Raw genomic sequence first — 61,919 nt, 5'->3', positions numbered from 1 at the left:
GCCTTCACCCACAGCTCCTTTCTTGCTCCCCCCATCCCCCAGTCACAACAGGGACAGAATCCCCCTAGTCCTAACCTTTCACCCCATCAGATGTTGCATGCAGCATAGTCCTCCAACATTTTTGCCACCTACCACGGTATCTCACCATTAGGAACATCTTCCCATCCACCCCTTTCCGCAGAGGCCACTCCCTCCGCAACTCCCTGGTTAACTCATCCCTTCCCTCCCCAGGTACTTTCCCTTGCAACCGCAGGAGATGCAACACCTGTCCATATACCTCCTTCGACACTGTTCAAGGAACCCGACAGACCTTTCAGGTGAGGCAAAGGTTCACTTGCATCTCCTCCAACATCAACTGTATCCGCTGTTCCAGGTGTGGACTCCTATATATCGGCGAGACCAAGTGCAGGCTCGGCGATCGCTCAGTAATCGCTGAATACCTCCATTCAGTCCGCCTAGGCCTACATGATCATCCAGTTGCTAAAGACTTTAATTCCCCCTCCCATACTGACCTTTCTGTCCTGAGCCTCCACTGTCAGAAGAGGCCCAATGCAAATTGTAGGAACAGCACCTCACATTTCGCTTGCAACCCAGTGGTATGAATATTGATTTCTCTAACTTCAAGTACCCCGTGCATCCCTCTCTCTGTCGCTCTCCCACCCTAGTTCTCCGACTAGTTTCACTGTCCTGATTAATTTTACTGTCTATATGCCTCGTTGTCATTTCCCATCAGCTAACAATTCTACATTTCCTTGACTAGCATCTGCTTTGATCTGTCATTTTCACACATCACCTGTATATATCTCTAGTCTCCCTCTCCCGACTCTCTCTGAAGAAAGGTCTTGACCCGAAAAGTCACCTCTTACTTCTTTCCAGAGATACTGCCGGTCTTGCTGAGTTACTCCAGCATTTTGTGTCTATCTTCAGATACCCAACAGCTGCTCCCAATTGATTCCAAGTTGGCACTTTCTCCCAAAGTCCAGTTTTGTCCTTATTCATACCCCACCATAAAACTTACGGAATTATGATCATCGCACACCAAATGTGCTCACTGAAATGCCAATCACCTGGCCCGATTTTTCCAATATAAGTATGGCACCTTCTCTGGTTAGATTGTTTCAAGAAACTCTCCTGGACACACCCGACAAATTATGTCCCTTCTAAGCCTCTAGCACGGAGAGCCCAAGTTATTATTGGGGAAATTAAAGTAAATAAAAGATGCTCCCATAATTTACCTACATATCTGTTCCTTTATCTCCCACTGACTATTGGGTGGTCTATAGTAAAACTCCAGCAGATTGCTCCTTCTTACCTGAGCTCTCCCCGTATTGCCTCAGTGATGAGCTGACCAGGATTATCATTGACACGTGGCTTGTTTCCCTCCAACTAACAATGAAAGCTGGTGAAATTAAGTACTAACAACAAAATTTCACAATTTTAGAAATAATTAACCTCGCCTTTAACACCAAACACATCAAATTTCCATGGTTGGAGTCACAAGGAACCGCAACTGCTAGAATCTTGAGTGAAAACAAGCGGTAGCTCAACGGCTCAGGAGCATCTGTGGAAGCCATGGATAGGCAACGTTTCAGATCAGGACCCTTCTTCTGACTGATTGTAGTTGGGGGAAGCTGGAAAAGAGGTGGGCGCGGAACATAGCCTAGCAATTGTTAGATGGATATAGGTGAAGATTTTTTGTCCAAGGTTAATGGTTGTGGAAGCAGAACTCTGAGATGTATTCCCCTGACCGTAACCTACAATTGTGAAATTGGTTCTCCTTGGTGATATCCTTTACCTACAGAGGCCTAAAACTGTCAAACACCATTCCCACCACCCCCAAATTAAGTACGAATCATAGCCAAATTCCACAAACAAGTGTCAAACCTCTTTCTACTTAAACGTGCTGAGGAAGGGGTGCAGCTCTACAAGAAATTGATTCACAACACCAACGAATCAGATGGGTTGTTACAACAAACTTTGGGTTACCATAGTCCTCAGCACCAACGATTCCTTAAAATAAATGTTTATGATCTAAATTTTGCGGTCTCTGGTCTGGCTGCATCCCGACACCAACCATAGATTTGTTCTCAGACAATACCTCCACTAGGTCCCGACTCCCCATACTCCACCTACTGACCTTTAAAGAATTCCAGATGCATCTAGAAAAACAGCAGCAGTAAAAAAATGTGAGCTTTATTGATATTTGGAACTGAGCAAAGTATCAGGTGGATGAGTCCTGGAAGGGTTCAGTGTTGGGTTGGCAGGAGGGCCGGCCCTGCTAATTGATGGTGAGTACGTCGCTCTGGATCTCGTGGCTCAGCATTGTCTGCAGGTCACTGAGTTTCTTCTTCAGCCCGGACAGGGCAGACAAGACTATTGTTTCTGGCCGCAGCGCTCCAGACGATTCAACGTTGAAGTAAAATCTGATGGGAACAAATTTCAAACTCTCAATTACCAGATAAAACAACACTGCAGACGTCCAGGTTTCAGAATTGTACCCTTTCATTTCTCTGAAACTGCCTGGCCAGGCCACCAAAGACTGACAGCACAGGACTGGCACCACCTGTTTCTTGCCTCTCCCTGCCATCAACATCATCCAACATTGTTCTGGATAACCACACTGTTGGCAGCAAAATCTGCAAAGACAGAGAATGCTGACGTTTCAGCTAAAGCTCCTTTCATCAGAACTGAGAAAGATTTAAAGTATAAGTTCTAATCGGTTGCTTAAGGGATGTGAATCATCTTAGCTCCATCCTTGCAATAGTTTTAGTATTGGTGCAGTTCTGGTAGCCCCATTACAGGAAAGATGTGGAGGCTTTGAAGAGGATGCAGAGATTTACTAGAATGTTCCCTGGATTTAGGGGGGTTTAGCTACTGGAAGAGATTGGACAGAGTTGGAATGATTTCCCTGGAACACCAGAAGTTGAGGGGAGACCTGATAGAAGTAGAAATTATGAAAGGCATAGATAGGTAGGGAGTTGGAATCTGTTTCCAGCCTGTTCCTGTGCTGTACTAATGTTCTAACGGAGCCTCATGTCCAATGGACAATATTTAAACTGCTTCAAATGCAAATGAGGTAGAACATTTATGTGTAATCTGCTGGAGAACATAGAACATTACAGCACAAGAACAGGCCCTTCGGCACACAATGTCTGCACCGAACATGATGCCAAAACCATCTCTTATCTACCTGCATGTAATCCATATCCATATGCTTATCCAAAAGTCTCTTAAATACCACAATTCTATGTGCCTCAACCATCAGCCCTGGTAGCGTGTTTCAGGCACTCACTGCCCGCTGCGGAGAAAAAAAAGCTAGTGAGGTTAAAAAAACCTAAAACTGAAACCCAAAACTGAACACTTCCAGGACTTAAAGTTATGCCTTCTAGTATCAGATATTTCAATCCTGGAAAAAGGGGCACATACCCAAGGATAGTGCCTCAGAGAGCAGGAGACAGAGGATCATTCACAGACAAACCCTGGAATCATGATAACTTGCTTTCACTCCAGTTCTCTGCACTGAAGTTGTACAACACAGAATCGGCCCCTTAGGCCCAGTTCATTCGGACCATCGACACGAATTGCATTTGCCTTCATTAGGTCCGAATCCTTCTCAGCCTTGCCTACATCTTTCTAAATGTCTCTTACATCAAAGATTATACACTAACCCTAACCTTCATCACCAGCTTTCGCAGTGAGTTCTCACAGTGACCAGTGGTATGCCGCAAGGATCTGGGCTGAGTCCCTTTGTCATGTGTCATCTATGTTAATGATCTATGTTAATGATTTGGATGAGAAGCGAGTTAGCATGACTAGTGAGTTTGCAGATGACATCTAAATTGGCACTGTGATGGACAGTGAAGATGGTTGTCCAATGTTACAATAGGATCTAGATCAACAAGGAAGGTGAGCAAGGGAATGGCTAACGGAACTCAGCCAAATGCAAAGTAGGGCATTTGAGGAAATTGTGGCATCACACAGAAGAGTTAGGATGTCATGTTACAGCTGTGTGGGATGTAGGCGAGACCACACATGGAATCGTATGTGCACTTTTGGTTACCATGCTACAGGATGAATCTGATTACGCCTAACGATAAAGATTAAGCGAAAGGTTCACAGGAATGTTACCTGGATTGGAAGGGCTGTGTAATAGAAGAGAGACTAGATAGGCTGGGACAGTTTTCCCCAGAGCAAAGGAAATTGAGGGGTGACCTTATAAATGTTTATAAAATCATGAGGGGAATAGATAGTCCCAGTCTTTTACCCAGGGTAGGGGAGTTTAAACCAACTGGGAAAGATTTAACAGGGACCCGATGGTCAGGTTTTTCCCATAAAGAGGATGGTGGATACATGGAACAAGATGTTAGAGGAAGAGGTGGGAACAACTATAGTTCAGGCTCTGCGATTCTAAATGTACAGCTCATCCTCTCATGTGCATCAGTCACCAAGTTGATGATTGATGGTCAACCATGGACCGTACACACAGTGGTTATTTGTGAACTGTTGCTGGTTGCCAGATGGTGCAATGTGCAGGTGACCTTATCTGAAGACTGGCCACACACCAGCAGAAAGCATGTTGGAGCTGAGGTGACAAGGAAGAGGGTAGACAGACAGAACCTTTTCCCCCCAGGGTGAAAATGTCAAAGACTAGAGAGTGTAGCTTTAAAGCAAGAGGGCAAAGTGTAAAAGAGATGTGCGGGGAAAGTTTTTTTTGCACACAGACTGGTGAATGCCTTGAACATGCTGCTGGGAGTAGTTTGGAGGCAGATACAATAGTGGCATTTAAGACACCTTTAGATCGGTAAATGATATGGAATGGAGGGATATGGATTATGCACAGGCAGGTAAGAGTTGGTCTTGGCATTATGATTGACACAAACATTGTGGACTGAAGGGCCTGTTGCTGTGCTGTACTGTTCTATGTTCCCCCTCACCTCAAACTTACTCTCTAAATCGTGAAGACTGTGACCATCCATCTTCTCTATGCCCCTTATGATTTAACATATGTCTGCAAGGCCACCCCTCAGCTTCCTTTACTTTCAGGGAGAAAGGTCTCAGCCTCCCCTTGTAACTCAAGCCTTCCAGTCCTGGTAACATCCTCGTGAATCTTATCTACATGCTTTTCAGCTTAAGTGACACCCTTCCTCTGGCTGTTTTGTAGAGTTGCAACGTGACAACCCAACTACTGTACTCAATGCCCTGACTGATGAAGGCTAGTGTACAAAAAGCCTTCTTCACCACCATCTATCCGTGTTCCCACTTTCAGAGAAGTCGGTACCTGTACCCAGAGGTCTCTGTTCTACAGAAGTTCCTTGGAGTCAACCATTTATGTTGCACATCTGCCATTCCTTGGCCCACTTTCCCAGTTCACCGAGACACTCTAAAGAACCAGAAAGAGCAGTATTGTTGGGGGGTGCATTTACATGGTGCGGTGGGCTCAATCTGTAAGGAGAGCTGCATTGGGAGGATAGAGTGTACTGTGTTTCACTGGGGGTGCTGAGTGTGTAGGACCAGAGTGCTCACCGTTCTGGTTTCCCATTGGGGTCATAGGGTGCCTGGACCTCCTCGTCGTCGAGCTCCGAGTACTCGCTCTTAGGCCTGCAGGTTCCATAAAAACACGTAAAAAAAAACGACTCGTTCTGTCAACATTCTGTCTCACCCTGTCCCTCCCGCCCCTCCGCAGATCTGGGATGCACCCCAATGACCGGGGACGCCCCTCCACCCCGCAGACCGGGAATGCCCTTCAACCCCCCTACCCCCCAGACCGGGGGTGCCCCACCTCCCCCTACAGACCAGGGAGCCGTCCAATTCTCACCTAGGGGTGGGGGGGGGATTGAAATAAGGTTGGTCCTACCATTCCTCGGGCTTGGGAAAGACGGTGTGCCGCAGGGCGTTGTCGGGGTCGTACTCGAATGAGACGCCTGCCGTCGGGTTCCATTTGGCGTGCTCCTTCCCAAAGCCCTTCTTAGCATAAGCTCGGAGCCGCAGCTCCTGACCTTTCCGCAGCTTCACAATCAGGATGTCTGAGGGAGGCAGTTAGGAACCTGTTCATTAATGGTCCCTCTCCCCTCAACAGTCCCCTCCCCCTGCCCAGAACAGACATTCTTCCTCCTCCCCAGAACACTTCCCACCCTGCCCCAGAACTATCACCTTTCTCAATATCGTCAACCCTCCCCCCAAAACATTACCTCCTCTCCCTCAGAACATGCACGACCCCTTCCAGAACTGTCACTACTCTTCCTTCAAATGCTCTCCCTTCCTCACAACAGAGGCCCTCCACCCTATCCCCCCTCTCATACCTGTACCCACTCACGGGAACGGGCCAACCCTCCAGATCTGGCACAGAAAATCCCGCAGTGATGATCAGAGGAAATACATGACACCATTCGCAAATGCATGAATTCAGTCAGTGGACTGATCCAGATTCAAGGACTCGATGGCAAACCTAGGTGAATATTCCATTGCTGTCACAGACTTCATCAGCAAATATGCAGAGGACTGTGTACCAAATAAAATGATACACGTGTTCCCAAACTGAAAACCATGTTTAAACCACAAGGTCCAATTCCAGGTAACTCCAAGTCTGCAGCATTCAAGTGAAATGATCCCGACCAGCATAAGAAATCTATCTATGGCCCTCACAGACCTACTATGGATGACAAGAAGGAATCCGGACCAAGTTGGAGTCTTGGGACAACGACATGGATATCCATGGGTTGTTGTGGGTCTGGCACTCTATAACCGGCAACAAAGCAAGGGCAGGGAGTATCGCTGGCAACAATGCATCCCTCCCCGATAAACTCAATGTATTCTGCCCATACTTTGAACAGAAGGTCGGCGGAGGAATACCACCCACCCCACTAGTCTCGGGTGCACCTATATCAATGGTTACGGTAGCAGACATAAGAGCCATCCCGAGAGTGAATCCGCAGAAAGCAACTGGTCTGGATGAAATTAGGATGAAATGGTGGTGCTGGCTCGAAGGGCCGAATGGCCTACTCCCGCACCTATTGTCTATATCCCTGGCCATTTCCTCAGGATCTGAGGAACTCAAGGGCGGCACAGTGGCACAGACCGCGGTAGAGCTGCTGGCTCACTGCGCCAGAGATTACTGGCGCTGTCTGTGTGGCATTCTCCAAGTACATTCTCCCTGTGACTGCATGGGTTTTCTCCAAGTTTCCCCCCACATTCCAAAGATGTGCAGATTTGTAGGTTAATTGGGTTCTACAAATTATCCCTAGTGTGCGGAATAAAACTAATGTGAATGGGTGACGATGGTCGGAGTGGACTCAGTGGGCCGAAGGGCCTGTTTCTAAGCTGTACAACTATGATACACCTTCTCATGGTGTAGAAGCTATGTTAACCTGTGGACCAGCTGCTATTCCCAAACACCTTCAACTACTTAGTACTCCATTCTGATCTATGATACTCTGTATCTTCCCTTTTGCTCTATCTATTGTACTCGAGTTTGAATTGATTGTATTTATGTATGGAATATCGCATCTATTTGGAGAGCATGCCCATCCAAGCTCTTCGCTGTATCTTGGTCTACGAGACAATAATAAACCTAAACAGATCTGTCCCCCCAGCCCCAAAAACTCCTCTCCCTCATGGAATCCTGACCCCTCCCTCTTACTCAAGAATGCTGCCTACCACCTCCTGGAAACCATGTCCCCTCCATCCTTCCCACAAACCTCATCTCTTTCACTCCTCCCTTGGAAGCGTTCCTTCTTCAGAAACCTGCCCTGCCCCACTCCCATAGAACTGTCCCTTCCAATAAATCCCTCAGAACCTTATCACTTACTCAATCAGAACCAGCCCGCTCCACCCCACTCTCTGTACTATGTCCCCTCCAATTTTTCCCTGGAACGCCATCTATTCCCATCTGAACATCCCCTTCTCCCCATCCCCGGAAACCTGTCCCCTCCACCTTCCCCTCCCTCCAAAGCCCCAACCGCTCGCCTTTCCTCACCATCTTGTTCCACGTAGTCATTGGGGTCATTGTCTCGGCTCCGGGACGTTACCTGGTTGAAGCAACAGAGATAGACACAAAGTGGTGGAGTAACTCAGCTGGTCAGGCAGCATCTCTAGTGAAAAAGGATGGGTGGCATTTCAAGTCGGGATCCTTCTTCAGACTGCCTAGGTAACAGAGGTGGTGAGCTGGTGATATTGATGATTACTTCCTAAATAATCAAAGGTGAGCCTGTCCCTGAGCAAAACACAGCGGGCAGCAGACAGTATTCGGGAGCAAAGCCGAAATCAACAAACCGCACCTGGGCAGGTCACTCTGTTTTGACAGCACAGTCTGACAATGTGACCAAAAATGAACAATCGGATCAGTATGTCTGCAGGAAAAGTCCGACTGGAGCATAACAATTTGCCAGCAGCTCTGCCTCCTGCACTGAAATCGCATTAGCACCAATATACATAGCTCACTGGCCTAACGTCAGTGGAAGTGCTTCTCTGTACATGGATGGAAATTTTTCTGACTGCGATCAGAAAGACGCAGAAGGGGCAAGTGGGATAGCACAGGCCCAGTTTACCAGCCGCTGCCAAATTTACTGTGTCATATTTTTATTGGAAAGGAATCGCATTACTCAGACCTAAGTGCAAGATTGGATGGGATTGTTGCAGGATTAAGGTTAGATCGGTGCCGATTCCCAGGGCCGAAGGGCCCATTTCCAGACTACTTTCCCGGTAGCTGTGATTCCTTAATTGCGCACAAGAGGATGTACAGTGGCGTAGCAGTAGAGCTGCTGCCTGACAGAGCCAGGGACCCAGGTTTGACCCGGACCATATGGACTGATGTACGGAGTTTTTTATGTTCTTCCTGTGACCGCATGGGATTTCCCCGGGTGTTCCGGTTTCCTCCTGCACTCCAAAGATGTAGGGGGGAAGGAGAAGACAATGGAGGACCCGGCGTGGGGGGACTGCCGTGAAGAACAATGGAGGACCCGGTGAGGGGGGACCGCCGTGAAGAACGGTGGGAGAACAAAGGGGGACCCGGTGTGGGGGAGGGCACTCTAGTTTTACAATCCTCTGCCCAGGGGATACGCCTGCATTTGTTGTTTGTTCATCATTACGGTTAAGGCACTGTGCACACGGCAGCCAGCCAACAGTCGCTTGTCTTTTTCTTTTTTTCACTTTTAATTTCAAGTTTTCGTGTACCTTGTGTGTTATGACTGACCAATTTCCCTCCGGGGATGAATAAAGCTGTATCGTATCGTTTACAGGTTAATTGGCTTTGGTAAATTTTCTCTGATGTGTAATTTAGCGTTAGTGTAGGGGGTGATGCTGGCTGGTAAGACTCCGTGGGCCCAAGGGCCTGTTTCCTCGCTGTATCTCTGAAGTCTAAAGTAAAGTCTGAAGTATAAAGAGCGGGATAACTGCAAAGCACTTACTGGGATAACACGGGAATTGTTAGACAACAGGTCCCTGGAGGTAACATGCCGTGTCTGATCTTCGTTACACTTAACATCTAGAGTCAGCTCCACCGAACATTCCGGGCAGAACTCATCGCATGTACAGTCCTGTGATGGAGACAGCAGTCAGTAACAAAGACATCAGGTGTACATTGATATATGTCGTATCAGCTCTCACTTGCAACCCCAACCAATAATATCACACATAATCACATTCAATCTTGCACGACTAGACCCACACACATCCTTTCACGCACACAACTTACCCTGGAGTACTGCATCTTATCCACAATATCATCACTTGTTAGAGGAACCAACCCTAAAACAAAATAAAACAAAGCTGAAATAAGCACAGCAAGTTCAATGGACACAGTGTGATTGATAAAGTATTTACAGCACAGAGACAAGACAGGAGACACAGAGATCTTTAGAAGCTAGAATTTTGAGAAAAAAGAGGCGCTGGCATAACTCAGGCAGCATCTCTGGAGAACACGGATAGGTGACATTCCACGTCAGAACTCTGCATGGTCTGAAGAAAAGTTCAGAACTGAAATGTCACCGATCCATGTTTTCCAGAAATGCCATCTGGCCCACTGAGTTACTTCAACACTTTGTGCTTCTTACACAGAGACAGGAATATACAGTTTTAACCCCCCAATGTAACAACCAGTGAACATCTAACCTACTGAGACATTTCTAGGTGAGCTCCTCACTCACCTCCGTTTATGTTAAAAAACTTGCTCTGCACGTCTCCTTTAAACGTTGCCCCTCTCTCCTTAAAGCCATGCCCTCGAGTATTTGATTTGTCAGTCCCAGGTAAAATATTCTGACTGTTTACTCAATTTATGCCCCATAATTTTATATACTTATATGAGATCTCTCCGCATTCCAGAGTAAATCGATCTAAGTCATAAGTGATAGGAGCAGAATTAAGCCATTCGGCCCATCAAGTCTGCTCCGCCATTCAATCATGGCTGATCTATCTCTCTCTCCTAAGCCCATTCTCCTACCATCTCCCCAAAACCCCTGACCCCAGTACTAATCAAGAATCTATCCATCTCTGCTTTAAAATTATCCATTGACTTGGCCTCCACAGCCTTCTGTGGCAAAGAATTCTACAGATTCACCACCCTCTGACTAAAGTCTGTCCAACATCTCCCTGAAGCTAATACCCCCTAATCCACCACAATCCTCTGTCCTCTACCAGTGAGTCAGTTCTGAATCCACACATCTAAGCCACTGTTAGTCGCATGCATCTTAATCTTCAGTATAAGCTTACCATGGGGGACTTTATCAAATGCCTTGCAAAAATCCATGTAGACAACATCCACCGCCCTACCCTCATTGATCATATTTGTCACCTCAAAAAACTCAATCAAGTTAGTAAGATTTATGTGGAACGACCTGCCAGAGGAAGTGAGCAGATACAATAACAATATTTAAAAGATATTTGGGCAAGAACATGATAGGAAAGGTTTAGAAGGAAATGAACCAAACAAGGATAAATTGGACTCGCTTAGATTGAGCATGGATGAGTTGGGCCATGCCTCCATGCTGTATGACTTTATGACTCACCAATTCTGTGTGCAATGAATTCATCGTGGAGAACTGAAGAATTTGCATCAATCTGAACCCAATCGATTGCTGCAAAGAGAAAACACGTGTGAGATTCCCCGACTTGATGAGGACGGCGAGTGCAGACAATGAATGCCAACTCACCCAACGTAGCTACTTCAGCCATCAAAACTCTGCGCAAAGCGTTGGCCACCCTGCAACACAAATGCGGAGAACTCACTGCTGAGGTACGACCCCTAGGACCCACACCCAGACAGACATCCCCACACCCTAACATCGGAACAAAGACCAGCTCCCTCTGACACCCAGAGAGACTGGCCACCTCCAGACTGACATACTGCAACACCACCATCCATCTACAGATCCCCACATCAGACATTTTCCCATTCCCTGGACAGACTCCCACTGGACACCTCCAACCCCAGACAGAGCCCCGTAACAACCCCAGGATGGGACAAACCCCCCTCCCCCCTCTAACACCCCAGCCCCGGACGGATCTCGCTCTGCACACCACCACTGCACAATGACCCCGACACCTCAACCCCCAGATTGTCCCCCCATACCCTAGACACTCACAGTGGAGGTCTGTCCCGCTTTTTCCTGACAGGGAGATTTGCTAGTGCTGCTTGGATAGAATTTGTTATACATGTCCACAAAAGTTGTCTCAAGCTGTATGTAGATGGCCCTATTAGAGAGGGGCAATACTGGAGATCCTGTTAGAAAACAAGTTTCCGAACAACTAAAGTGTCCGTGGGGAAGTGGTTTTGACCCAGTGACCATAATTCTATTAGTTTAAAGTAGTTATGGAAAAAGATAAAACAGGTTTTTCTTTTCTTCATGAATCTTCCATGGTTTAGCGCAGCTACGACAATAATATTCTCCTCCTGCATGATATGGGATGTCAGGGAGACTTCAAGTGACTTCAAGTGTCCCTGAGCACCACACATCTGGGAGGTGTGTCGAGCTGCAGCTTCTCACAGACCACCTTGGGGAACTGGAGCAGCAGCTGGATGGCCTCAGGATCATTCATCAGACTAGGATATTCGGGAGATAGGACATCGAGGTGGTTGCTGCTCGGGTACAGGAAGAAAGTAGATGGTGGCCACTAGAAAAGGAAATAGGCAGAAAGAGCAGGGATCGCCTGAGGCCATTTCCCTCAAAAACGGGTATGCATGACCCGTTGGATTCTGTAGGAAGGAACTGCAGATACTGGTTTAAACCAAAGATAGACACAAAATGCTGGAGTAACTCAGCGGATCAGACAGCATCTGTGGAGAAAAGGAATGTGACATATCGGTTCTTCAGAAGAGTCTCAACCTAAAACGTCACCTATTCCTTTTCTGCAGAGATACTGAGTTACTCTAGCTTTTTGTGTCTATACACTTTGCATTCTGTTGGAGGGATGACCAGTCAGGGGAGAACAGCAGCAGCAATCAGGTCTGTCGGGCTGAAGTTATAAGGAGAGTTATAAGTTATAAGGAGAGTCATATGGACATGCCATATGGAGGAGGCTGAGTGGTGACTTTATAGAGGTTTATAAAATCATGAAGGAAGTAGACAAGGTGGATGGTCAGTCTTATACCCAGGGGAAGGATGTCTTAAACAGGTGGGCAGAGGCGTCTGGTGAGTGGGGAAGATTTAAAGGTGATCTGAGAGGCAAGTGTTTCACACTGAGGCAGGTGGGAATATAGAACGCGCTGCCAGAGGCAGGTGCAATTACTGCATTTGGATAGTGGGTGGAAAAGAGGGAATTGGGCAACACGCGGGTAACTGGGACGAGCTCAGGTGGACAACTTGATCGGCAGGAACGATATGGAACCGCTGCGCTGTCCATGGTCAGTCAGTCCCCTCTTCCCCGTGGCCGTGCTACTTCTCTCCCTCACGCACATCCCTCACAGGTACTCACGACAGCTCCGTATTCTCCACGATGAACTTCACGTTCTCGTCCGTTAGTTCGGTGATGCGCACCGTGGGCTGGTTGGCGTACGGCATGGCGGCGACCCCTCCACCAAAGATAATACTCCACCGCCCAGACCCTGCTCCCTACCCAGCGAGCACTGCGCTTCCCGGCGAGCCCCGCGCCGCAACCTCTGCGCTTCTCAGGCCGCCCGGGAGAGGGCAGCACCCTCTGCCAGATCACCAAAGTACCAAGACAGAACACTCGACTCTGAAAACCGTAGTAAATAAATTTCAGCGCCATTTTAGTAGGCAGATTCTGTGTGCTAGACTGGGCAGTGTTCATAACTCTCTGCGATTTCTTGATATATAAAATGTTTGCAAACAATTATTTTTGTTCAACTTCTTGGATAAGTTGATAGTTGACAATTATAACTATTTCTTGAAGAGTTGCTGCTTCGTGATCTTTAAACTTTGGATGTTACTGATTGAATATTTGCACTAGAGATCCACTCTGTATCTGGCCAAATGATCATATTTAATGAACTGTTCTTCTTTGTTTTCTCTTGTTAGTTTTAATTTCACCTCCACGTGCTGAATCTCTTTTTGTTTTCTTTTAAAAAGTCATGGAAGCAGGGATTAGGCATTTGCAAACAATATAACTCTACTGTATCCACAATATAAATGAAAAGACATTTAACTTAATACTTAGAGCCAAGAAAATTTGAATCGGTGAATTGATTAGTTAAAAACCCTTGACAGGCACTAAAATCACCAATGCTGTCTGACGTGGTACAGAAGCATGAATCCAATTCAAATAGACAGTGTTGGAGTAAATCACCAGGTCAGGCAGCATCTCTGGAGAAAAAGGATGGGTAATGTTTCAGGTTGGGGCCCTTCGTTAGACAAGGGGGGGGGAGGTGAAGAGCTGGTATAAATCAGGACCTGATCTTTTCATTGGTTAGCTGATATGCGAAACAGTGCAACCCTGCATATCTCGCACACAAAATGATGTAAATCTTTCCATGAATGACAGAAATAAAAAGTGTTATCCTTGTTTATGAAGTTCATTTTTGAACTATGTAAAATTGAAGGGGTTGGTGCAATATACTGCTAACCCACAAATGTGTCGTTATGAGAAATTCACATTTGAAAAATGCATAAATCACAAAAAAAAGAAGGTGCCTATGTTATTTGACCAACTTATCGGTTTAATTTAAATATGAATTTTTTACTCTAGTATCTTTGCAGATCACCTCTGTCTCCATTCCCTGCCTAACATCGCCCTCGTCCCCCCCCCCACAAACACTCCCTCCATGTCTGTAACTGATCTGAACCCCGTTGTATCTGTTGAGAACAACGAACCGTAACAGTAGGGGGAAAGATTTTATGGGAATCTGAGGGGTAACTTTTTCCACACAAGGGGTGGTGGGTGGGTGTATGGATCGAGTTCCCAGAGGAGGTAGGTGAGGCAGGTACTATCGCAAGCAATTAGGGACATGGATAGGTCAGGTTTAGAGGGATATGGGCCAAACTTTGCTCTTTATGTTTACCCCCCCCCCCCCCCAATCATAAAACACACTCCAACACTTCACACTCCAACACTTCCCGATTCCAGCTATTTTTTTTGTCCGTGTAGCAACTGCCCTTTTATTGCACGGCTATAATCTTGATGTTAATCCAGCCAACAGCTTACGACAAGCCTTTTTGAAGTTCATAAAAGCACCTTACAGCACCTTAACCACCAACGCACCTGCTCCCCCTCAAACCACCTGCCCCCCCTTATCCTGTCAGCCCCTGCCTCAGTTCTCCCCAATCTCCACCACCGACCTCTCTGACCTCTTCACAGGAATAAAAACTGCCACCTGCTCTCTGGACCCCATCCCCTCCAGCTTTGTCAAGGCCTGCCTTCCTGCTCTCTCTCCACTTATCACTGCAACAATAAACTCCTCCCTGTCCACTGGCATCGTCCCGCCATCCCTCAAAATCGCTGCTGTCACCCCCATTCTGAAAAAACCTGGTCTAAACCCTGACACCCCAAACAACTTCAGACCAATCTCCAACCTACCTTTCTGTCCAAAGTTTTGGAACGTGCTGTAGCTTCCCAACTCAAATACCACCTCTCTACCAATAACCTGTATGAAACTTTCCAATCCGGATTCCGCTCAAACCACTGTACTGAAACTGCGCTCCTCAAAATCACAAACGACATTCTCCTCTCCTCCGACGCTGGCAACCTCAACATCCTCATCCTACTTGACCTCAGCGCCGCCTTTGACACCATAAATCACTCCATTCTCCTCACCCGACTTGAAACCTCCCTTAACATCACCGGCACAGCCCTATCCTGGTTCAAATCTTACCTCTCTGACAGACACCAGTTCATCTCCATTAACAACTGTAAATCCCCCACCGCTCCCCTCCCCCAAGGTGTCCCCCAAGGCTCAGTCCTTGGCCCCCTCCTCTTCATCCTCTACCTGTTCCCCCTTGGTCAATTAATCCGCCGTCATGGTCTCAACTTCCACTGCTTCGCCGATGATATCCAGCTCCTCATCTCCACCAAGTCAATCTCCCCCACCACACACTCTACACTGACAAACTGCATCACTGAAATAAAATCTTGGCTTCAATCAAACTTCCTCAAAGTCAATTGCAACAAATCTGAAATCATCATCATTGGCCCCAAAACACTCACCAAATCCACCCAAAACTTCATCCTCAACATTGATGGTCTCCCAGTATCCACCTCACCTCATATCCGGAATCTTGGAATCATCCTTGATCAAACCCTCTCCTTCGACAAACACATCACAAAGACAGCCTTCTTCCACCTCAAAAACATTGCCCGTCTCCGTCCATCCCTCTCCTCCACAGCTGCAGAAACCCTCATCCACGCCTTCATCACCTCCCGTCTGGACTACTGCAACAGCCTCCTCTATGGCGCACCCTCAAAAATCATCAATAAACTTCAATACATTCAAAACTCCGCTGCCCGTCTACTCACACACACCTCGATCCGTGACCATATCACCCCCGTCCTTTATAAACTCCACTGGCTCCCCATCCCCCAGAGAATCCAGTACAAAATCCTCCTCATAACCTACAAAGCCCTCCATAACCTGGCCCCATCCTACCTGACCGACCTCCTCCACAGGCACACTCCCACCTGCACCCTCCGCTCTGCCGCTGCCAATCTCCTATCCCCCCACATCCGGACTAAACTCAGATCCTGGGAGGACAGGGCTTTCTCCATCGCTGCTCCCACCCTATGGAACTCACTACCCCAAACCGTTAGAGACTCCTCCACACTCACCACATTCAAAACATCGCTGAAGTCTCACCTGTTCAGTACTGCCTTCAACCACTGAAGGTCACCTCACCTTATGTCTCCTTTCTCTGTTCATTTATTTATTTACTTATTTATCTATTTATTCATTTCCCTATGTTCTCAAAATCTCTGTAAAGCGTCTTTGAGTATATGAAAAGCGCTATATAAATAAAATGCATTATTATTATTATTATTATAAATGGAAGGAGGATCAGATATTACATGCCCAGCTGCCATGATCAGGATGAGAATCTTTGACCCTCATCCTGATAATTGGGACGGGGAGTCACTGATGTCAAATTAACTACTTCTGCTTACTGGACTTATCCCTACAAGTTTGTAAGACTGGCAGTTTGCCAATCCTGAAGAATCATCAACTTCACTTCCTGCTGGACTTTCGCTTATATTCTGCTGAAACTCCAGGACTTTTCTTGGTGAAGACTGATATACAGGAGATCCTCCAAGTGGCCACTGTTTTTCTTTGTACCACAGCCATTTTCTTCATCTCCAGCATTGTTTCACTTTGGCCTCTGGTCAGAGTCACCTCTCCCCTTGCAACCATTTTCTGTTCATGTTCTTATCGGACATTTTGGATTCCTTTCAATGATTGCGACCAATCTTTTCCTGCACTTTCTCCGCCTCTACTTCCTTTAATCTTCCTTACTCATCTTGTCACATTTTGTTTTCTGCTGCTCCCAATCACTCCCCGGAAAACTCTGACAGTAATATTCCTCCCTCCCTCTGTGGAACATACTTAACTATGCCTACAAACGCCAGCCTTTTTCTATTTTCCTCACAGTGTCTGAATTTTATCAATAATGGAAGTCATTATTGATAAAATAATGACTCCGGGACACCAATTCCTGCGTGCTATTACTGCCCATAACCATGATCCCAGCTCACTCTGCAATGGATTCCCCAAAATGATCAATTCATACAGTAGATTGATACCATTATTTATTGTCTCACTACAGTGCTTCATATCTGGATTCTAACACAAAGGCTGCAGGTAACACAACCCTGCTCTCACACACACAGCCCCAAGTCTTTGCCTGCCTGCATGCCCACAGGCAGAGCTCATCGATTCTGAGCGATCCCAGCCAAGTTCTTCACCTGTGCAATCAGAACAAAAGAACATGCATTACAATGGCTAAAGAAGGGAGGCGGGCACAGAGTCGAGAAGGGGAATGGAGGACTTGGGCAATCTTTCCCCATCCTTACTTTTTTAAAACACCACCTGACATCTCTTGGTCATGACTAGTGCTGAGACCATGACTGGTGCTGAAACACTCCTAGTCACCAGGTATGACGCTCAATTGCCAGAGCAGTGAGACGTTGAACTGCAGTGGGCCTGGTGCTGTCTATTTCTATCTTACTCCTTCACTGTTGAGCTCAAGAGTAGAGACTAAGCTGAACCTCTATGGGGTTGGGAGATATCAAACATACTCTCGCCATCAACTGGAATCAGTTACCTCAGCATAGTCAGATTCAGCCCCTGGCCCCTTTGGCTCAGCACACAAGGAAAAACCGGGAGTTACACAGCCTGGGCTCAATATGTGATACTTACTGTAACCGCAGCTCCCAGCAGTCCCTGAAACACAGCTGTCCCTGTTAACTGAGCCTGCAGAGAAAATAAACCCAACAAAGTTCAACTTGCAGTGAAGAGCTGCAACTTCTTAGCTCTCACAACTAGAGTTCAATCCTGACCACACAAACACACTGTGTGGAGTGTGCATGTTATCCTTGTGATCATGTAGACGTGAGGTACCAGATGATTGGAGGATAGTGAATGTTGTGAAGCCTGGAAACTACAGGTCAGTGAGCCCTACGTGAGTGATAGAGTCAGAGTCATAGAGCTGAATGGTGTCAGAAACATGCCTATCGGCTCACTTTGTCCATGCTGACCAACTTGGGATACCATGCTAGTCCCATTTTGCCCTCATCCTTCTAAATTCTCCTATCCACATATCGATCCAAATTTTGACAGTAATAATTGTATCCACTTTTATGGCTTCCTCTGGCAGCTTATTCCAGATATCTACTGCCTCTGCACGAAAAAGGTTATCCCCGAGATCCTTCGAAAAGCTCTCCCCTCACACCTTGCCAATGCCCTCTACTTTTAGAATCCACTACTCTGGGAAAGTAACAATGTTCATTTTATCTCTCAAGATCTTATACATTGGCGGCACAACGGTAGAGTTGCTGCCTTACAGCACCTGAGACCTGGGTTCGATCCTGACTATGGGTGCTTGTCCTTACAGAGTTTGTAAGTTCTCCCAGTGACCACGTGGGTTTTCTCCAGGTGTTCCCGTTTCCTCCCACTTTCCAAAGATGTGCAGGTTTGTAGGATATTGACTTCTGTAAATTGTCCCTAGTGTATAGGACAGCACTGGAGTATGCTGATCAGCGCAGACTCAGAAGGCCAAAGGGTCTATTCCACGCAGTATCTCTCAACTAAATTATCCAACCCTCACGCCGCAGCCTCCTACTCTCAAAATAGTCCCAGCCTATCCAGCTTGTCCCTACGATACAAAGCCCACAAGTCGAGGTTACAGCCTGGTGTTAGTTTCCATGCTATATCTCTAAATTAAACATCTTGGAGAACTTTGTTTGCATCCTGAGGCAGTTCATATCTGCAATGAGCTGGAAGAGGAACCGGAAGAAGTGGATACAATTACAACTTTCAAAAGACATTTGGACAAAAATATGGATAGGAAGGGTTAGAGAGATGTGGGCCAAATGTGAGCATATAGGACTAACCATTAGCATGAAATCTTGGTATGGTTTTCATATTGTGGCACCAAATTAGAAATCCAGAATTGCTGTGATATTTAGCAGGTCAGGCAGCATCTGTGGAGATCCACAAATAGATCAAGGGCGGCACAGTGGCATAGCGGTAGAGTTGCTGACTTACAGCGCCAGAGACCCAGGTTCGATCCTGACTACGGATGCTGTCTGTACAGTTTGTAAGTTCTCCCCGTGACCATGTGGGTTTTCCCCAGGTGCTCCGGTTTCCTCCAAAATTCCAAAGACGCACAGGTTGGTAAGTTAACTGGCTTTGGTTGTAAATCATCCCTAATAGACAATAGACAATAGGTGCAGGAGTAGGCCATTCAGCCCTTCGAGCCAGCACCGCCATTCAATGCGATCATGGCTGATCACTCTCAATCAGTACCCCGTTCCTGCCTTCTCCCCATACCCCCTCACTCCGCTATCCTTAAGAGCTCTATCCAGCTCTCTCTTGAAAGCATCCAACGAACTGGCCTCCACTGCCTTCTGAGGCAGAGAATTCCACACCTTCACCACTCTCTGACTGAAAAAGTTCTTCCTCATCTCCGTTCTAAATGGCCTACCCCTTATTCTTAAACTGTGGCCCCTTGTTCTGGACTCCCCCAACAATGGGAACATGTTTCCTGCCTCTAATGTGTCCAATCCCCTAATTATCTTATACGTTTCAATAAGATCCCCCCTCATCCTTCTAAATTCCAGTGTATACAAGCCCAATCGCTCCAGCCTTTCAACATACGACAGTCCCGCCATTCCGGGAATTAACCTAGTGAACCTACGCTGCACGCCCTCCATAGCAAGAATATCCTTCCTCAAATTTGGAGACCAAAACTGCACACAGTACTCCAGGTGCGGTCTCACCAGGGCCCGGTACAACTGTAGAAGGACCTCTTTGCTCCTATACTCAACTCCTCTTGTTATGAAGGCCAACATTCCATTGGCTTTCTTCACTGCCTGCTGTACCTGCATGCTTCCTTTCATTGACTGATGCACTAGGACACCCAGATCTCGTTGAACTCCCCCTCCTCCTAACTTGACACCATTCAGATAATAATCTGCCTTTCTATTCTTACTTCCAAAGTGAATAACCTCACACTTATCTACATTAAACTGCATCTGCCATGTATCCGCCCACTCACACAACCTGTCCAAGTCAACCTGCAGCCTTATTGCATCTTCCTCACAATTCACACTACCCCCCAGCTTAGTATCATCTGCAGGATAGTGCTTGTGTACGGGGATCGTGGTCGGTGCAGACTCGGTGGGCCGAAGGGCCTTTTTCTGCGCTGTATCTCTAAACTAAACTATGCAAGATGAACCAAATGGCTGTTTCTGTGTGTAGCTCGATGACTGCCTTTACCACTCTGAACTCTGATGTAGGGCTCATTATCCTGTAGTTTCCAGGCTATAGGAATGACATGCTTCCTATATCTTGGTAACCAGCATTGCACCCAATGCTCCAAGTGTGCTCTCACCAAGAACAAGTAAAGCTACATCATGATGTCACAACGTCCCAATGAAGGCAAGCAAGCAAAGGCCTTCCCCACCATCCTGCTCTGATTCGCCACTTTCAGGGTATTATGCACCTGCACTCTCAGATATCTGTTTTGCAGCACCCTCCAGGGCTCTATCATTTACTGTGCAAGTCCTGGACCAAGTTGACATACAAAACTACAACACCACACGCTTCTCAGAATTAAATTTCATTTGCCATTCCTGGGCCCACCTTCCCATCTGATCTAGATCCTGCTGTAAACTTACCGATCAGTGTCACTTGATTCTCGGTGATTGCATGGCTATTTAGTTTATTTTCAGTTTAGAGATACAGTCTTTAGTGTTAGAGGAAACCGGAGCATCCGGGGAATACCCACGAGGAGAATATTCGCACTCCATACAGACAGCACCTGTAGTCAGGATCGAACCCGGGTCTCTGGCGCTGTAAGCAGCAACTCTACCGCTGTGCCACCCTGTTTCTGCCTAGTACAACTCTGGTGCAGTCCAGTGATGACACACGAGTCTGAATACATGAATCAAGTGTAAATGTGGCTTCTGCCTGCATGTACAAGGTACACAAGTGACAAGCAGGAAAGAAGCCCATGTGCATGTTATGCACTTATCCTGTACTACTTGTGAGCTGAATTTGGTGCTTGGGAAGCTCGTTGGGCAGCTCCATGGACTGGGACTCACCTGCTGGGCGGAATGAGCCATGCTGACCACGTCACTAACACGGTGTTGAAGGAAGGTCCAGGTGTTCTCATAATCTGGGGAAGAGTCCTGCACCAGCACCAGCTCTGTGGTGCTGTAGATTCCAGCCAGAATCACCCTCTTTGTGTACCAATTAGACTGCTCAGGAAAGAAAAGCCATTAGGGTCAGTGGACATTTTTGGCAAGAGGTGTTCCGGGCGTGCTGGGGTGACCGCTGTTGAGGCTGCACGTGATGTGGACGATTCATTAATTGACTGGAGGACAGCAGCAGCTCCAGTCAAATACCTAGTGATATCACCGAGATAGATGGAAGTAGGGCCGGGATCCTGAGCCGATGGCCTGTAATCCAGCCTCGCCAGGCATGGGGTGATGGGGTGCTGGTGGCCAGCAGCCTGATCTCTGGCCCCGTTGGGCAGAGATAGGTAGGCGATGGCTTGCACTCCAGTCCCAACATGTGGTGGGCCTGGGTTGGCCGGTGGCCCTTTTAAGCAAGAAAGGCTGCAGAGAAGATTTACGAGGATGTGCCAGGACTTGAGGGCCGGAGCTATACGGGGAGATTGAACAGGCTTGCATTTTATTTCTTGGAGCGCAGGAAGGTGAGGGGTGATCTCATAAAAGTGTATAAGATCATGAGGGGAATATCGAGGATAAATGTACAGTCTTTAACCCAGATTAGGGGAATGAAGAACTGGAGGACATACGTTTAAAGTGAGAGGGGAAAGATTTAAAAGGAACCTGAGAATTTACTTTTCTTTTACACAGTGGTGGGTATATGAAACGAGCTGCCAGAGGAGGTATTTGAGGCAGGTACCATCACAACTTTAAAAGACATTTGGACTTTTACATGGATAGGATAGGTTTAGAAGGATATGGGCCAAATGAAGGCAGATGGGAAAATTGTAGATGAGGCATGTTGGTCGGCTTGGGCAAGTTAGGCTGAAGGGCCTGTTTCCACGCTGTATAACTTTCAGCAATAGGGGGAGGGGCCTGCAAGCGGTACACCAGCCCTGTCAATCGGAGCGAGGTTGGGCCGATGGGTTGTTCTCAGGGCTGATGGACTACATTCTGGCCTCTTAAGGCAGTGGCAGGGTTGATGGGCTGTACTCCCTCCCCGTTAGGAAGGTGCATGGCTGCTCGGCTGTGTTCTGACCCCGTCAGGTGGACTGAGGGTGGCCTGTACTCTGGCCGTGTAAGTTTCCAGAGGACCATGGCAGATGGAGGGAGGAGGGGGATGTGTGACACTGGACAAGCTGACAATTTATCATCTCTCTAAATGCCGCTCAGTGAGAACGGACTTCTGAAATATCCCAGTGACAGAATGCAGAGATCATCAAAAAGCAGCATCCAATCCCTAAGTGCTGCCGTGCATTGACCGAGCGAGCTCCTTGTGATAGGCACTGAGTCACCAGGAAACATTTACCCCTGCTTCAACCAGACCTGCTCACTCTTTTAGACTGATCTCCTGCCTCATCACATGCTGAAAATCTCCTCTGCCTCCCTCAATGATCTCCCTGTCCCCAAACCCGTTCTCCACCCTTCTTTTCTCTCTCCTATTCCAGCTGCTCATTTCCTCACTCAACACAGTAACCGATCACTCAGTCCATCAAGTCTGTGCTCCCAGAAACCCCATCAGTCTGTTTGCCCCTCTTTGCTCTGGAGTTCTGCAAGTTTTTGCTTTCACTTGTTCTGTGACACCAGTTGATTTGCCTGCCACTAATCTGCACATTGGGTACAATTTAGAGCGGCCAAGTAACCCATGAACCTACACATCCCTGGGTGGCACTCCACACAGCCACAGGGGGATCGTGTAAACACCACACAGACAGTGCCTGAGGTCAGGATTGAACCCGGGTCTCGGGAGCTGTGAAACATGATACTATACTACCGAATCCTCCATCCTGATAGCTTTTTACTCTCCCTCCCCAGACAGTCCTCCCCTTTCCTACTGACCTCGCCTCCTTCTCCATTGCTCTCACTCACCACCTCTGCTGACGCGCGCCAACTGAATCTGTGAAAGGAACCCCTGCCAGCTGCACCCTGTTACGTACATACTGAGTCACACTCCTTACTCACGTCTGTAGACTTGTCCCCTGCGTAGTACCATATCTCATCCATCATTTCCGTCAGGCTCCTCAAACTATCGGCAACATTCTCCGGCTTCAGTAGAATGCTCATTGCCTATTAGGCAGGAGATAGTGAGTTACTACTTTACCACTGACCAGCATTCAATAAGGAATACAGACTCAGGCAACGTTTGCAGCTCATTCGTGACAGACCTGCGGCCAACCTGCAGCGGGAGGATTGCTCCCAGCCCAGAGACGTTGGCGTAAACTCCAATAGAGCCACAGGGAAGCAAGCGCCCACTAACTGTTCTGCTGGTATCATCGTGGGCCTGTATATTCAGTGGTTATGTTAGGGAATGGGAGGAAGGATGGTGCATGGAGAAGTGTTGATATTCTTTGTGAGCTGGATCCCAGTGAGTGTGGAAGTGAAATGTCCAACCAAGAGCCAACAGCAATCCCACCATGTTCAGACATCCCCGGACTGGGGCTGGTGGGATCTATTTGCTCAGGCAGCCCCGGATTGGGCTTGGTGGAGTCCATTCCCTCGGATACCCCTGGACTCAGGGTGTTTCCTTGAACCTTCCCCCACCAAGGCCTGGTCCATTGAAACCTGCTTCCTGGGATGAGATCTGTCCTGCGTCCAGTGCCGACACCAAAGGCAATGAAAGGCAATGACCTCATCCTGGTGGTGTGATTATTCCTAGTGCCCTCAGAATCCCACCAGCCCATATTCCACGTCATGCCCTTCGGTGACAGATGCACCCCTACCTGTGGCCAGCTGTAAATGTACGGGATGATCATCCGCAGCCGGGCCTCCACTGCATCTCTAACAAATACCTCAGTCTTCTTCACCCTGTGAAGAAAGAAAAAATGGAATATTCCAATGAGGCAATGAACCAAACATTTCTCAGACCTTTCTTATTGGTACTCCCATCCTCAGGAAAACCTATTTCACATTAAAAGGAAGGAAAACAAGAGAGGACATGGTGTCCTTGCAGGAGAGATGGAAGAATTTATTCCGGGCAACAAGGAAAAGTCCTTTAAATGACTGAATTAGGGAGATGCAGCATGAAAACAGGCGCTTTGGCCCACTGAGTCTGGGCCAACCAGTGATCACTCTGTATACAAGCACTATACTACACACTAACGGCTGCGGCTCTCTGGCAGTCTGTTGTCTTTTTTTCTTTTTTTTTTGTTTGTGTCGGTGTTGGGATGGTTTTTGTTTCTGTTTTTGGCTGTGTATGTGTGGTGGGGGTGGGGGGTTGTGGGGTGGGGGGGGGCGGGGGGAAACCTTTCTTTTATTGGGTCTCTTCCCCGGGGCGCGGCTCGGCTGTGGGCCTTAACATCGCAGGCGCGGCTCGGCCGCGGGACATTTCAGTGCCCGGTGCGGCTCGGCCGCTGGACTTAACATCGCCCGGTGTGGCTGCGGGACGTTTCAGTGCCCGGTGCGGCTCGGGTGCGGGACGTTTCAGTGCCCGGTGTGGCTTGGCCGCTGGACTTAACATCGCCCGGTGTGGCTGCGGGACGTTTCAGTGCCCGGTGTGGCTGCGGGACGTTTCAGTGCCCGGTGTGGCTGCGGGACGTTTCAGTGCCCGGTGCGGCTCGGCAGCGGGACGTTTCAGTGCCCGGTGTGGCTGCGGGACGTTTCAGTGCCCGGTGCGGCTCGGCAGCGGGACGTTTCAGTGCCCGGTGTGGCTGCGGGACGTTTCAGTGCCCGGTGCGGCTCGGCTGCGGGACGTTTCAGTGCCCGGTGTGGCTTGGCCGCTGGACTTAACATCGCCCGGTGCGGCCGCGGGACGTATCAGTGCCCGGTGTGGCTCGGCCGTTGGACTTAACATCGCCCGGTGTGGCTGCGGGACGTTTCGGTGCCCGGGGCGGCTCGGCCGGGGGGCCTTCCATCCCCTTGCGGGGGCTGTGCGTGTCGTTTGCCTCGGTAGGGGTCGAGCTGCCTGTCCGTGGGTGCGGGGGGAAGAGAGGGGAAGTTTTGTTGCCTCCATCACAGTGAGGGGGCGTTTGGAGTCACTGTGATGGATGTTTGTGTTGGGGTCGGGTGTCCTGTGTTCTTTTCTTTTTTGCTGTGTTTTGTGTGACTGCTGAAATTTCGCTCGGTGTTGTGCCGAGTGACAATAAAGTGTTGTTATGTTATGTTATGTTAAGGACAATTTACAACTTACAGAAGCCAATTAACCTAAGTCTTTGGAGTGTGGAAGGAGCCGGAGCACCCGTAGAAAATCCACGTGGTCAAAGCAAGAACATATAAACTCAGTACAGACAGCACTCGTAGTCAGGGTCGAACCCGGGTCTCTGGCACTATAAGACAGCAACTCTACCACTATGCTACCGTGCTGCCCCTGCTTTGTGTTTGTAAAATTCCGCAAGAAGTACTGGACAACCAAGTGACAACAAGAACCAACAAAACAAGCATTAATTTAAAAATTATACTAGAGGGGTTGGTCAAATGAAAGATTGATAAATCGCAAAGACACAATGATCAATATAGCAGAGCACAGTTTAGCTTAGAGATACAGGAAAGCCCCGTCGGCCTACCGAGTCCACGCCGACCATGATCACCTGCCTACTAGTTCTATCCAAGACACTAGGGACAATTTACAGAAGCCTATTAACCTATAAACTTGCACATCTTTGGGTTGTGGGAGGAAATCAAAGCACCTGGAGAAAACCCACGTGGTCACAGGGAGAATGTACAAACCCTGTGCACAGCACCCATAATCAGGATTGAATCCGGGTCTCCGGTGCTGTGCCACTGTGTCGCAGAGCTTAGATTCAATAGTTTTTTAGAGATTGGATACTCTAATTACCATCTCCCAGGACTCTACAGATTCTGCATTATTTCCTGTGGATTGAAAGGCAGAAAATGTGACTACGCTGTTGAAGAGGAATTGAGAGAACAGGAGTCAAGTGGCCTGGGCCAGCATCACAAGAATTTAGAAGAGGAGACAGTCTCTTTGAAATGCACGGAATTGCTACGGCGGGCTGGATGCAGGAGGGTATTTTCCTAGAATTAGGATTGCCCTCCCAGAGTAAAGGGCAGGCCATTTAGGATTGAGATGAACAGAAATGTTTTCACCCAGAGAGTGGTGGATCATTGGAATTCTCTTCCCCATGAAGGTTATAGGCATTTAGATTATTGAAAGAGTAGGATGGGAATCGATGGCCATGGTAATGGGGTAGGAGAATGATGCTGAAGGATTTACAGTTACATGGATGAATATCAGGGCAGGCTGAGGGGTTGAATGGCCTCGTCCTCGAACTATGGGGCATAGTCTTAGAATAAGAGGGGGCTCTTTTAAAACTGAGATGAGGAGAAACTTCTTCACTCAGAGGGTGGTTAGTCTGTGGAATTCGCTGCCTCAGGGAGCTGTGGATGCAGGAACGTTAAATAAATTTAAAACAGAAATAGATTGTTTTTTAATAGACAAGGGAATTAGGGGTTACGGGGAGCGGGCAGGGAAGTGGACATGAGCTATGGTTAGTATAATAAGACCTGAGTAATCTCCTGGACAAGTTTCGATCGCCTAGCTTGAGGTCGGAGAGGAATTTCCCGGATTTTCCCCCCAAATTGGCCTGGGTTTTTATCCGGTTTTTCGCCTCTCCCAGGAGATCACACGGTTCTTTTGGGTGGGAAGAAGGGCGATAGTGGGAAGGGGGTTGGGGTAGGATCAGCCATGATCGTATTGAATGGCGGAGCGGGCTCGAGGGGCCGGTTGGCCTACTCCTGCTCCTATTTTCTTGTGTTCTTGTGTCCCACAGTGTTACAGCAGCTCCTGCTGTCTTTTACCTAGCCTCCCCACCCAAACTGGCAGCAACACACACCCCTTCAAACCCAAAGACAGCAGCAGAAGCCGTAATAAATGGTGCAAAGCCCCACCCCCAGGACCACACTGTTCTCCGCCCCACCATCACAATCACCTTCCCGATGGGCATGCCTCCACAAGATCCAGATCAGCAGTCAACAGGTCCATGGAGGGGTACGGCTGTTTTCCACATTGGGGTTCATTCTCCATTCCTGCTGGCCCACAGAATGGACTGAGCTGCTGTCTCAACACCACACTAGCACGTCAACGTTGAGGGGCAGGGGTAAGTCCCAGCGGGGCAGAGCACGAACTTGATGGAGACCTCCTACCCCAGCTGATCCACTGGACTTTTATGCCAATCCCTTAGGTTCACATTCACTTTGACACCAGAGTTTTGTTGCCTAGAAATTGACCTAAAATTCTCCCCGTTCTACAGAGGTTCAGACTCGCTGAATTCCCACGCAAGTGGTCAAGTCCGCCACTGGTAGAGTGGTGTGGTACTTACTCCTCCTTTCCCTGCTCGACCAGACTGCCGTGCTCGGCCAGCAACTGTGAGAGCTGGTTGTTGCAATGAGTGACGAAGTGCAGCACTAAGTCACCCGGACCATGACTAAACATCCCAGTCACTGCTGGCGACAGATCCAATACCTTTAACAAGAGGACAGAAAGTTAGTTGTCGCATTGTGGCTTCCACCCAGCTATTAGACAGGCTAGGTCTGACTTGTAGGGTGGGGGAGGGGGAGGAACAGGCGAGAAAAAAATGTTAGGATGAGAAAGAGTAGTAGGCCACTCAGCCCCTCAACCCTGGTCCACCTTCAACCTCTGCCTTTATCCTGCACTGTCCTCACATCACTTTCTCCTTTCATTACTGAGATGTCCATCAATGTCTGTTCATCATGAAGTCAAACCACAGCTGTCCAGGATAAAGAATTTCGAAGATTCAGCAACCTGACAAAAACTATCTCCTTCTCAGTCCTAAATGGCCGACGTCTTGTTCTGAAACTGAGACCCTGGGGAAACACCATCTCAACATCTTTACCCCTCCCTTCCCCACCTGACTCCACCCACTATATCCTTCCCTCCTTACCTGGGTTCACCAAGCACATACCAGCCTTTACCCCACCACTGTCACCCCTTCATATTGAACATCTCCTCTTCACAGTTCAGTAGAAGCAACCTGATCTAAAATGTCAACAGTCCATTTCTCTCCAAGGTGCTGTCTGACCTGTTGACTTCTTGCAAGTTTGTTAATTGCTTGCGACTCTAACATCTGCAGTCTGAAGAAGGGTCCCGATCTTAACGTCACCCAACTGTTCTCCAGGATTGCTGCCTGACCCGCTGAATTACTTCAGCACTTTGTGACATCATCTGCAGTCTCTGTATCTCCCGACATCTACCCTGGAAATCCCGAGAACATCTGTGTTGACTTCTCCAATCTGCTCACTCCCTCTCAAACCTCTGAATTCACACAGTAACAATCCCAATAGGCACCGTTACCGATCTCATCATCTCTAGAAATCTTTCTTATACCCTCCCAAAACCACACTGCCCTTTTCTATCTTATTCCCAAAATTGACAAGATGGACTGCCAGTTACTCCAGCATTTTGCATCTATCTTTGGTATAAACCAGCATCTTCAGTTCCTTGTCATTACATGGATATCATATTCATGTTCTCCAGAGATGCTGCGTGACCTGCTGAGTTCCTCCAGCAATTTTGGGCTTTTCTGTAGAGGTTTCCCTGTGTGGGATGCTGTGGGAGGCAAGGCAGAGATTACTGGGGCATTGGCAGAGATTTTCATATCGCTGCTGGTCACAGGGGAGGTACAAAATGATGAAAGACAGCGAATGTGCTTCCTTTATTCAAGATGGGTTGCATGGATAGGACAGTTAAGTTCAGGAAAGTGAGCCAAATACCAACAATGGTAGGAATAGTTTTGGTAAAAATACAGTGGGATGGGATTAAGTTACACTTGCAAAGGCTGGGATTGATCAGGGATGGTTAGCATGGATTTTGGTGGGAGATCCTAATTGATTCAGAAGTCATAAAAAAATATGCTGATGAGGGCAGTGCGGTAGATGTGGTTAATATGAATCTCAGTGAAGCCTTTGACAAGGTCCCACATGGAAAGCTGATTCAAATGGTGAGAGCAAAATCTATTCGCCCACAGGTTGGTTGGAATCTGGAACCCGAGGTGATATGGAGGCAGACTCTCGTTAGCATTAGCAGTAAATCATCAGGGCATAGTAGGCTACGGGCCAAGTGCTGGTAAATGTGTTTAGTACAGAGAGGAACATGATATCAGCATAGACATGCTAACAAAGGGATTAGTAGAGTGGGTGATGCAGATATTTTGTTTTTAAATTGTCACAACTTTGACCAGTTTCTACCTTGGCTCCTTCCGCAATGGCTTCCACTGTCCAGCCAAACTTAGGGACAAATTTCAGTGCCTCTGAAAGGAGCTGCTGCCTCAGCTGATCCTCAGACTCGAAGCCCTCTCCCTTCTCTGCACTCTGATCTGAATAATTGCTGTGGAAAGGAGAATGGAATGGTAAGTGAATCTAACACTTGTGTCACATATTTCCCAGAGCAAACTCTTGTCAGTGAGCCCGACCACTTCCCAGTTGTCATAGTGCATAGTCTTGTTGGGAAAAGCCAACGCAAACTGCTGGCCTGTTATCTCATCACATTCAAATGCAGAAGCCCCATGCAGGTCCAATCTTGACCTCAACCCCATAGTCGCTTTCTCTTCCCACAACCCAATCCCTTGTAATCTAAACTCAGCACTGCTCTGCATGTGTTCAATGACTCTGCATCTATTCTTTCCAGGGGTCAAGAATTATAAAGATTTATCATGCTTAGAATAAGATTTTTCCACAGTCGAGGAGGTGCTGAATGAGCTAAGGCATATGAAGGCAGATAAATCTCCTTGACCTGATCAGGTATATCTGAGGACACAGTGGGAAGCGGCAAACTTCAGCCTGGGCTTCACCCAAAAGCCCCAGATGCCAGTCTTCAATTGCAAGCAGGCACCAGCTAACCCAGCAGTGAATAACAAAGCAGACAATAAGTATCCCAACAAGCTAACCCAACAGGTATCAGCTAACCTGGCAGAAAATAGTCAGACAACAGCCAACCAGCAGAGGATGCCAGGCACAGCCCTGCTAAAGCATAGTGTCTCTGCAGACACCAGTGACCAGCAGATGGCATTCTATAGGCACAGGGTAAATCATAAGGTACATGACAGCATTGGCTAATACAGTAGAGACCAGAAAAACACTAAATTACCTCAGGGTCTCCTGTAGATACAGAACATCAGAAACAGCAATAAGCTATTCAAACCCCCATGTCTACTCTGTTTAATTAGATCACAGTTGAACTTTTTCCTGACTGTCCACTTTCCTGTACTTCCATCACATTCAGTGATGCTCTTAACATCTAAAAATATGTCCATCTGCCTTTAATATGGCCATCTACTCAGTCATCAAGGCTCTCTTAGGAAAAAAAATCCAAAACATTTGCTAACCTCTAGGTAAAAAAATTCTCATCAGTCCTAAATGGCCAACTCATTATTTCGAGATTGCATGTTTTATGCATCCCAGCTGGGGGAAGCATATCAACATTGTCAAACCCCACAGTAATTTTGTACATTTTAAGGATTTCACTTCATTTTCTCTAAACTGGAATTCCCAGTCCAATCTGGTGAACTTTTTGCTGCATTGCCACTAATGATGGTATATTTTCTTTTAGGTCAGGAGACCAGACCATACACATTCCACATGTGGGCTCACCAGAAAACTAAATGAATGCTGTACCATAACGTTACTCTCTCCTTTAAATCCTCTTGCAATAAAAATTGGCATACTGCTGGTCTTCCTAATTGCTTGTTGTAGTTAAATATTGAAAGTTAATGATTTATCTCCAAGGACATTCGCGTCCTCTGAACACCAACACCTTTCAACTGCTCACTTACCTACCTGGCCTTGCCCAGTCATATCGACAGTCTACATGGACCTCTTTGCATCGTTCTGAGAACCCACACTGGCACCCAGCCTTACACGATTGAAAAAAAAGGATATTTTACCTTTGGCTTCTTCATCATTGATCTAAACTGCGAATGGCTGGGGCACCAGCGTTGATAGCTATTGCAACCAATGAGTCACAGCCTCCAAACTCGGAAATGAGACATTTATTAGTGTCCCGGCCAGCACATTTACTTGGCCTGGGCCAGCACATATACCAACAATGCTATGTCTCTGTTGTAACAAACACAATCCATTTGTCTTTGCATTTATATTTCCTCATACCAGCGAATTTACGCTGCATCCTGTTGCTTTCACTTCTTGCGTAGAGCACAAAAAAAATTAGAGCTCCACCAAAAATGAGGTTTCAGTTTTCTGAAAGAACAACACATACTTTCTACATACAACTGAAAATAGATCAATTTTATGTGAACATTCAGGTTTGAAAGTTACCACCTATATTATTCTGTGCACATCCCAAAACACAACATCCTAAATAAAATGTTACAGTCTTAACTCCCTTTATTGTTGTCTTGTATCGCAAAATTTTCAACCATGCCTGACAAAAAACATAGTAGCTTATCTCTGGTTTTATACACGTTTCAGCTTTTGAGATGCTAGAAAGCAGATTCTGGATTATATTGTAAATAATGTGAGTTTATTGCCCTACAGCAAAGAATTGGAGCAGTTCAGCATACCTGGAGTTGGAGTCCTGGTGTCCAGGGTCTGCATGGGAGTGCTCCTCATGCACCATTCTTAAGTATATCGACGATCGCAGTCCCCTATGCAGCTCCTTGTGGAAACTTAGCCCAGCTGGCACGAGAGAAAGAGAACCTCAGTTCGTTCCAGTCAACAGAGAACACCAAACCCACCACTCCCCATCAAACATTTTACAGGTCCTTCACAGGTGAGAGACAACAACGTTTTTCACTACATCTTAGTACATGTGACAAATATAAGCCAAAAATACCAATATTGCATCTGTATTCTCTCCTCCTCCACGTAGTAAATATTTGCCTTACACTGCTCTCTCACAAACATCACTTAGGGTGGACAGGAGACGTTCTATTAGAGGAACATGGCATCACACAGCTACAATCTCCAGAGAGAATGTACTAATTCCACTAAGCGGCCGGGGGGGAGAGAGTTAAATTCAGTTCACAAAATTGTATTCCATCCCCCTGGTCGTCTGCACAAACTCGGCCACTCCCCGACAACTACACAAACCCAATGTCCTAGGCATAGACCTGCCCTTCCCTCGCCCCTGCATAACCCTCGGCCCCACATCCTCTTTGCCGCTGTATTCCCCTCTACCACCTGCACCCCCCTCCCCTCTGCACTTGCCCCTGCACCCCAGACCCAACCCCTCACTCATGCGTGCCACTGTAACCCTCTCTCCCCTTTCCCCTCGCATCCTACACCTTCCTTCACCCCTGACCTCTGCATCCCAATCCTCCCTCCCCTCCAATTCTCCTCTCTGTCTCCCCCCCCCCCCCCGGTTCCATTCTCCTCTCTGGACTCTGCCCTTCCATTCTCTTCTCTGCCCTTCCATTCTCTTCTCTGCCCCTCCATTCTCTTCTCTGCCCTTCCATTCTCTTCTCTGCCCTTCCATTCTCTTCTCTGCCCCTCCATTCTCTTCTCTGCCCTTCCATTCTCTTCTCTGCCCTTCCATTCTCTTCTCTGCCCTTCCATTCTCTTCTCTGCCCTTCTATTCTCTTCTCTGCCCTTCCATTCTCTTCTCTGCCCTTCTATTCTCTTCTCTGCCCTTCCATTCTCTTCACTCCTCCGACCATCTAACGGTCAGCACCATGGCGCGCTTCCTGCACTGGGACCGGTCGACCTCTGGCGAGCAATCTACACAGAAGCCGCAGAGCAGGCCTGCACCACAGCGCCATCGCCGGATCGTCAACGTCATTGGTACGCGCCCGCCCCACGGAACGTCACCCGCGCGACACCGTGCGCAGGAGCTCGAGCCCCGGGACTGCAGCGACTGACCGGAGCGTCGGGCTTGTTGGTGAGCGAGTGACTGGAGCGTCGGGCTTGTTGGTGGGCGAGTGAAGGGAGCGTCGGGCGTGTTGGTGGGCGAGTGAAAGGAGCGTGGGGCTTGTTGGTGGGCGAGTGACGGGCTTGTTCGTCGGCCGGGTAGTCGATGCTGTGAGTTGAAGACTGCTATTGGAGGCATTGAGGATCGTGGGGAAGGTGGGAGGAGGAGGACGGGGGATGATGGGTGTTGGGCACCGAGAGACAGTAATAGGACGGCGTGTTGTTTGTACAAAGGTGCAGAAGAGGTGCTGCCAGTACATGGGTGTTGAAGTGGTGTTGCCTGTACACAGCTGTTGCCTGTTCATGGGCACAGATATGTGGCAGTGAGGGCAGGAGTGAGCGGGTTTGGAGTGGGGGAAGCTTGTGAAAGAGCATCCTTATTGCTTTGTGCCTTATACGGGCTCTGGACTAATCACTAGCATTATAACCAAGAGGAATTAATCACAGAGTTATACAGCACAGACACAGACCCTTTGACCCAACTCATCAATGCTGACCAAGTTGACTACCTGGCATGGTCTAATTTCCCTGCATTTGGCTGATGTCCCTTTAAATCATTCATATCTACATACATGTCTAAATACCTGTTAAACTTAGTAATTGAACTTGCCTCTGCCACTTCCTCTGACAACCTGTTCCACATTTCCATCATCCTCTGTGTAGAAAAAAGTTTCCCTTAAGATCCCCATTAAATCTTTCCTCTCTCATCTTAAATCAATGGCCTCTTGTTTTAGACCATCCCATCTTGGGAAAACTCGTTAACCAGCACTCGCGCTGCCCATACACGAAATGCAAGTTTCACTTTGGTGGTTCTCCCAAAGATTTGACCCCTCGGCCGATGTAAGACGACCAATCTTGACCTCATTGGGGCTTCCGCGGCTGGACAGTGCAGTTAGCCAACGGCGCAAGCAACTGGACCATTCACCTTACCTACACCCCTCATGATTCTATAAAATTCAGAATTGTATCTGCCTCAATTACCTCATCTGGCAGCAATATGCCTACCACAGTCCATGTGAAAAGGTTGCCCCTGAGGTTCCTATAAAATGTTTCCCCTCTTACTTTAAACCTATGTTCCCTGGTTCTTGATTCCCCTACTCTGAGACTGTGTATCTGTTCCCCTCATGACCTTATACTTGTCTATACGATCACCTCTCATCCTCATGCACTCCAAGGAATAAAGTCCTTGCCTGCTCAACCTCTGCCTGCAGCTCAGGTCCTCAAGTCTTGGCAACATCCTTGTAAATCTTCTCTGTGCCTTTTCCATCTTAACAACATCCTTCCTTTAGCAGGGTGACCAAAACAGAACACAATACTCCAAACGTGGCCTCACCAACATCTTGTGCAACTGTAATGTAACATCCTAGCTTTTATTAATGGGCGTACCTTTAGAATGGAAATCAGGAAGAATTTCTTTAACTAGAGGTTGCCAAGTCTTTGCAGGAGGTGCAGAAGAGATTACAACATTTCTGAGGGGGTCGGTGATCAGGTGTGTGGAAAGGCAGGAAGAAGCCAGTTTAATGTGAGAGGCATAGATAGGGTAGACAATCAGAACCTTTTTCCCAAGGAAGTGTATGGAATAGAGGGATATGGATCATTTGACAGGTGAGAACAGTTTAACTGGGTATCATATTCTGCATAAATATTGTGGACCAAAGAGCATGTCCCTGTGTTGTACTGTTCTATGTAATCCATGCAAGTATAAGGTATTGCACTTTGGGAGGTCCAATGCAAGGGGAAAGTATAAAGTAAAGAAGGCATACAGCATGCTTGCTTTTATTGAACAGGGCATTGAATATAACAGTCATGATGCAGCTTTATGAGACTTCAGTTAGGCCACATTTGGGATATTGTGTGTAATTCTGTTTCCCTTTGGAGGAAGGATGTGGAGACTTTGGAGGTGGTGCAGAAGAGGTTTACCAGATTGCTGCTTGGATTAGAGGATGTTACCATAAGGAGAGATTGGACAAACCTGTATTGCTGTCTCTGGAGCGACAGTGTCTGAGCGGAGACCTGATAGAAGTGTATAAAATTGGGAGGTTTAGATAGGATAGATGGTAGATACAATAGATGGGCATATAGATATGCAGGGAATGGAGGGGTATGTAATATGTACAGGCTGATGAGATTTATTTAGCCAGGCATCATGTTCGGCCCAGGCATAGTGGGTCGACGAGCCTGACCCTATGCTGTACTTTTTTTATGATCTCTGTTCTATGGAACTTTTCATATCGTAAAGGAAATAGCTCCATCTCATTACTAAGCACCTACATTCTACTTCCCTCCACCTCCCTACTTGCATACCTTCCTCCCTCCTTATCCTGAGCCTTGCCTTCTCCCAATCAGCACAATCCCCACCTTCACCCCATCCTTACTGTTATTTGGACTGTATTCCCCAGCTCCCCATGGTGAATAATATTGTAAATTTTATTTCCTTTACATCTGCGACTGATGTCATTCTGTAATATTTACTTCTTGTTCTAAAGCAGTTTTACAATGGATCAGTTTGATATAAAGCTAGGACACTACGTGGCAGTGATCTGGGATGATTTGATCACAGCTGAATCGAATTCCAAGCTGGTGCAGGACATTCGGGCAGTTACTGGCTCTTCAGGAAATGTGGCAATGGAAAACATTGAGAGGCTTCAGCTATGTAAGTATGGAGAACAAGACAACATAGTCACTTTCTCCCCTTATCACCTATTAACTAAATGCAGGTTTTAGTACTGTGTCTGATAAGAACTCTTATTAGCCTGTCCATAACTTGGTACAGAAGATAGTCATTTGACTCCTGCCAGCTCCCAGCAGAGCAATCCCATAAGTCAATTTCTCCTCCCCTCACTCCCCTGTAACCTTGCTACTGAATCACTCTCATCTGTCCATCAACACCTTTAAAAAACACAAAGTGCTGGAGTAACTCAGTGGGTCAGGCAGCACTTCTGGAAAACATAGATAGGTGACCTTATGGGTTGTGAACCTTCAGACTGATTGTGGGCGGGGTAAGAAAGCAGGAAGGGATGACAAAGCACATTAGGTAATAGGTTTATACAAGGAAGGGTGGATTTTTACAGGCAGTTTGTTGGACAGAGGCCAGAATTGAAAAGGCAGAAGTTATGAGACAAAATAAAAAAATGTGAAATGAGAAATGTGAAGCTCGAGGAAGGGATGTAGGTGGAAGGGGAGGGGAAAAATTTGGTGCGAGTCCCGATGGGGTTACTTAGCAAGTGCATGTGACCTCGTGCAAGATGCCTCGTTGATGGCTGGTGCACAAGATAAGAGCTTATAGTGTGTCAGCATGGAATAAGGATCAGCTATCACACAGAACACAGAGAGCATAAATAAGTCCTTTTTAGGCAGACGGGAATGGTGTAAATAGTGTAGTGGCCCAAGTCAGTTCTTCGCCCTCAGATATTTACAATTTATGTTAATGTTGGGGGAGGGGATGGGGATGGGTGGGGAGATTGGCTTATTATTGTCACATATATCATAAAACAGTGAAAAACATTATAACTCAAGCCCCCCAGTTCTGGAAACACTCTTATGAATCGTTGCTGCACCTTTTCCAGCTTAATAAGATCCTTCCTTTAGCTTGAAGACCAGAATCCCCCAGTTTCTGCAATTGTGCCTCAAACCATGGGATGATAACCAACTTGGTGCTTCTACTCAGTCCATTGTCAGTATCCACAGCATATCAGTTCTCCCTGACTGCTTAATCAATGAGTCATACAGCATGGAAACAGGTCCTTCGACCCACTGAGTCGGAAGCAACCATCAGCCACGCATTTACACTGGTCCTACATTAATCCCATTTTTATTCTCTCCAAATCCCCATCAACCCCCAGATGCTACGACTAATCTGCACATTTAGGGTCGCTCGGTTACTGCGGTCGATTCATCACCAACCGAGACATCTTTGGGATGTGCGAGGAATCCATAGCCACTGTGGGAAACCCATGCAATCACTGGGAGAACATATAAACTACAAAATAGCACACAAGGTCAGGATTGAACCTGGGTCACTCTAGCTGTGAGGCAGTGGCACTACAAGCTGAATCATTATACTCCCCTCAGGTGACTGACCTCTGCTGAGCTTGCACAGTCAGCATGACTTCTGTACTCGGCACTGGACATCTTGCCCAGACTGTGCTAGCATTAGCTCCGTCTTACTACTTGATGTTCAGAGGTCAGGTCTGTATATTATGTCCTCCAAAGCTGTGGCTGTTTTTTACACATGCTGGCTATGGCTCAGAAATAACTTTTTCAACTTTGTGCCTGATAGTCATGACTTTAATCCAGTGATCTGACCAATACAATTGTGATCTTAAAGCCTCATGATTTTTGTCTCCTTCTTGATGAACTAGTTACTGTTTTGCCTCAGACTCAGCCATGGTCTATAACTGGCTGAAGTCGGGCAACTGGACACACACCAGTGAGTTGCCGGCATTTTCCTGTGCTGTGCATTATCTCTGTGTTGAACATCATGTTCCATTAACACTTAATCAGTGCAGTTCCCCACAGTTTCTGGCTAATTAAGTTCTGGTTCGTCCATTGTCAATATGCTCGAGAAACTGCAAAATAAATTTTATAGGTGAGAGATTTATCCTCTACACAAGTAGTACTCTAATTCAAAGCTGCTCACCAGCTGAGTTCCCCAGCAGATTGTTTGTTTTTCCAGGTTTCAATACGTGCAGTCTCCCATGTCCACATTCTGCTCCAATCATAATTTCCTGCTCTGTTCCAGGTCCCTTTATTCTCAGCAGTGTCCTACAAATTCCTTCATGATCTCTAACTGATATATTACATACTCCACAAATATCTGTCTAAAGTGAAAAGACTCTTCTTTATTAGCTATATTATCTAGTTATAGTATTTGTTATTATCTAGCTATTCAAATAAATAAGCAAAACACAAAGTGCTGGAGAAACTCAGTGGATCAAGCAGCATCTGTGGAGAGAATGGACAGATGACCTGTTGCCTTTGATGTTGCATGACACGAAGGTCCTGTTGATTGTACTGTGGCTGCTGCCTCTTGTATGTCATGAAGACGGTTGTCAGTGTGCCAGACTGTGAATTACCCTTTGCTCTATTTGCAGCTGCTCACAAGGACTCCAGCTTTGACGTTGTGCTCTCTGGTGTCGTGCCAGAGTCTGTCACTCTGCACAGTTTTGACGTCTTTGCTGAAATAGCTCGAATTCTGAAGCCTGGAGGAAGATTTTACTTCAAGGAGCCCGTGTGTATATCAGGTAGCATTGTACTTTGGACCTTTGATATGCAGTGTAGCATAAGTTCTTGTGCAAGCTTTACAAAATAAAGAAGTGATAAAATGCAGATAGTGATGATGGAAAAACAATGAATGTATTAAGTTGAAAAAGTAAAAGTACAAAATCTGGAAATACACAGGCTAGATGGCAACTGTGAATGCAGAAATAGACTTGACACTGTCTATGACCTCCCGTTGGAACTGTAAAATATTCCAGTAATTTTATCAGGCAATACGGATTCGATTATCTGAATGGATATGGAAGGCAATAGGAGATATAAGTGGAACAAGTCACTAAACCAAAGATGGCGGAGCAATAGCTGGGACTGGAGGCAAGATCATTGCTGGCGACTACATATGAAATTGCTTAACTCTATGCCAGAGGCTCCCAAATTCATAACTGAAGAAGGTGGTTCTGAAAAACAATCACTCAGCCTATGTCTATGAGTCCCCATGGAACGGAAGTAACATCGTGAACATCTTGTTCAGAATTCAGGAAGGTGGAGAGGGAGAAAGTGGAAGGGCGAGTACTATGCCCCTGAACAGGCAGGTGCCACAGCGAACAGGACAGCTATTGGAGTGTTGGGAGAGTGAGATAGTTTGTCAAAGAGGGGCAGCTCCTGGTGACATGCAGAAAGAAGGAAGTATGTAGTCCTAATATACACACAAGATGGCAGGAATGTCGTTTTCTGTATGAGATGCATTTGAAGCAGTGAATTTTGGAATGTGAGAAATGGGGCCTGTTGTGATTCTGTTGCAGGTCCAGGATGCAGGTATGGGTGAAGCCGAAATTTTGGGGGAGGGGGGGGCTTTTTGATCAGGGACACATAACTACAGTAATGGGAGGATATTCTTGGAGGATTGTTTAGTGAGGTCATATGGGTGGCATTTGAAAACAGGAAGGGAGCATCATTTTGATGGGACTGTATTATCGGCCTCCCAATTGACAGGGTGAATTAGAGGAACAGATGTTTAGGGAGGTTGCAGATGGCTGTAAGTATAACAGGGTATTATTAATACGAGATTTCAGCTTCCCTGATATTGACTGGGTCCTCCATAATGTACAGAGCTTATACAGGGTTGGGTGGGGGATGGAGAGTTGGTTAAATTTGTCTGAGGAAACTTCATTAATCAATATTAGAGATTCCTACTCAGGAGGTTGAAACACTGGACCTCCTATTGGAGAATGAGGTGGCAAGTGACTAGTGTAAGTGGGGGGGGTACTTTGGGACCAGTGACCATAATTCTATTAGTTTTGAAGTAGTTAGGGAGAAGTATAGGACTGGTCCATATGTTAAGGTCTTAAATCAGGGCAAGACCGATTTCGGAAGCATGTGGTGGGCGCATGCAGTGGTCGATTTAGAGTGTCAGGTAAGGGGATTTCTGGCAAGTGAGAAACTTTGAAAAGTGAGATATCGAGTCAAACAGCAGGGAAATAGGCCCTTCGGCTCAACTCGTCCATGCCGACCAAGGAACCCAGTATGATGCGAGATGATGAGGCACTGGGCAGGTGAGGGATCAATCTTTGACAGCAGGGGGAAAACTTAGTTTAGTAAAGAAAGAGGACATCTTGGATGTTCTAAAATGGAAAGCCTCATCTTGGGAGCGGATGCAGTGGAGACGAACAAATTGAGATTAGGGGATATTGTCTTTGCATGAGACAGGGTGGAAGGTGATGTTGTCGAGTTAACTACGGGAGTTCTAACCGTAACTGAAGGCCAATGCACCAAAAGCCTTCTTGACCACCTTATCTATCTGTGATGCCACTTTCTGGGAACTATCAACCTGTACTCTTAGATCCCTCTGCTCTATAACACTCCCCAGGACCCTACCATTCACTCCGAAGGTATTGCCCTGTTTGACTTCCTAAAATGCAACACCTCTACGTTAAACTACATTCCTCCACCCACTTGCCAGCTGATCACGATCCTGCTGTAATTTTTGATAACCATCTTCAAATACCATCTGGTACCGTAGACTACGATACCACCCTCCTTTAAAATCATCTACAAACTGGCTAATCATGCCTCGTACATTCTCATCCAAGTCATTGATATAAACCACAAACAGCAAATGGCCCAGATGTATACCACAGGCATCCAGTCTGAAAAAACACCCTTCCACCACCACCCTCTGGTTCCTTCAATAAAGTTAATTCTGTATCCAGTTAGCTATCTCTCCCCAGATCCCATATGATCTAATCTTCCGGGGCAGCTTACAATGCGGAACTTCATCAAAGGCCTTGCAGGGTAGAGTTACTGCTTTACAATGCCAGAGTCCCGGGTTCAATCCTGACTATGGTTGCTGTTTCTATGGAGTTTTTATGTTCTCCCTGTGACTGCGTGGGTTTTCTCGGAGTGTTCTGGTTTTCTCCCATATTCCAAAGACATGCAGGTTTGTAGGTCAATTGGCTTCTGTAAATTGCCCCTAGCATGTAGGATTAAAAACTGGTAGAACATCAAACTATCATTGGTTGGAACGGCGCGGACTCGGTGGACAGAGGAGCCTGTTACCATGCTGTATCTGTAAACTGTCTACTCTAAACCTTGTGCAAGGTTAGGGAGCAAATTGTGCAGGCCAGTGTAGATATATTTGCATCATTATTAGCCACAGGTGAGATTCTAGAAAACTGGAGGGTGGTTAACGTTGTACTGTTATTTAAGAAGGGCAGCAACGATAAGCCGGGGAACCGAAAGCTGGTGACATTAATTGTTGGATGGGATTCTGAGGGACAAGATCTACCAGCATTTGGGTAGATACAGGCTGAATAGGGATGATCAGCATGGCTTTGTGTGTCAGAAATAGTGTCTCATGAATATCCTGGAGATTTTTGAAGAGGTCACCAAGTGGATTGATGAGGGGCAGGGCAGTGGATGTTGTCCACATGGACTTTAGCAAGGCCTTTGACAAGCAATTGCTTGGTAGACTAATCTGTACAACTGGAAACAACGGAGGTCACTGGCGCTGTGTGGCAGCGGCTCTACCAGCTGCACCACTGTGCCGCCCTAGATTTATTTTAACAATGGATCCAGATGTACTTGTACAGGAAGCACTTGGGGTATAACATATGAGTGCAGCATATGATCCGGAAGGTGGTTGAACTTTATTCAGGGAGAGTCGGCGTCTTATTGCGATGTACAGAACTTTGAGGATATCACATCCCAGTTACTGTTGTAATTGGGAAGCAATACTTGTCTTAGATCCACTTTCTGGGAAACGTTTTTTTAAATTAATTAAATAATTTCAGTCAAATCCAAGTGGAAATTAATTATTCAGATATCAATAATATAGTAAATATAATGGTAGTATTAACCAATAAAAGCAGATTCCTGTTGACATTAGGCGTTCTTGAACATTGGACTACGGACTGCCTTGTGACTGCTGTTCCAGATGTCTGCCACCAGTTCTAATGAATTCCTACTCATCCATCGGGCTTAAGTCAACACACAAAATGAATGAAATGCGATTCTTTGTGTTCAAACCTTCAGGCTCTAATGTAATGGCTGTAATGCCAGATTATCCTGAGGCTCAGTGTTCACAGCATTCCAGTTGTGGTCCTGCTTCTTCATTCATTCATTCTGAAATCGATGGGCAGGGCCATCCACTGTGGAGAGAAAAAACTGTTGGAGTATAGACTCATTAGCCAATCCCCAATGATATCTGCCCACTCAAAGGCCTCTTTGTTCTGATGAATCTTTGGCTCTGGTCTGTCTCACCTTTCAAGTCACAGCAGTAGCATGAGGTGTTGCCCTGTAGTGCTGGGGCAGGAGACCACCCAGGGCAGTGAACAGAGATGTTTGCTGATGCCTGAGTTTCCAGCATGCTTCCTGCTGCTTTGATACATCCTGCTTTCACAGAAATGTGATCATCCTCTCACCAAGCATCAAGTATCCTCCTTCAAGCATCAGCATGCAGTGGTAGAGGGTTAAACCAGCATTCACTAGGTCTTAGAAGCATAATATCAGTCATTGGTGTGAAGGTTGTTGCTCTTTAACACTGTTCTTTTCTCTGCATTAGGTGATAATGGGAGATTGAAGACTGCGTCTCAGCTCGCCTCTCTGCTTAAACTGGCTGGTTTTACGGAGATCTGTGAGGTATGGTTGAGACTAGACAGACGCACTATCCAGTAAATGAGAAAACTGCCCTCTTGGTCCACTGGGATGAGCCAGGAATGTCATTGGCGGATGGAGTGTTTTTTTGGAAAGAGAGCAGTCTGGGAGATTGGACATGCTGAGTCTGAGATGGGGACATGCTGAAGGGGGAAGAGTGGTCTATTACAGCTAAGCAGGTGGAGTATTATTTGGGAGAGGATCTTTTACTGTGCTTGAGGGGGGACTACTGTTTATGGAGGTTGGAGTGTTGAAGGAGAGAATGAGCCATGTAGGAGGTGAGGGGTGGGGATGAAGTGGCTCCGGTGGGGTTTTCTGGGTTACAGATGAGTAAGATGAAGGTGCTGCTTGGAGAATTCCTGTGGAAGGGACATGAGGAGGACATCAGGATGGCCCGATGTGCTGGAGAGGGGGTTAGATGAGGGTACAGACTGTGTAGGAGTGATTGGGATGCCTGAAGGGCTGGAGAGGAGGCGTTATGTATAACCACATTCAATGCATCGCACATTACTCTTTGATGTCAGTGCCTGTGTTCCCTATCCTTTTGTAAAGACAGCTGTGAAGAGTTTATTGGACCAGATCCATGCCTTTGCTCAGGTTACATTTCTGATCTGGTAACAGACCCTTTCCTTTTGTTATCCTCTTTTTAAAATGTTTAAAATGTCTACTCTCACCTTAAAGATTCGCACTTGCCGACTTTGTTTCCCCCGACACTGGAGCCTTAGCTCAGCTGCATTTCTTTCACTGCAACCTGAGGCAGGTTCCTGGGTAACATTCAATTCTTCGCACTCCTGTGACTGATTTGCAGAAACTTGATCTGTTCCATAAATGTACGTAGTCAACAAACCAATGGCAGTGGCATTGGGGTCCCTCTGCTTCATTGTTCCTGCATTGCTGTGGTTTGTTCCAGCTCCACTTTGCACACAAATCAGCAGTGATTGTACTACTGACTCTTTGTCACAGATGGAAAAAGAACTTTTGACTGCTGATCAACTAAGTTCCATAGACCAAGGCATCGGCTCCCCTAGTGGAAACTTAGTGAAGCATGGATTAATGGCCAAGAAACCAGACTTTGAAGTCGGATCCTCTTCTCAACTCAAACTGTCGTTTGTTAAAAAAAACAACCAGGTACCAGGTAAGTGTTAATAAGCAGTCAAAGGGGAACTATAAGCATGATGAGAATGTCGTGTAACTTTGCAACTATAAGCATGATGAAAATGTCTTATTAATCCACAATATCAGAAAGATGTAAAATGAAGTCTCCACCACGCTTAACTGTCCCAGGGCAGGTAAAGCACAGATTTCCCCCCAGAATGCACCTCCCAGTCTATACAATGTCCCTGTTTCCATTATTCTTCATGGGTTTTCCTTGTCATGTTTTCATGTTGTAGACTAACCACAATGGCGTTTTTAGTATGTAACTAAGATAGTAAATCCACCAGTCAAACAAATTCATTTCTGGTAGCGATAAAAGATGCTGCAATCCAGTCAGATGTAAAATTGTTAAGAGAGATCACTTCACAGGCAGCTCCCAGAGTTTGAAGATGATGGAATGGGTGTATTCACTGGTGAGCAGCTGGAAAGTCTTCGTCTTTCCATTTAATGAATTTTATGCAAGGTAATGTGGCCGGCTGCAATGCTATCAGGAGATGGCGGGTGGGTGGAAGAAAGGAGGCTGTTAAGGAGCGGGTGCAGGCAGTTAGACTAATTGATGGAATTTGCTATTACAGAGAAGCTACAGTTGGACCCCAATGCAGCAAAGGCTTGGACCTTGTCAGCTATCGATATGAATGATGACGATGTGGTGAGATCCCTCAATCCTCACTACCGTTGCCTTTTCAATGTGGTGATATCCTTCCCTCCACACTACCTTTTTCTGTATGTGTTCAGATCCCTCAGTCCCCACTACCTTTCCATGGTTGGTGTGATAAGATCCTTCAGTCCTTATTAACTTGCTCTGTTTAAAGTGGTAAGATCCCTCTGTAACTGCAACCTTTCTGTTCTTGTGGTGTAATTCCTCTGTCACCATTGCCTTCCCCTGTTTGTGGTGGGATCTCTCAGTCATAGAGTCATACAGCGTGGAAACAGGCTGTTCGGCCCAACTTGCCCTCGCTGACCAACATACACCATCTGCACTAGTCCCACCTGCTTGCGTTTGGCCCATATCATTCTAAAACTATCCTATTCATGTAGCTGCCTAAATGTTTTTTAAATGTTGTGATTGTACCTGCCTCAACTACCATATACCTAACATATTCCAGATACCTCCCATAGATGTTTGACTTAGTGGTCTTTAGTTCCCGGGCTTTTCTTTGCAGCCCTTCTTAAATAGAGGCACAACATTAGCCGGGGTTAGACCCATGTCTAATGATGATTTATATATCTCACCTTGGGTTCCTGCAATTTCTTTTCTAGCTTCCCATTGTTTCCTCGTATTTAGCTGATCAAGACCAGGAGACCAACCACCTTTATTCTACCTTTAAATAAAACAAAATATTTAAAAGCTGGCCAATATTATAAAAGAAGATAGCAAAAATTTCTTCAGATGTATAAAGAGTAAGAAAGAGACAAGAGTGGACATTGGACTGTTGGAAAATTATGCTGGAGAAGTGATAATGGGGAATAAAGAAATGGCAGATAAATTGAATCCTTTTTTGGCATGAGTCTTCACAGTGTAAGACACCAGCAAAGTGACAGAAATTCAAGAGAGTCAGGGGGTGGAAGTTAGTGGAGTGGCTATCACTAAGGAGAAAGTGCTTGGGAAGCTGAAAGGTCTGAAGATGGATGTCACCTGGATTGGATGGACTGCACAGCGTTCTGAAAGAGATGACTTAGAGATTCCTTCATATGGTCAGTTAGGAACTGCAGATGGACGCACTTCCCTCAGTTGTCCTCAGGGCCACTGGAAGTCACCCTCACTTCCTACATCTCGCAGCAGGAGCATACAAATGTCCTAACTGCAATTTTCACTGCACTACCACCAGAGCAACTTGTGAAAAGAAAAGACCTTGCCTTATTTCACCGTTGGCCTCCTTGCTGAAGCCGTGCAAGCCAAAGCCTCAACTTTGCTCTCAAAACTTGCATCGCAACACACAATAGGCCACTCTGCTATACCTTCACTTCTTATTGGCTGCTCTGTTTCTCAGTGAGCCAATCAAACAGTGAGCCAATCATTTTTAAACTGTCCGGCTGCCATTCTGCTCAGTCTGTCTCCCCGTTGGAAACTGACTATATCAACAGCCTACATGGTGCCATCTGAGAATGTTGAAATGCAGCAACGGTGCAACTGAGTCTTGTGAAGTTTACTAAACTGACGTAAACTGAGCTATTCCAAACAGAAGGTAAATGTAGATGATGAGAAAATGGATAGTCTCAACACTAGCAGTGCTGTTTCCGTTTGTTTCCAACCAGAGGTTGCAGAGGTCCAGGCAATTTCATGCTGCCAGGGTGTGGCAGATCACAGAGCAGCTATTGGCAGATTTGTTGGTCCGCTTACACCCTGTCTTGCTGTGCAATTTGAGAAGGTGAACTGATTTGCTTAAGCCATCTTTCCAACCCCTCCCCCTCCCAAATCCACCTGCTGCACCAGATTGTAAGGCACACAGGCTACAGTTGTAAGAACGGCTCCACAAAATGCGGATTAAATTTGTGATGATTTGAGTGACTTGGTGCCTCTCGCAAAGGCCATAAATCGCCCCTAGCCATATTGCCCATGGGTCTCCACGGTCCTCTGATTTGGTTGAGCATGCTACTCTGTCCCAAGTGGCAATTACCTCTGAATCGTAGCCTGCCTCACCAAATGTTTGTTCCAAGCTTTTTCTGATTTTATTTCAAGGTTCTGGTGTGTTGTAATATTTTGCTGCTGCTCAAGGCAGAGGCTCCCACGCACTGAGAATGATGAAACCCCTTTAGTTTGCGGTTCTACAAGCGAACATCATGGAGAGGGAACATCGAAAGCTACCAATCCAAGCTGTGCTCTTCCATTGCTCTGCCCTGCACTGGCACATCCTTTCCAGATCTTTTATTATTAAAGGGATGAATACGTCGAGAGAGATGCTGCTCTGAGTTCTACTATCTTCATTATAGAATCTGTTGGGTTGGAGGTGTCAGGTGCTCATCCTAGAAAACAATGGGAAGGAATTAATTCCATTCAGAGTAAAACAGATTCTCCCTTCCTGTTCTTCTGCAGGATTTCATAGATTCTGATGAGTTGCTGGACGAAAATGATTTAAAGAAACCTGACCCAGCCTCGCTCCGGGTCATGAATTGTGGAGACAGCAAAAAGAAAAAGCGTGCCTGTAAAAACTGGTCAGTGTCCTGCTCGCACTCAAGCCCTTCGGTACTGTGGTGACCACGTGAATCATCTACTTGCAAATCATCTTGTGCCTGTGATGCCAGCTGCTCAGATCTTCCTCCTTCTATACTCACTCTCTGTAAACAACACCTTTTGCTTTCCCCCACTTTCAAGTGCCCATCTCCCCAAATCAACATGCCCTTCCTACCACCTCCAAAACCTTCCCGAGGGGACCTTTGCCATTCCCTTGTCATTGCCCTCCACGAGGGGCTCGCAGTTGACCTCTCCAATGATTTAATGAGTCAATTATACTTTATTGTCACATATACCTCGGTACAGTGAAATATTTTGTTTTTCATACAACCCGGTAAAATCATACAGCAGACCTCACCGAGGCAGTACACACTTGTGTACAAGTGTGTACAAGTATGTACTGCCTCGGTGAGGTCTGCTGTATGATTTTACCGGGTTGTATGAAACCATGTTTTGGCAAAGTTAAAAAAGTTCACCAAACAGTCTTAATTACTGCCTGCCATTGCACGTGGTTGCAGGCCTCTTCCCCCACTTTGCTGATTTCCTTAGTTTTCAGCGCCCCCCCCATCACTCTCGGCACCCCCCCCCCCGTCCCCCCCGCCAGGTCTGACATCGACTCTCACCGCTGTTGTGATTAGTTAAAGCAAAGGTGCTTGCATTTATGTATGACTTGGTCTTTCTTTTTCAGCACATGTGGTCTCGCAGAAGAGTTGGGGGGTAAAGGACCCAAAGATGTAAAGTCCCTGCAGGTCAAATCGTCTTGTGGAAGTGTAAGTTTCCTCAAAATCTGATTGCCCAAATGAATATCGGAGCTTGATCTGGTGTCCAATCTTTCCCAACAAGGCATTAAGAAACAAGAATCAATGATGCATGCAGGGACTTATGCTTGCTCTGCATGTGTCTCTTTAAACCGTATTACACTGGTGCCTTTCATGTAACATAACATAACAGAATAACATAACAGAGCTTTATTTGTCATTCGGTACCAAGGTACCGAACGAAACTACAGAGCAGTCATACAAAAAAGAACACAAGACACATAACCCCAACACAAACGTCCATCACAGTGACTCCAAACACCCCCTCACTGTGATGGAGGCTACAAAACTTCCACTCTCTTCCCCACGCCCACGGACAGACAGCTCGTCCCCGACCGATCCGCACAGTCCCCGCAAGGGGATGGAAGTCCCCGCGGCCGAAATAGATGTGTCAGGAACTAGGAGAGAGGGAATGAAAATCATATTGGAGTTTTTAAGGGAAATTGTTCTTGTAGGATAAAACAAACAGCGTTGATAGAGGGGGCGGTGTTAATATAGATAATTTTCAGCAGATGTTCCATTCAGTGCACAAAATACGAGCTGACATGACTGGGGATTTATCATGTGGGGGTGATCATGGAAGACTGGGGGGTGAAATAAACAGTCAGGTTAGGGCTCTCCACCTTGCCCAAATTATAACTGGTGGAGGGTTCCAAGGAGCAGTTCTTGGCTCTCAATTATTTATCATCTCTGTGCGCTGGAAACTGCCTGTTATTTGCAAGGACCTCTTCTACCAATGTGTGAGTGTTCCCTGTATCATTATACTGCTGGCTCCTTCACCTCATGGTCTTGCTACTCTTCTTTTAGTGGGCCTGGTGCTTCACTGTGCCTGATCTTCCCTGTGTAATAGTGTAGAGAGCTCTAAAGTTGCTGCTTGATTTTGCAGTGCTATCTGGGTGATGCGTTCCGCTGTGCCAGTTGTCCATACATGGGGATGCCCGCCTTCAAGCCTGGTGAACAGATCCTGCTGACGAACAAGACTCTGAGCGATGCCTGACGTGTTTGAAGAAAGTCTGATGGACTGTCACTGCCTGTCTCCACACTGGGTGATTCTGTTCCTTCCATTAGAACTGTCAGATCTGTGCTCTCTCACCTCAACCAAATCAGTGAATCGTTGGATTTAATGCAGTCAGACTGAATTATTATCTCATTACAAAGTAACTGAACTTAACTAAAAATTTAGGTTTATTTGTGATCTCAATTCCAGGAGTTTATTGAGGTGGGAAATAAATTGTAAATGATATCTTGCAGTTCTTCTGCCAGAGCAGATGTGAATGTCTTGTACACAGACTCATGCCATGTGCTTTGTGCCCTCAGCGATGCTGCTTAATCTTTTGCTAGATCCACCACTTGTCTCCCATTATTATCAGTTTGGATGCTTCATTGTGGGAGGAGGAGTACTGAGGGAGCAACACACTATTAAAGGGGCATTACTAAGGAATTACTGCACCGTGGGAGAGGCAATTCCGAGAAACTACTGCACTGTGGGAGGGGCAGTACTGTGGGAGCATTGCACTGCAGGAGAGGTGGCACTGATGAATTGCTGCACTGTGGGGGAGGCAGCACTGAGGGGCTACCTCATTGTGGGAGGGCTTCACTGCGGGGTGAACTACTGATTGAATGCTGCACTGTGGGAGGGGCGGTGCTGAGGAGGCAAAGGGGATATGAAGGGTAAGTTTATTTTCCCCACAGTGGTTGCCATCTGGAGTGAGCTGCCAGAGGAGGTGGTGACATTTGGTACAATTCAGGGGAGGCAGAGCTGGTGGATCTGCTGCATCACAGCGCGAGAGACCCGGTTTCGGTGCTGACCACAGATGCTGTCTGCATAGAGTTTGCACGTTGACCCTATGACCACGTGGGTTTCACTGGGTACTCTGGTTTCCTCCCACATCCCAGACGTGCGGATTGTAGGTTAATTGGCCTCTGTAAAATTGCCCCCCCCCCCGTGAAAGTGGGATAACATAAAACTAGTGTGAATGGTTGATCAATGGTCTGTGTGGACTTGGAGGGCCAAAGGCCCTGTTTGTTTCCATGCTGAATCTCGAAACTTAACTGAACTGCAGATGCTGGTTTACAAGAAAAAGACACAAAGTGCTGAATTAACTTAGTGGGTGAGGCACCATCTCCAGAGAAACAGAAACAGAAAAATAGGAGCAGGCCATTTGCCCGATCGAGCCAGCACTGCCATTCAATATGATCATGGCTGATCATCTAAAATCAGTACCCGCTCCTGCTTTTTCCCCATATCCCTTGATTACTTCAGCCCTGAGCTAAATCTAACTCTCGAAAACATCCAGTGAATTGGCCTCCACTGCCTTCTGTGGCAGGAAATGCCACAGATTCACAACTCTCACGGTGAAGAGTTATTTCCTCATCTCAGTCCAAAATGGCCTACCCCTTAGTCTGAAACTGTGACCCCTCGTTCTGGACTCCCCCTAAATGGGAAACATTTTTTTCCTGCATCTAGACTGTGCAATCCTTGAAGAATTTTATATGTTTCTATAAGATCTCCTCTCATCCTTCTAAATTCCAGTGAATACAAGCCCAATCGACCCATTTTTTCATCGTATATCAGTCACGCCATCCCGGGAATTAATCTGGTGAACCTATGCTGCACTCCCTCAATAGCAATAATGTCCTTCCTCAAATTAGGAGACCAAAATTGCACACAATACTCCACGTGCAGTCTCACCAGGGCCCTGTACAACTACAGTAGGACCACCTTGCTCCAAAGCTTAAATCCTCTCGCAATGAAGGCCAACATGCCATCAGCTTTCTTCACTGCCTGCTGTACCTGCATGCTTACTTTCAGTGACTGGTGTACAAGGTCTCGTTGCACCTCCCCTTTTCCTAATCTGACACCATTCAGATAATAATCTGCCTTCCTGGTCATGCCACCAAAGTGGATAACCTCACATTTATCCACATTATACTGCATCTGCCATGCTCACTCTGCATCTGCATCTGCCCATTCACCCAACCTAACCAAGTCACACTGCAGCCTCCTAGCATCCTCCTCGAAGCTCGCACTGCCACCCAGCTTTGTGTCATCTGCAAACTTGGAGATGTCACCTTTAATTCCCTCGTCTATATTGTTAATATATATTGTAAATAACTGGGGTCCCAGCACCGAGCCTTGCTGCACCCCACTAGGCACTCCCTGCCATTCTGAAAAGGAACTGTTAATTCCTACTCTTTGCTTCCTGTCTGCCAACCAGTTCTCCATGCCAATATCCTACCCCCAGTACCATGTGCTCTAATTTTGCACTCTAATCTCCAGCGTGGGACCTTGTCAAACGATTTTTGTAAGTCCAGATACACCACATCCACTGGCCCTCCCTTATCCATTCTACTTGATACATCCTCAAAAAATCCCAGAAGATTAGTCAAGCATAATTTTGCCCTTCATGAATCCATGCTGACTTTGTCACTGCTTTCCAAATGCGCTGCTATAACATCTTTAACAATCGACAAGCATCTTCCCCACTACCGATGTAAGGCTAACTGGTCTATAATTCCCTGTTTTCTCTCTCCCTCCTTTCTTCAAAAGTGGGGTTACATTGGCTACCCTCCAGTCTACAGGAATTGATCCAGAGTCGAGAGAACATTGGAAAATGATCACCAATGAATCCACGATTTCTAGGGCCACCTCCTTGAGTACTCTGGGATGCAGACCATCAGGTCCTGGGGATTTATCTGCCTTCAGTCCCAATGGTTTTCTTAAACACCATTTCCTAATGTGCATTCCCTTCAGCTCCACCCTCCCACTAAGACTAATGTGCATTCCCTTCAGCTCCACCCTCCCACTAATCCTCGGTCCCCTAGTATTTCTGGGAGATTGGTTCTGTCTTCACTAAGGAAGACAAAAACAAAGTATTCGTTTAACTGTTCTGCCATTTCCTTGTTTCCCATTATAAATCCACCTGTCTGATTGTAAGGGACCTACATTTGTCTTCACTAATCTTTTCCTTTTTGCAGATCTAAAAAGCTTTTTAGAGTCAGTTTTTATATTCCCCGCAAGCTTTCTTTCATGCTCGTTTTTCCCCCTCTTAATTAACCCCTTTGTCCTCCTCTGTTGAGTTCTAAGTTTCTCTCAGTCCTCCGGTTTGCTGCTTCCCCCAGCCAGTTTCAGATTGGTCAATCCTCGGATTTAACACTTTCATTGATTTCCCTCGTTAGCCACGGTTTACCCGCCTTCCCCGTTTTATTTTTTCGCCAGACAGGGATGAACAATTTTTTGGAGTTCATCCATGCGGTCTTTAAATCTTTGCAATTGCATCTCCACCGTCAACCCTTTAAGTATAAGTTGCTCGTCTATCGTAGCCAATTCCCGTCTCATACCTTTAAAGTCTTCGAGTTCAGGTCCCTACTCTCTGGATTAACCGTGTCACTTTGCATCCGAATGCAGAGTTCCACCATATTATGGTCACTCTTGCCCAAGGTACTTTGCACAACAAGATCGCTAACTAATCCTTCCTCATTACACAATACCCAGTCTAGGATGGCCTGTCCTCTAGGAGGTTCTTCTACATATTGATTTAAAAAACCATCCCCTATATATTCCAGGAAATCCTCCTCCTCGGCACTGCTGCCAATTTTGTTGAGCCAATCTCTATGTAGATTAATGTCACCCATGATAACTGTTGTACCTTTGCTACAAGAATCCATAATTTCTTGCTTGATGATATCCCCAACCTCCTTACTGCTGCCTGGTGGTCTGTACACAACTCCAGCAAGCGTTTTCTGCCCTTGGCTATTTTGCAGTTCTATTCATTACCGATTCTACAGCATCCAACCTAATATCTGTCCTTGCTATTGCATTAATCTCCTCTACCACCAGCAATGCCATCCCACCTCAGCTTCCTTTCTGTCTATCTTTCCTGAATATCGAATACCCCTGCAAGTTTAGCTCCCAGCCCTGGTCACCCTGGAGCCATGTCTCCATAATTCCAACTATATCATATTCCTTACCAATTAACTGCACATTCAATTCATCCACCTTATTACGAATGCTCTTTACATTAAGGCAAAAAGCTGTCATGTTTGTTTTTCTTATCTCCCTTCTACTTTTTTCTTCTGTCCTGCTTTTGTGTCCCTTTGTCTGTCAGGGAGGGATAGGTGACATTTCAGTTCGGGACCTTTCTTCCAACTGAATGTGGTTGGGGGAAGGGGGTCGGGTGGAGAAAAATGGATGACTAGAGGCGCAGGAGGATCTAGTACTGCAAGTTATGGGGGTGGGGGGTGATAGGCAGATGATTGGCATGATGGAAAAAAAAGAGGTATTAAGTATAGAATGTGCAAATTGTGAAGTCAGAGGAAGGAATGTCGGTGGAGTGGAGGGAACTAAATGGGTGCGAGTCCAAATGGGGCACAGGGAAGTTGGGGGAGGGGAGGTGGACGAAGGGTTGTTGGCAGGTTGGTTACCTAATGATAAGTTCACTGGTCGGGCTGCTTCATAGCACCACCTGCAAGTCCGAAGGCACTGGGAGGCACCAGGATTGAAGTATTGATACAGAAAAGAGGAAGCACCAATAGTCAGAAGGGCGGGACTGAAGGAGTGGGCCACCGTGGGGACAAGGTCGCTTCGGGACCTGTCAACCTCGGCCCTGATCATACTCTACTGCAAGCAAGTAGAGCACTCCAGCAAGGCAGCGCTGGCGTCTCCTGGAGGACGTTGCGGCCTGGATCCTAACATAGGGCTGGAGGAGCAGCACGTTATAATGTGGTACCTGGTCAGAGTAACCGGGAGGATGATGTTGGTCAGTGACGGCGACGGTCACGGATTCCCTGTGTTAGCGATAGTGCAATGAGAAACGTATTAATTTAATACCAAGCCACAGAAAGGTGCACGGCTGCATTTATTATCTACATTATTATACTGGTGTTTAGGTGCATAGATCTGGTTCTCCTCTCCGACTGTGGAAGCAAGTACTCCGAGCATCGCCAGAACCAGGAGGAAGGTAGACTGAGCAAGGACAGAATACACCATAGGTTTGCAAATACTCTGCCGAAAGGACAGAAGCCCAGGGCCGCCGGTTACATGGCCTGAAGCGAATGATCATTGCAAGCAGAGAGGGCGATTATAGCCGGCTGGTATTGCCCTGGACACATGTATTTGATGGGTCGCCTCTATCCCAGGGCTCTGGCGGCTTCTTCGTACTCCCCTGAACTAGCCCTGTTGAAAGCGTTTCTTCAGCGCATCCAGCGCTTTCTGCATCCATGTCTCAGTGGGTTCCACGCAGATCTCCACGCCGCCCTTCGTTTTGAACCTGTGCAGGGTATAACGAGGCTGGTGTGAGGTGAGGTAACAGTCCAGGTACACGCGGCTGCAATGCCCCCTCAACTGTCGTCAACAAGTCTGACACCCCGCGATTGGCCCAATTCCTGCTATCTCTGCGAGGTGGAATATTTCATGGGCAGTTTATTGTTCTCCATCAATGCTACAGTGGTCTGGAAAACAGGAGGGATCGGTGTACAAGCACGGTGACAGGGATGGGAGTCGGGATGGCTCTCGGAATAACGGATCGCCTGGCGGAACGAGTGCACTGCCTCCCAAATCTCACCCTTATGAAAGAGCACAGGCCTGAGCTATAACCCGTGTGTCTTTCCCCAGAGACGCTGCCTGACTTGTTGAGTGCTGACAGTATTTTCTCTTTAGTTTCCTGGCACCTGCAATGTGGTATTTTTGACTAATGGGATGTCCCCTTGGCTGATAGTAGGGTGTGAAGGGCTGCAAGTTCGGCCGCGGTGAGTAGTGCTTGTGCCTGAGTGCCCTCCTCTTGTGCTGATCATGAACATTAGAATGGCCAATTGCTGTCAACTTACAGTACACTGGGAGCGATGCATTTCAGTTCCACCTTCGGCCCATCAATGGATCTTTCCTCGGACAGGAAAGGGACGGTTGGAACCGCTGTGTGCAAAAAAGGGCATCATTTTCCATCCACTGCCAGATACCATTGGTAAACTCTGTAGCCTTGCACCGGTGCTCGGCTCTCCGGAGACAACCCCGCATTCCGACTGACCTGAGAGCAGGCCATTCAGGTTCGTAATTCTATTGGCCAGTGTGCCTCCATTCTACTTCAATACGCCACCTTCTGGCTGCGGAAAGGGCTGGAAATACCCAGTATCTCAGGCAGTGGAGAAAAGCAGCCTGTCTTCCACTTGGATGATCCTTTACCATCCCGGTTCAATGTGGGAAGGGGACAGATTGAACAACGAAGCAATGTAGCACCACAGGCCACTGTCCTCTTGTGGTATGTGTCAGGGGTTATGGGATCAAGGCAGAAAAATGGGGTTAGGAGGGAGAAGTGCTTCGTGACCTGCTGTGGTCAAGTGACTGTGCATTCCCTGAGACCCTCAGTGGAAATTAATTTCCCTGCCCCTCAGCCGACTTGCATCTGGCTCTCTGAGACCCACGTTACTCTGACCCCAAAGGGCTCCCTATTTCCTCTCGGGACTGGTTCGTTTTCTCCACGTCGATTCTCTTTCATCCTACAACCAGAAAACTCGAACATTCCCCATCTGAACCCAACCATCCAATCTCATTGAACCCCCTTCCCCAGCAGTAGAGACCCAGTCATTGGAGTACGCGAACGTACTCTCGCTTTCTCTGCACCAATGATTGACTGTGTGGTGAAATCTTTAAAAAGGATAATTGAAATTAGTTCTGTGTCTATTTTTGCCCCAACCATATGACTGGATAATTATAGTATTTAAGAGAGTGAGCCGGTGATTCCAGAATTATCTCACTCTCTCAAGTGACATAGTGCAGGGTTGTGAGGGAGAGTTAATCCGACCTGCACGGGTCATAACTACACACACCCCGAATGGATGGACCCCGCCTGCTGCCCCTTATCCCCAATTCCCAATACAGCGTCGCTCCTCCATTGTCCAGAGGTGAGCGCCTGTAACAGGGTGAGACGCACCATCCGCCTCTCTGCCGGGTCTGACTGGAAAATTAGATATTTTTTTAAAGATTTAGAGATACAGCGCGGAAACAGGCCCTTCGGCCCACCGGGTCCGCGCCGCCCAGCGATCCCCGCACATTAACACTAGCCTACACACACTAGGGACAATTTTTACATTTTGCCCGGCCAATTAACCTACATACCTGTACGTATTTGGAGTGTGGGAGGAAAACGAAGATCTCGGAGAAAACCCACGCAGGTCACGGGGCGAACGTACAAACTCCGTACAGACTGCGCCTGTAGTCAAGAGCGAACCTGAATCTCCGGCGCTGCATTCGCTGTAAGGCAACAACTCTACCGCTGCGCCACCGTGACGCCCATTAATTAATCCTACCCTCTCTGCTTAGAACACTTGGCTGTGGTGGTGGTGGAGGTAGGGGAGGACTGTTTTCGGAAACGTTCCCGATACGAAACTCCCGGCCTCGCAAACGCGGCTTGAGGTCACAGATCCTGACGAGATCTTCTGCACAGGTCTCCAGCCGCAATGTCTGCCCCATCATTCCTACCTGGCACGGGATGCACATCACATTGGCCAGGGGCAGATATCCAGGTGATCCCAGGGACTCCCTGTCTGAAGTGCCGTTGATCAGGGGTAGGGAGTCCGGCATTTTCAAGTCGTTAATTCGGGTAACGTTGCATACAGGCGGGGATCCTGTGATTTACCTCGGTCTGGCGGAATTACTGGATGGTGACCCGGACCACAATCTCTGAGATCACCATGCCACTGTCACAAAGTGGTAGATTTGAAACGCCGCGATGTAACTATGGGAATGGGCTTGGCCTGGCCTGGCGACAACTCTGACCTTACCTGCAGAACCAGTGAGCCGGGTGTTGGCCAGTTCAAAGAGAAGAAGTCCGAGGACAAGGTGACCCTTCATGTCTAGCTCCCAACCACACCCGGGATGGGCAGATCCACGGAAAGCGAAGTGTAAAGAGAAACATAGAAGCAGCGCACTATTTATACTAAAGCAGAGAGAGGCTTGGGAACGAGAAAGGCTGGCATGGCATTTTCTTTGTTCCTGTGCCCGGAATGCAAGCCTAATGATTAATTAATTCGGAAACGTTCATGCCAAGGTACAATGGAATTGCAGGATTCCTGCGCCAAGTCCCACAGAACTGATTTATTGGATTCCCAATCTTGGCCACGTCAACATAACAAGGCTTCCTCGCTGGGGTTTGGGGCGGACTGTGAAGCTGTGCTGCCAATGGCCCATGTCAGGCAGAGCGCTCCCATGCTCAGCGTTACCGTGGAGATGGTTACAGTGTTGGTGTGCAAGCCTGGCACTGGATGGGACAGCAGAGAGAAAACTCAAGACTCAGCAACAGTTGGCATTGATACAGTTGCCAGTGTGGCACCTGCCCAGATCCACATAATTATTGTAATGTCTTTCGAGCATGCTGAAGAACAGAAAGACTTTGTGTCAGTATTCCTCTTCATTTTCCTATCAGTGCCTGCCTACGTTAACTTTGAACACTAATTGTATGTAAAGAGATGCTATTACGTCACATGTTAGACTACACAGAACGTTCAGGTTCAGGAGTCACAGTCTGTGGGTATCATGTAAACTAATTAAGAACAAGATGAGGAAAATACTGCACTCATCTGCCGAAACCACATACTCTCTTGGCTGAAGGAGTGAGCTGGGGGACATCACCTCCCTGTCGTCGCTCACCATCCTGACCTGGCCCTTCATTATCGCTGGGCCTAAATCCCGGGACCCCCTCCCCAATACAGCGTGGCTCCACTCTCAGCCCCGGACTGAGCGACCCGAGAAGAATGTTGTCTTCCTTCCCTGGGGATAAACATTGGCTGTGAAACGAGACGCAAGAAGAAAATAAACTATTTCCTTTAACTGCAAATACATCCCGCGGCCTTGTCCCCAGGATTATAGAATCATACAGCTCAGAGGCAATCCCTGAATGCCGACTGGGATGCCTTGTGTACATTAATTCCATTTGCCCACATTAGTCCCATATTTCCTATGTCTTTTCAATATCGTAATTGTATCTGCCATCACAATTTCCTCGGACAGTTTGTTCCAGGTAATCTTCGGTTGGATGGAATTGTTTGACGTGTACCATGAAAGGGCAAATGACCTACTCCTGCATTGACGTGTAGCATTTACGCGGGGCCCTGTCGCCTTCTCAATTGGGACGCACATCGGGACTCTACACGAAGAAAATCTCGTAGAGCAATGGCGAGTTTATCGAGCAACTCTGTTTATTCAGCCTTGGCAGTATATACTGAGAGACACTCTGATTAAACAAAGTGCTACTACTCACCTGCACACAAGGGGGAATATACCGAGGCCAATTAACCTGACAACCAGCACATCTTTGGATGCAGCAGGAAATCGGCGCATGCAGATTGTGTTCGTGTTCCTGGACCATTCTTCAACGACCATCTCGTTCTCCTTCATTAGTACCTTCCAATCAGCGTGGAGGTGTGGTAATGGTGGAAACTTGGTTCCGAGTTGCATCACGAACAAAGCAAAGCTTATTGGTATCAGATGTTCTTGCAATGTTCAATTTCTTGTCTCCAAACGGTGATCAGTCTCGTAAGACCATGGATTACGACATTATGACATAGAAACATAGAAAATAGGTGCAGGAGTAGGCCATTTGCCCTTTCGTGCTAGCACCTCCATTTAATATGATCATGGCTGATCTCTGCCTCCTAATCCCATTTTCCCGCTTTCACCTTTGACACCCATTCTAATCAAGAATTTGTCTAACTCTGCCTGGATCTTCCAGTTGCTCACAATTTTAACTGCCCTTCACATCCCCATCATAACCGTTCTGTCCTCAGCCTCCTCCATTGCCAGAGTGAGGCCACACATAAACGCGAGAAACAGCATTTAACGGAGAATTGTGTTTTTTGTTAGGGTACAGAGAAGATTTACGAGGATGTTGCCAGGATTCGAGGGCCTGAACTATAAGGAGAGGTTGAGTTGGCTGGGACTCTATTACGTGGAGCGCAGGAGGATGGGTGTGATTTTATGAAGGTGTATAACACCATCAGAGGAATAAATCGGGTAGACGCACATACTCTCTTGCCCTGAGTAGGGGAAACGAGCACCAGAGGACATAGGTTTAAAGTGAAGGGGAAAATGTTTAAATGGAACCTGAGGCGTAACTTTTCCACCCAAAGGGTGGTGGGTGTATAGAACGAACTGCCAGAGGAGGTAGTTGAGGCAGGGACTATTGCAATGTTTAAGAAACAATTAGATAAGTACATGGATAGGACAGGTCTAGAGGGATTTGGGCTAAATGTAGGCAGGTGGGACTGGGGTAGCTGGGACATGTTGGCCAATGTGGACTCGGTGGGCCCAAGAGCCTGTTTCCAAGCTGTATCTCTAAAGTCTAAAGTCTAAAGATGTTAGGCTTACTGGTCCAGAGTTTCCAGGCATTTCCTTGCAACACCTTAAATTCTCCAGTCTTCCGGCATCTCATTCTTACCTAACAATGATTCTCGTTTCTCAGTCAGGGCGCCTGCAATTTTTTTTCTAACTTCCCACAGTGTCCTCTGATATATCTGATCTGGCCCTGGAGATTTATCTATGATCATACATCCTAAGACGTTCAGCACCACCTTAACGGTAAAACTGAACATCTTCAAGACACTTCCATTAAATGTCCCTGTCGTTCTGACTGTGCTAATCAGTGCTGCTGGTTCTGTGGCTAGTTTCTTTACTTGCCATAGGGCATGGGAAACCCATAGTCCTCATCATAAGCACATCAATGCGCCTCAAAATCTAAACTTCCCTCGTCAATGTTGTCTCCATCCTCTCGTAGGGCTGTGGGCAACACCATTTCCACCATTCTCATGCATGGCTTTTTACATTCCCTATCCTGTGCGCATTCCACTGCAGCTAATTTTACCCTTTCCTCCTATTTCTTCGCCATGCTGCGAGTATGACTATTCATTTTTCATATTCACCTTTTCCTTGCCCCTGTCACCAAGCATTTTACTCAGGGAGGGGTGTCACTTGTCACCTACTTTAGTGTTATTTGCAAAACTATTAATCATGCCTTGCACATTCTCATCTAAATAATGAAATAAACCACAAAGAGCAACGGGCCAGGCACCAATCACCAGCACCATTAGCACAGGCCTCCAGTTTGAAAAATAACCTTCCACCGCCAACCTCTGCTTCCATCAATGAAGCCAATTATGTGTCCGGAAATCTTATCTTCCAGAGCAGCCTATCGTGCGGAGCCTTATCAAAGGACTTGCTTTTGTCCATATAGAGAATGTTCATGGCCTTGCCCATGTCAACCTTCTTGGTTAGTTCTTCAAAAAATTCAATCAAATTAATGAGATACGATCACCCCATACAAAACCATGTTTAGTTTAGTTTAGTGATACAGCATGGAAACAGGCATTTTCGTTCACCGAGTCAATGCTGACCATTGGACATCCAATCATACTAGTTACCACAAAATGCTGGAGCAACTCAGCGGGTCAGGTAGCATCTCTGGAGAGAAGGAATGGGTGACGTTTCGGGTCGAGACCCTTCTTCAGACTGAAGGCACCCAGTTTGAAAAATGACCTTCCGCCGCCATCCCCTGCTCCAATCAACGAAGCCAATTATGTGTCCGGCAATCTTACCTTCCAGAGCAGCCTATCATGCGGAGCCATATCAAAGGACTTGCTGTAGTCCACATAGAGAATGTTCACGGCCTTACCCGTGTCAACCTTCTTGGTTAGTTCTGAAGAAGGGTCTCGACCCGAAACGTCACCCATTCCTTCTCTCCAGAGATGCTGCCTGACCTGCTGAGTTGCTCCAGCATTTTGTGGTAACTAGTATGATTGGATGTCCAATAAGTTGTCTACTACAGATGGTAGGCTCACTGGTCTATAGTGCCCAGGGTTTTATTTCAAACTCTTCTTAAATAGTGGAGCAACATTAGTCATTCTCCAGTCATCTGGCACCTCATCTATGTCCAGCGATAATTCATATATCTCTGTCTAGGCTCCAAAAACATCTCTTTCTGAGTAAGCTCCTGCTTATTTTGGTTTCGCCCCGTTTTCCCTTTATTTTCAGTCTTTTTTTGTCCTAGATTTGGCTGCCTTAGTTTTAACCAATTCCCCTTTTAGCGTCTCCAGTTGCCAAGCACAGCAGCCTATTACAATCCTCCCTAAAGCACAGCTAACAAGATTTCGGCAGAGGGGTGGGCCCTGTTCTTGTCAGACAGCTACACATGCCACTAAATCTTTCCGCCTCCGGACATTCAAAAAACTACATAAACATCTCCATATGAGAAACCTTGCACCATAATCTAGAAATAGCTTCTCAAACTGTGTGCCAGGAGTGGGGTTCTGATTCCCAATCTGTGACCATGGGGTAGCAGTCTCTCAGGGTCTAAGTGATCTAGTACCAGAGATTATGTGTCTATTGCCGACAGGTATTGCTGCCACAAGTGTATCTGTACTTAAGGCAGCCATTTGTCTTACTTCAGTCTCGGGTAAATCAAGTTGGCCAGCATCCTGAGCCCACAGCCGGGTGTTCTGGGTAGACAATAGCTCTCCAGCTGGCTGTTTCATCCTGGCTCTTGTTTCTTGTAATTCTATGGTAGTATAATCCTGACAGTGGTTTCTGTGATTTCAGCTTGATCATCCAGCTGAGCTAATTGGTTATTTACTCTCCATTCAGTTTGAACGTTAGTTCGGACTAGCTCCTATTATTGTTTTTCACCCTCTTCTCGCCCTCTTTGCTTTCTCAGTCCGACTCACCTATGTACCCAATATCCGCGTATCAGTCATCCAGTGATAACGTAGCGCGGGCTTTTACTCGGCCCATCCACCACTCCTTCCAGCTTTGCTGTCGAACAGTAGGCAATTTTCAGGCGCTGTCGATTTGTTTCAATTCCACATTTCCTGCCAGTTCCCGTCTTAATCAAGGTTAAAAGGTACTTTTTTCCAGGTTGGTTAACCCCCTTTTCAGCCTTTGTTTTGTTTTTGACACACGTTTAAGATCCCTCTGTAAGCGTTGATAATCGTCTCTACTGTCACCACCTTTATAGAGATATGTTGAGTGATACAGCAAGGAAACAGTCCCGTCTGCCCACCACGTCGACCACCCGTTCACACTAATTCAATGATATTCCACTTACTCATCCCCTTCCTACACACTCGGGGCAATTTACAGAGGACAATTAACCTACCAACGCGCACGTGTTGGGGATGTGAGAGGAAACCGGAGCATCTGGAGGAAATCCAAGCGGTCCTAGGAGAACGTGCAAACTGCACACAATCAGAATCGAACCCGGGTCTCTGGC

The 61,919-nt window shown here is 46.9% G+C and overlaps 3 protein-coding genes and 1 long non-coding RNA gene across 11 annotated transcripts; 1 reads left to right on the top strand and 3 right to left on the bottom strand.

Moving 5' to 3' along the window:
• Positions 1-2,172: 2,172 nt before the first annotated feature.
• Positions 2,173-13,607, bottom strand: polr2c (RNA polymerase II subunit C). 3 transcript variants are annotated; one of them, XM_078400666.1, is made up of 9 exons: positions 12,894-13,589; positions 11,142-11,191; positions 10,998-11,066; positions 9,689-9,741; positions 9,402-9,530; positions 7,973-8,024; positions 5,855-6,023; positions 5,524-5,598; positions 2,173-2,423 (listed from the first exon to the last, which is right to left on the bottom strand). In XM_078400666.1, the coding sequence occupies exons 2-9, from the start codon at positions 11,161-11,163 to the stop codon at positions 2,279-2,281; spliced, it is 714 nt and encodes a 237-aa protein (XP_078256792.1). In that variant the 5' UTR covers positions 11,164-11,191; positions 12,894-13,589; the 3' UTR covers positions 2,173-2,278. The 3 variants fall into 3 exon arrangements, with proteins under 3 accessions (XP_078256792.1, XP_078256790.1, XP_078256789.1); XM_078400664.1 differs by having other exon boundaries at positions 12,904-13,589; XM_078400663.1 differs by having other exon boundaries at positions 10,998-11,191; positions 12,904-13,607.
• A 3,567-nt stretch (positions 13,608-17,174) lies between these two features.
• Positions 17,175-33,040, bottom strand: coq9 (coenzyme Q9 homolog (S. cerevisiae)). Of its 2 annotated transcripts, none has more exons than XM_078400661.1 (9): positions 32,921-33,040; positions 31,812-31,926; positions 29,482-29,620; positions 27,597-27,739; positions 24,045-24,129; positions 23,287-23,391; positions 21,196-21,351; positions 17,789-17,842; positions 17,175-17,334 (listed from the first exon to the last, which is right to left on the bottom strand). In XM_078400661.1, exons 1-9 carry the CDS (start codon positions 33,006-33,008, stop codon positions 17,299-17,301), a joined length of 921 nt encoding a protein of 306 aa, XP_078256787.1. In that variant the 5' UTR covers positions 33,009-33,040; the 3' UTR covers positions 17,175-17,298. The 2 variants fall into 2 exon arrangements, with proteins under 2 accessions (XP_078256787.1, XP_078256788.1); XM_078400662.1 differs by lacking the exon at positions 32,921-33,040 and adding an exon at positions 32,084-32,418.
• A 10-nt stretch (positions 33,041-33,050) lies between these two features.
• On the top strand, positions 33,051-48,943 carry ciapin1 (cytokine induced apoptosis inhibitor 1). 5 transcript variants are annotated; one of them, XM_078400658.1, is made up of 9 exons: positions 33,051-33,127; positions 35,646-35,809; positions 38,250-38,399; positions 42,434-42,510; positions 43,489-43,660; positions 44,256-44,329; positions 46,715-46,833; positions 47,541-47,622; positions 48,557-48,942. In XM_078400658.1, the coding sequence occupies exons 2-9, from the start codon at positions 35,653-35,655 to the stop codon at positions 48,665-48,667; spliced, it is 942 nt and encodes a 313-aa protein (XP_078256784.1). In that variant the 5' UTR covers positions 33,051-33,127; positions 35,646-35,652; the 3' UTR covers positions 48,668-48,942. The 5 variants fall into 5 exon arrangements, with proteins under 5 accessions (XP_078256784.1, XP_078256783.1, XP_078256786.1 ...); XM_078400657.1 differs by having other exon boundaries at positions 35,643-35,809; XM_078400660.1 differs by lacking the exon at positions 33,051-33,127 and adding an exon at positions 33,131-33,159.
• Positions 48,944-53,510: 4,567 nt separating this feature from the next.
• Positions 53,511-56,613, bottom strand: LOC144594313 (uncharacterized). The gene is made up of 3 exons (XR_013547378.1): positions 56,446-56,613; positions 54,496-54,580; positions 53,511-53,939 (listed from the first exon to the last, which is right to left on the bottom strand). It is a non-coding gene; the product is annotated as an uncharacterized LOC144594313 (long non-coding RNA).
• Positions 56,614-61,919: the final 5,306 nt, after the last annotated feature.

The sequence above is a fragment of the Rhinoraja longicauda genome, chromosome 6, assembly GCF_053455715.1.
Source record: "Rhinoraja longicauda isolate Sanriku21f chromosome 6, sRhiLon1.1, whole genome shotgun sequence".
Classification (NCBI taxonomy): Eukaryota; Metazoa; Chordata; class Chondrichthyes; order Rajiformes; family Arhynchobatidae; genus Rhinoraja; species Rhinoraja longicauda.
This window is presented reverse-complemented; position numbering and strand designations above follow the sequence as displayed.

Coding starts and splice junctions, on each gene's coding strand:
- polr2c (XM_078400663.1), bottom strand. CDS start 12,989: ATGCCGTACGCCAACCAGCCCACGGTGCGCATCACCGAACTAACGGAC. Junction 9,742..10,997: donor ATTCATTGCACACAGAATTG/GTGAGTCATAAA, acceptor ATTTTGTTTTAG/GGTTGGTTCCTCTAACAAGT. Junction 9,531..9,688: donor ATAAGATGCAGTACTCCAGG/GTAAGTTGTGTG, acceptor TCTCCATCACAG/GACTGTACATGCGATGAGTT.
- ciapin1 (XM_078400656.1), top strand. Junction 38,400..42,433: donor GGAGCCCGTGTGTATATCAG/GTAGCATTGTAC, acceptor TCTCTGCATTAG/GTGATAATGGGAGATTGAAG. Junction 46,834..47,540: donor AAGCGTGCCTGTAAAAACTG/GTCAGTGTCCTG, acceptor TTTCTTTTTCAG/CACATGTGGTCTCGCAGAAG.
- coq9 (XM_078400661.1), bottom strand. CDS start 33,008: ATGGCGCTGTGGTGCAGGCCTGCTCTGCGGCTTCTGTGTAGATTGCTC. Junction 27,740..29,481: donor CCATTGCGGAAGGAGCCAAG/GTAGAAACTGGT, acceptor CTCTTGTTAAAG/GTATTGGATCTGTCGCCAGC. Junction 23,392..24,044: donor ACATTTACAGCTGGCCACAG/GTAGGGGTGCAT, acceptor CCTGCCTAATAG/GCAATGAGCATTCTACTGAA.